We start from the raw sequence: 64,377 nt of genomic DNA, 5'->3' as shown, positions 1-64,377 counted from the left end.
CTTATGGGTTTTAGTGAACTGAAAGTTCACCAAGTGCACCAAGAGCATGACAAAGGGGCCAAAAAGAAACATGATCTTGGGCTGCATTAATAGAAGGGGGCAGGGAGGGAAATGTAAGTGATTTAAAAACAAAAGATATCAATAAAATTTTTTTTTAAAGCACACTATTGAGAAGGAAGGTAGGGGCAGCTAGGTGGCACAGTGGATAGAGCACCGGCCCTGGATTCAGGAGGACCTAAGTTTAAAAGCTGTGTGACCCTGGGCAAATCACTTAATCCTCACTGCCCCACCAAAAAAAAAAAAAAATAATAATAATAATACACAGAGAGAAGGAAGGTGACAGTTCCAAGTGCTCCAGGTTGATCAAGACCACACTGGAGTATTGCAGGAGTCTGAAGGTCACCTTGGAAGGTCACTGAGAAAGTAGAGCTGGTGGTTGGAGGGAAAGGATATGGAAGCCATGCCCTATTTTGAAAACAGGGATGGATAATTAGCCTAGAAAAGGCTTATGGGAGATGCCCACCATCTTCAAATATCTGAAAGGATAAGATTGGCAAACATTATTCAGAAGAAGGTGATAGAGGAAATAGGCAGGAGACAAATTTCAATTGTAGAAATTTCAAAAGTAGAAAGCTCCCTAATCAGAAAGTATTAAAAAAAAGACTGAATTACAATCTGTCACTGATGTTGTAGCCAATATTTCCTATATTAGGTCTATACCAACCCTATGATTTTTCCAACCCTTATGGGTCATAGTAATAACAAAGAACTGACAGCAGCCTGTACAAAGAATGTAAGTTGGTCGGTTTGGGTGGAACATAAAAATGTGATGTGATCAGCCTGTAAAGACAGGCCAGATTGTGAAGGCTCTAAATGCCAAATTAGAGGAGTTTCTACTGTAGGGGGCCACTGAAGCTTCTAGAATTGGGGAGCAATATGGTCAGAGCTGTGCTTTAGGAACATCAATTTGATGGCTGTTTGGAGGTTGGATTAAAAAAGAGACTGGTTGTAGGGTGTCCAATAAGGAAACTATTGAAATAGTCTAGGCCAACTTACTAGCTGTGTGACCCTGGGCAAGTCACTTAACCCCAATTGCCTCACTAAAAGAAAAAAAATTAGTCTAGGACAATGTGATGAGAGCATGAACTAGCAGGGTTGTGGTGTGAATGCAGAGAATAAGATGGATGTGAGAAATACTTTGTGACTTGTGAAATGACTGGATATGAGGCAGGATGAGGAAATGAAGATGTATCCAGAAATGGGAACCTGGGAGACTGAAAAAACGATTTTGCCCTTAGCAGAAGGTAAAGGTTTGCTGACAGAACAAGAACCCGGAGTCTCGGCAATGTAAATTAATAGGAACATGTGGCCTGAGAGGTTCAACAGGGACCTTGAGGCTGTAGTCCTAACCAGCTGGGGTTCTTAAACCAGGGGCCTCTGAGCTTGTTTTCTACATATATATATTTTTTTAATTTATTTTTTTGCAGGGCAATGGGGGTTAAGTGACTTGCCCAGGGTCACACAGCTAGTAAGTATCAAGTACCTAAGGCCGGATTTGAACTCAGGTACTCCTGAATCCAGGGCCGGTGCTTTATCCACTGCGCCACCTAGCTGCCCAGTTTTCTACATATTTTGATAGCTGTATTTCAGTATAATTGGCTTCCTTTATAACCCTGTGTACCTGATGCATTTAAAAACATGATCCTGAGAAGTGGTCAGAAGCTTCATCAGATTGTCCAAAGGGTCAGAAACCCTGCTTTAGAGGCAGCATATGGATGTCCCCAGTGACATCGTCGAGAAATTGAACACTGAGGTGCAAGGCTTTTAGCTTCTAAGCAAGGGCAGAGGAAGAGGGTCTAGCTTCTTAGACTGAAATCCCCAACCTCTACCTGACTCCAATGGCCCTTTCCAAGTCTAGAACTCGGCTCACCCAGGATGAATCAATCATGGCATTTGCTGTTACACACACAAAGAATACTGCAATTTACAAAGCGATTTCACCTTCCTTCTCTTATTTGAATCTCACTATTCCAAATGAGGAAAAAATAAGTTATTTGACTTCCATCAGGTCACAGAGCTAGACTAGCTGCTAAACTCCACTTCTCTTGATTCCTTAGTTTTCCCCACTGAACCACACTGCCTATCTTCCCTGGAAAGGACAATGGACTCTGCTTCCAAAGGAGGTGGTGAACACGGCCATTGTGGGTGTCATGCTAATTAAGGAGCTAAAAATGTCAACCTAAAACTGGAGGCAAGGAAAACACAGTTGTGCTGCCCCCACAATCCCTTGCTGTTACCCCAAGCCTCCTATGGTCTATGGGTGTCCTTGAGGTCAGGCTAGTTGGGCTTACTTAGGGCAGCTCTACCTGGACACTGTCCCTACCCCAAAAAACAAAACCCCAACCTCTTCCAGATTCTAGAACCTGTCAAGGCCCAGTCTCCAGCCTGGCCTGGTTCAGGCCTCAGTCCCGTCTTAAGGAGAATCCATCGGGCAGCCAAGGGGGTAGGAGCTCAGGAAAGGGAAAACATTCTTGCTGGCAGATGGTCCCAGAAGTGACCCTATTCTGGGGCCTCTCTGTCACTCTTCTAACACTGAATGAGCCTCAGAGACAACACTGGCTCCACCATGGCTGTACTGCTGGGGAGGAAGGAGGAAAAAGCCAAGGCTGCTTCGAAAGAGACAGTAAGAAGCCAAAGGAAGTTTCCCAAGTTGGCCTGGCCTGGTGGTCACGAGACTAAAGCTGGGGCTCTGTCAGCCCCTTGGAGCTGCCATGGAGAAGTCTCCTGCCTGCCCCCAGGTCACTGGAGGGGACCCGGCCCAGCCCAACCTCACCTCCTGTTCCAGTGCCACCTGATGCCGCCAGGAATGCCAGGAAAGCAGAAGGGTTTCAGCTGCTTTATTAGAATTAAGGAAATTGCCATCACTCATGACCAGCCACACACTTCTTTTCTTTATCCCCTGCTCCTATGAAATGGAAGCCACTCCACCAAAGCTCCCCTCCAAATGCCCCCCCCACCTCAAGAAACTTAAGAAAAGGGGAAACTTCATTTTCTCCATAGAAGGCTCCTCCCCCCGGAAACAGCCCCACACTCCCAGGGCCCTCCTGCTGAGATTACCATCCAGTATTCTCAGTGTCAAACCCACTTTCCCTGGGGGAGGGGGGAGGACACCCAAAGTTATACTTTTTAGTTCTGCCAAGTCATACAGTAGAATGTAGCAAACTGATCATTTTACATCTCCCTTAACAAGGGTCTCAAAGGAGGACCAGACTCCCACCCATCGCCCACCCCGGCTGAGCTCAATATGAGAAGCAGGGAGTTCTGGGAGGAGACAAGTCTGTTTTTCCCCCATCCCAGGGCATCACCTTCTTTAGCCCAAGTCTGGATAGTAACACCCTTGAAGGTCTCCTCATCCACTTGCTTTGGGACCATCCTCCTTATTTATTCCACTGCAGCTAGCCTGAAGTCTTACTGGCCCAGCCCCAGTACAAGTCCACCAAAGTCTACTGTACATCTTACAGGAGGTGTGGTTGGGATGCCTCAACACACACAAAGCAACCTCCACCTAGGCTCCAGAATGGCCTAAGCCAGAAAAAAAGGAAGGAAAAGGAAGCTGGAGGCAGGTCAGAAAAAGAAGGACTTCATTTCCCTCCACAGACTTGAAGGGCAAACAGCAGTGCTTCGGCGTGTCCCCACTAAACTGAAATGGGTTAGACTGGTCTTTAAAAACCATCCTGACTTTGGAGCAAAGCATCAGCTTCTTCAGAATAAGACTGAAGCAGCAAAAGGGACTGGGGGTGAGGGAGGTGCTCGTGTCACAGGAGGCCTTCTTTCTCAGGCAAGAGAAGGCTTTAATCAAGAGCCGGTGGGAGCCTACCAAACTGCACCATAGGACCAGCAGTCACGTGCTGAGAGCAATTCCAAAGAAGTCTTTGGAGAAGGATGGATTTAAAGCCAACCTGGTAAACAATATATGGGGCCAGAGGGCCAGGGCACCCAAATAAAGAAGCAAAAATTCACAGGAAATCACAGGATGCCACCTGGGCCCATTAGAGCCCTTTGGTTAGAGCCCCCTCACCCCCACCCCACCTTCAGGATGTAGTGGCACCATTGACCCTCAGCTTCCCTAGTTACTCTAAGAGCTAGAAGGAGGACCTGGAATCACACAGTAGTTCTTCCTTTTTGGCTTAGGCCCAGAAATCCCAAGGCTGGGGTGGAGAGTAGGATCAAACTCCAGGGGCTGGTTTAATAACAACTTCCAAAGGTCAAGATGAAATGGCGCAGCAAGCAGAAAAGGATCATGGGAATTCAAAGTCTTGACATTTTGATCAAATGAATGATTCTATTCATGAACAAGCCAAGGGATTCGTGTCTAGGATTTCACACCTGGCCACATGGGGCCAACTGTACAAAGAGCTTAGGCCCCACAATTCTGGAAAGAAGCCTTTGCCAAAGGTTCTGTATAGTCCTGGGCCAGTGGAATTAAGCATCTAAGTTTCCATTTCATGATCCAGGCTAACCAAGATGAGCAAACATCTTCTCATCCCCTGAGAAAGCTTGAGACAATTGAAAGAGCATCCTAAATCCCACAGATGCTCCCCCTTACCATGGCCTTGTCTCAGTGGTTTAAAGCAGGTCTAGGGCAGGAGAGTACAGGATTTTCCCTTCTCACCCTGCTGTCTAAGGCAGGAAAGAGCTGGGTAATTGGGTCTGCTAGTTTTTGGTGGACTTGAATCTCTATGAAGACCACCAAGGGTAGAACCCTGGTTCCCTGCTCCATCCCATTTAATTTCCCATGAGAATTCTGCTGTCCAACAGGCAGCTGCTTTGGTTGGTAGCCTTAAGGGGCTCAAAGATCCACTATTATCTACTGGATCCTGAAGTGATGGATATTGTTTTTAAAGTAATTCACGGGGGAAAAAAGTGGAAAGATAGGATTCCAAAGACCTTTGAAAAAAATGAACTCCAGTGGTGTGGGGACTTTGACTCATTCCTCTAAGTCTACAGAGGGTAAGCAGGATTTCCATCAGTCCCAACAACACTCAATTATAAGTTGAGTCTCCAAAGATGTGGCCAAGTTCATACAAAAATACTCCCAGGTTCAGAATCATCCCCCTGGAAATGTCAACCAAACCCATACCTTGGAACAAACCCTTGATTCTGAAGGTGGCTTCAGTCAGTGGGACCAGAGATGGCCTGGCCTGGTCTTCCGACTGAGGTTTCACTTTCACCTGAAAGAGCCCAAAAGGTAAAAGCAGCAAGAAAACCCTTGTGCATCATGTTCTCTGTCCACCACTGAAGTTATTGGGGTTTGTTGTGTTTTTTTTCCATCTACAATGAAAACTCTAAGACTGTACTTAGGTGAAGACAAAATTTTGCAAAAGAATGTTTCCTGGCCCACTTTGTTCAGCACCTCTGAAAAAAATATATATTGTCTTTTTTTTTGGAAAATCAAGGGTAATTAAAAGCATAAAACAACTCAGCACTGAAATACAGGCCAAGACAAGAGCATGAAAAACCCCCTTTCTTTCTTATAGCTGAGTTGTCTAATCTGTCTAAAGCCAACATTCCTGTCCCCAGCCCCAGCTGCTCCCTGGGGAAGGAGCACAGAGGGGTACCCAGAATGGGCAGTAGGGAATGGTTAATGCGATGAAAACAGCTGGAAGGCACGGGCTCATGACTGGTGGCAGAAAGGCATTTGGGTGAGCAGCCCCACGGGCATCATCATATCCTGACAGCTGTCACTCATGCATGCACGACCCCTGCAGCAGCGGGTACATGCTTCTGCTAACAGGAATGGCACTGCTGTGCACTCAGTCCTGTCCCAGAAGCTACAAGGAGGTTTGAGGTCCCCTTCAAGCTGATCCTCACACTAAGCAGAGATTTAAAATCCCACAGGAAGATTCTCCCTACAAAGGGAGAACCATCCACATAGCCCTTTAAGATGGAATCAACAAATTAGTTTTCTAGACAGTAGAGACTGTAATGATGATAATGAAAGGAACAGGGAATAGGTTAAATCCTTCATGGAAGCGCCCAGGAGAGCTGTGTCCATATAACTTTCTCCCTTACCCATTTCCAAGTAGAGCCCATGCTGCTCTTTGGGCCCAGGGAGAAGCACCGGCAGCTTGGACCTGACTCTCACCCTACAGCTCTATCCATGGGATTCAGTCTCAGGCAGTAGGCCCATTTGCCATATTACCAGCCCTGAGCACAACTGTAGGATTCAGGAATGACCTGAACTTCTCTTACCTAACTCTGCTTAAATACCTCCCTCCTTCTCCTGGTTCCACTATCAAAGCAGATGGGAACCAAGGGGGAGGTTTCTCATGCTCCCCCTGCCTCATGTCAATGCCAATGCAATTCTTCAGAGGGCAATGACTGGTGGCACTAACATGCTGATGCCCTGACTCTGATTTTAAGGATTTTCAATGGACAGCTTTTCATTAGGGACCGAACATCCTTGTAAGTCTGGAACATGAAAGATATTTAAAATATTATATATATATATAATATATATATTTTTATTATTCACCCGTTAACTCCATAATATGCCAATCATGAGCTAGTTTTCAGCAGTTACATTCCCTTGATCATGGCTGCATGAGGATGTAATTAATTGGAAAACAGAGACCAGAGAAGCCACCAGAGGTGACAGCCTACGCCGTTGTGATTCAATTGTCAAAGTCAGTGGCTGTTTGGTGTAGCTGGTTCGGTTCTGCTCCCTCAGCTGGGGATTTTCGCTTCCAGGAAAATCAGACCAACAGCGGCGGGTTCCGTGTCCTGCTCTGAATTCTCAGTGGCTTTGTCCAATTTTCATTGGCAGCTGATTACTGCAACACCAGTCCAACCTAGGGCAGCCAATTAGGAAGAGGCAAGATTTAGACGGCTGTTTGTTCCCATTGCTATCCTGAAGATCCAAAAGAAGTTCAGTTGGCACAAAAACTCAGGGAACTGGCCTGAACTGTTTTTTTTTGAGAGGAATGTTATGGGACTTTCGAATCAAATCTCTTTGATAAGGATTTATGCTTTTTATTAAAATGTCAGAGAAAAGTGCTTGTTGTGGGTCCTACAGCAACACTGGTCAGGAGATAAAATTCTGCAGCTGCCTTTTTTTTTTTTTTTTGCAGGGCAATGAGGGTTAAGTGACTTGCCCAGGGTCACACAGCTAGTAAGTGTCAAGTGTCTGAGGCTGAATTTTAACTCAGGTCCTCCTGAATCCAGGGCCAGTGCTCTATCCAGTGCACCACCTAGATGCCCCCCCCCCCCCGCCCTCCGCCACCTAGCTGCCCCTGGGGCTACCCTTTTAAAATGCTGACTGACCAAAACCACTCCCCCAGCAGCAGGGAAGGGCAGGGAAAGGGCCTAGGAAGGGACTCCTAGGGATAGGGCTAACAACCAAAGGCAGAGGGACCCCCACCCCAACCCCAACCAAAGCAGCATCCACACAAAACAGTATGGGAAGTGCTCCTGGCAAAGCATTTGCAGGCCTTCCATTCTCAGGAAACTCCAATATCACCATGCCTGAACTTATCACACTCTCCAAATGCTAAGGAAAACAGATCTGCCTGGTGTGTAAAAATGTACTTCCAGGGGCAGCTGGATGGCACAGTGGATAAAGCACTGGCCCTGGATTCAGGAGGACCTGAGTTCAAATCTGGCCTCAGACACTTAACACTGACTAGCTGTGTGACCCTGGGCAAGTCACTTAACCCCAACTGCCTCACCAAAAAAAATAAAAAATTTTAAAATGTACTTCCTCATTGACGATCCTTTCATTCGTACAGTCCCTTGGGAAGCCATTTACTTTGCTTACACCTAGGCACACTTGATGGACGTGACTGCTCCCCGGGCAGCTCTGAAAAGCTCATGTGGACTAGCCACTAAAGTCTCAAGGGCTCTGGGATTCCTAAAATGGTGCAGAAGGCCCTAGAGAAGGATGAGGGGCTCACCTGGTAGCAACACCCTTCCTCCTCTGAACTCTCTCTCTTCCTCTTTCAGAGATGGCCTTTACACAACATACAATCATGGCAGGTCTGGCTTTGGTGGGCCCAGGAGAACAGTCCCCAACAAAGGCCTAGAGCTCAGAAAAGCCTGGCCTCTGCTCTGCAAGGCTAGCTACCATAAGGACCGAGGAGCTCAGACACGGCCAGAGATGCCTGAACCACTGTCCAACCACCCAGAGTTTGGAGGTGTAAGGCCAGCGGGTGCTTACCTTCTCTGCTCCCATGCTAGGGCACTTCCAATTGTAGAGATAATACTGCAGGTTGCCATCTCCGATTCCAAATTTCAGCTTCTCCAAGAATGTTTTATTTTCCATGAGATCCAGTGCGTTGAATACATCAAATCCTTTCTGTGCAGGTGGCAGCGAGAGAGGTAAAAGGAGTGAAAAGGGGAAGGTTGGCTAGACCAGAATACCATCCTACAATTTTGTTTTCATCCTGCCATTCTCCTGGTGATTATCCATCAGTGGCTTCCTATTGTCTAGAATACCCCAACCCAGCTTTTTAGCCTAGAATTCAAAGCCTTTAATTATCTGGCCCCCCCTCAGCTTTCTGTATTTTTCATTACTTCTCCAGCAGAGCTTCTCCCCTCAAACTAATCTCCTCAATGTCACGGGCACAAGGCTTGCTCATTCTGGGCCTTTGCTTATTCTATATTTGCTCTACTGGAATGAAAACCTTTCTCCCTTATAAATCCATGCACAAGACTCAAGTAAAGGCCTCTCCTGACACACACTGCTGCATTATGACCATTCCTCCCTCTTGCTTTTGGGTCCTAAAAACCCTGATATTCAGTTTATGATTTTGCATTTGGTGACATGTTGCTTTGTAATTGTTCTTAAGTCACTTTATAACATGTGCCTGGTTTCCCAAATTAGAAGCCCCACAAGCTCCAAAGACAAGGATTGTGTTCTTTCCCTTTCTGGCATGCACTCCCTAACAGTTTTCCAAACTGGACTTGGCACACATAAATACATGTTGAACTGGGGGACCTACTGAGTCTGGGGACCTACTCCATGTCTCAAAGAAGCCTGGGCTGATGTGCACACTGTCTCATCAGAAGAAATGACTCACCACGATAGAGACCAACCTGCCCTCTCCCACGATGGGGAAGATGGTAGGAGAAACTCTTTATTCTCAGAGTAGGCCTGGCTATTTAGGCTCCTTGGCAGCACCTCTCGTGAGAACCAAACTCACTGAAATAAATCAGGAGGGATTCAGAAAGGCTTTCAGCGTGTCTGGAAAGTCCTCTGCTAGTTTTTGGAGGGCTGCTTAGAAATCAGCTGCAATCCTACCCAAGCAGGGCAAGGAGACGTCTCAGACTGTCCAGTCTGCCCTTTCCTGGAGCTCTGAGTGTCTGGCCCGCCCTTGCTCACCCACCCTTGTTCTGCCAGGCTAACTCCTCACCAATTTGGCGAGGACCAGAGCGTCACTCATGAGGTCTAGAAGTGGGGTCTGGGTGTGAACATTGTAAAAGGAATAAGCAGCTTTCAGGCTCTTGTGGGTCGGGTGGTTCATGATGGTGGAGGGCAAAGTGTAGAAGCTCAGGAAGTCCGTCACCTCACCATCTGCATTCTGAAGGAAGAAAATGAAAAGCGTCATATGTGGCAAGAGTGCAGACCCGAAGGAAAACAGATCGTGCAGGATACATGTGGACCACAGCTGGGAAGGGGAGACGGTCTGTGGCTCTCCCTTACCCTTCCTGGAGGAGGGAAGGGTCTAGACCAGTGTGGCCTTGAGAAACAAAAAGACCCAGATGATTTCAACCAGGGCCAGGAGAGACAAGACCGCATATCTTATCTCTCTAATGCTAGTCAGGGATCATGATCAGGAAGACTGAATGAAATAAAGAGAGTAAAATGCTGCTAAGTGGCAGAGGCAGGTCTTAGGGACTGAGGGCTAAACTGGGCCCCAGGTCCACCAAAAAAGGGGAGGGACGAAAGTGACCCCAATTCTCAAAAAGCTTTAGAACAAGAGCATCTTAACTTTTTTTTTTGGGGGGGGGGCGGCGGGTGCCAAGGACCCCTTAGACATCTGGTGATGCCTATGGACTACTCAGAAGAATGTTTTTCTTTTTTCTTTTTTTTTAGTAAGGCAATTGGGGTTAAGTGACTTGCCCAGGGTCACACAGCTAGTAAGTGTTAAGTGTCTGAGGCCAGATTTGAACTCAGGTACTCCTGACTCCAGGGCCGGTGCTCTATCCACTGCGCCATCTAGCTGCCCCAGAAGAATGTTTTTAAAAATACAATACAAAGGAAACCAAATGTATTGAAATAGTTATTGGCAGGAATTTAGCACTGGCAGAAATTTATTTATTTTTGTTTGTGGGATGGCGAGGGTTAAGTGACTTGCCCAGGGTCACACAGCTAATAAGTGTCAAGTGTCTGAGGCCAGATTTGAACTCAGGTTTTCCTGAATCCAGGGCCGGTGCTCTATCCACTGCGCCACCTAGCTGCCCCCTGAAATAGTTTGCCTGGGGCAGCTAGGTGGCGCAGTGGATAGAGCACCGGCCCTGGATTCAGGAAAACCTGAGTTCAAATCTGGCCTCAGACACTTGACACTTATTAGCTGTGTGACCCTGGGCAAGTCACTTAACCCCAATTGCCTCACTTAAAAAAAATAAAAATCAAATTGCCTGCCTCACACCTATCACACACCAATTCAGACCTGTACAGTACCATTGGGTTTAGGCCAGAACCAGGCCAATCTTGGGCTCAAAGTGAATTCAGCATTCATCTGGCTTGCTGAATTCTACTGCTTGTCACCCATGAGGGAGAAAATTGGAATAGAGTGTCAGACCAATGGAAGAGTATACCCAGGACACACCAAACTCCAATGGGAAATTCCCTTCTTTTGGGGAAGGCTGGACATGGGTGACCAGGAAAGGATGTTGTGCCAATGTCCTAGCTATCCCCCATTCCAGAGCACTGGTGGAAGCCTTGGAGGGCCAGAGATCATATCCCATCCCTCACCTCCACTACAAAAGTGTCAATGATGTTCTCCTGAGGGAAGAACCAGTGCTCCACCTCTTCCTGGCTCATGACGGGGGTCAGGTGGAACTGCTTCAAGTACTTGGTCAGGAGTTGGTGCACCACTGGAATGTCCTTCTTTTCCATGGGCCGCAAACCAGACGTTTTTGGAGTCTGAAGGGAGAAGATACAGTCAGATGTGTTCTGAGGCTCCAAAGAGGACCTAACATTAAGCTCTATCTGCACCACCCAGAAATTAGATGTTGCCACAGTATATATGTGTTGTTTAGTTATGTCTGACTCTTCATGATCCCATCTGGGGTTTTATTGGCAGTGATACTGGAGTGGCTTGCCATTTCCTTCTCTAGTTCATTTTACTAGGGCAAACAGGGTTAAGTGACTTTTTGTAGGGTCACGCAGCTAGTAAGTGTCTGAGGAAGGATTTGAACTCAGGAAGAGAGGAGTCTTCCTGACTCCAGGCCCTGGTACTCTATCTACTGCAACACCTAGCTGCCCCACAGGTATATGTGCCCAAAGCGAAAGATGCCAAATTCCTCTCAGATCTAAATCCTTCCATAGTTGCTTTCTTTTTTCTTTTATTTGCAGGGCAATGAGGGTTGAGTGACTTGCCCAGGGCCACAGCTAGTAAGTGTCAAGTGTCTGAGGTCCTCCTGAATCCAGGGCCGATGCTCTATCCACTGCGCCACGTAGCTGCCCCCCATAGCCGCTTTCTTTGGGACAACCCCCTTAGCAGAATGACAAGGTGGAAGCAAATGCTATACTTTGATGTCTTTTGGGTCCTTGGGAATGGATCATGACCATGGTTAGGTCCATCATCTGAAAACAATTTGGTCACTCTGTGATGGCCTGATACAACTTGTTTTCCCAAGACCATAAAATATTTTTAAAAAATGTATCCCCCTGAGGTAAGAGGCAGCATGGCATGGTGGATAGAAATCTGGCCTTGGGGCCAGGAAGACCTGTCCCGGACACATCACAGCTGTGTGACCTTAGACAAATCATTTGATTTCTCAATGCTCCAGGCAACTCTCCAAGACTATGAAAGTTCTAGAGAAGGTAATGAGCTGCACTGGAAGAGGAGAATTCCTTACTAGGGGTTCCCTATACTCATGAAACCACAACTCCAACCCAATCCCACCTCCCAGGCTTTGAAATTCCCTGCTGTGTGGGACCTGATTCTGACTGGAAAGAGAAACCCCTGTGCCCAGATCTGGGCTGGAGCTCCTACAAGGAAACCTAACATTCTATGCAGGTCAAGGATACAGAACAGCAATGGTGGCATTCCAAACAGACGGAGAACGAGAGTTACTTTTCTCAGTGCTACACTATACCTTATTGGCTCCCAGCACCCAGTGCCTGCTCGGCAGAGTTATAGAAACCTAGCACTGAAACAGGAGGGAGGAAAGACACATTTAGAAAGGCACCAAAGTATGTCTTCTGGTAGAGGAAGAGTGCTTGAACCTGTGCTTGTCTCAGGACAGGGCATCAAGAGGCATCAAACTGGGAAGGGGAAATGAGCCATTAGCATCGAGAGTGACTCACATAACAGGTCGAGTATCTGGCACATCTAGGCCACGTTCCATGTCCAGCTCCCAGCACAGTGTGCATTCAAAGATACTTATTGATTGACCACTGAGTGGAAATGTTCTGGAGCCAAGATGGGGCTTTCTAGGATTCAGTGGCAATGGCCTCATTTTTTAAAACCAAAACAAAACCAAAATCAACCAACCCTCGAGCTCACGTAGAAAAACATGGCCTCAAGACCTGGTCTTTGCTGCTAACTCAGGCAAGTGACTTCTGTAAAATGAGAAGGCCTTATTAAATGTTCCCTAAGAGCCCTTTAAGTTCTGAAGTTCTATAATCCTATGAAACCTGAGTGGTCACCCAGCCTCCCCAGAAGAATAAGCCGGAACAAAATCTAGGGATTTAGACGTCTGTTCTAAATTCTGTGCCTGAGCCTACGAAAGCACACTCCATTCATAAGTGGTTGGCTTAATAGACAGAGAGCAATGTTATGAAGGTAGCAAGTAACATATTTGTTGGCTTGGAAATGCATTCTCATGTCTATGAATTCTATGGCAATAGATTTATCTAGCAGTTTCTCTATCTTTTGTAAAAGGGAATGGTTGGGCCATTCTTTTCAGTTCTAACATTGTCAGGTTCTAATTAGTCTTTACTTAGGCTAATATAAAAACGAGTTGGTGTAGTCTAAGTAGATGGCAACTGGTATGGAGGCTTCTCTGCCATCTGCAGAACTTGGCTTTCCATCACAGCAAGCACCACCACCACCACCCAGATGATTAAACACAACCCACCTCTGGTAGTCGGTATAACTTCATGGTGCGCTGCATGGTCATGTTCCTACTCAAATGTGAGAATTTCACTTCAATCAACTTCCGTGGGTTAAGGGACCGGTGCCAGTACCTGTAGAGACACAAGATTCCTGTGTTTAGGAGAAGTTATATAGAAGATGAGAACATGTAAGTCTCCAGATGGCCAGAAGATGGCATGAAAGACCCACACTCAACTTAAGCTTGGGATATGAACACATTTCCCAATGACTGAAAAACAGGGCCATGCTTCAAATCCTCAGATGGTTGCATCATGTGCCATGAAACATACAGCGCTTTCTCTGTCTCCTCTCCTCTCCCCCCAAAGAAGACTAAAGCTCAAAAGGCAACCCTCTTGTCTTTCCACAGCAAGCAGATGAGGAGAGAGCCAACATTCTTTTCCCTGGAACTTGGGGATATTATTTCTACTTAGAGTCTTGACAAAGTCAATGTTAACAGAATTATCACCATCATCTCTTAAATTAATCCAGTGCTTTTACTTTAAAAACATAATTCATATCTTCTATTTCAATTTATCCAAAGAAATTAGTAAGGGAGTCAATGCCAAGTTTCTCTTCCCATTTTAAAGAGAAGTTGCTCTAAGTCAAGCAGCAATTTAGGGACATGGCAAGAATGGGAACCCAGGTTTTGTGCATCCCAGTTTGGGGTCTGTATTGGGGCTTAGGAAAAGGAGAAAAATTCTTGAGGTCAAAATACAACCACTCACCAAAACTATTCCCATGACTGAGTAGGATGGGATTTTTACCTGCAAGTGCCAACAGGTTTGGGTAGTACTACCCCAGCAGTGTAAACAGCCTGGAAGATGCCCTCCAAGTGGACTCTCCGGGTGATCTCTCTAATCAGCACTGGTGCCACCCGCTTGGAACGCAATTTCTTGTGGACACACAGAAAGTTGATCTCTACCATCTTTTTCTCTCTGGAGTAGGAAAGAAAGACCAAGTTCTTGAGGAAAGAGAGAGGCCTGAAGTAACAGCTGGGAAGACCAAGCCTTTTGTCAGATACACTTTTTTCTGCCCTTCTTTTATTAATTGATATATTTAATATGGAGTAGGAATTGCTACTGTGCTTGGATGCTGGATGAGGAGCCAGCTTGCTGGATTTTATTCAGATTCATCTCCCTTCACTTCTGAGGGTCACAAAACCCACACTTCTCTGACTGGGTATTCTTCCGTCTTCCAAGGAATTCCCTGGTCTTGTTAATTCAGAACAGTTTAAGACATGTTCTTTAAGGGGAAGGTGAGGGAAGAGAATTGAAGATGAATTCTATCCATCTGGAGAAACAGAACAATGGGGAAGCTAAGCTGTCTGATTTCCAAGGTCAAAAATAATGATAATAGCTAGCACTTTGAGGTTTGCAAAGCACTTCACATGTCATTGGCACATCTGTGGCCTTGGAAGTCACCTGGCTGTCTGGGGCCCAGTGATTTCATCTATAAAATGAGTGTGTTAGATTAGATCACCTCTGAGGATCCTCCCAGCTCTAAAAGCCATGATCCTATGACCATCACCAGGTCACACCAGGGAGGTGGGGCGGTGCTGGGAATAAAAAGGACAAAAGCTCAAACTTCAATTTTTTTTTTTTCAGGGCAATGAGGGTTAAGTGACTTGCCCAGGGTTACACAGCTAGTAAGTGTCAAGTGTCTGAGGCCGGATTTGAACTCAGGTCCTCCTGAATCCAGGGCCAGTGCTTTACCACTGTGCCACCTAGCTGCCCCCTCAAACTTCAATTTCAAACAATTTGTACCTGTATCCAGTTTGGGGGCTCACTTTCTCTTCCATTTCTAAATTTGCACAAATGAGAATTTACAGCTAGGTCAGGAACGCAAAGAAGTTGCCCTCTCCGTGTTCCAGCGTGCCACCTTGGCTGAGCGCCCTGCAGGACGCTTCCAGTCACAAATGACAGTAACAGCAGCATCTCAGAGTAGAACAGGAGGTTCCTGTTATGGAAATGTCCCTAAGTTTGGACATCATCTTTCCTTCCTCCTCCACTGTTTCCTTGACCCCATTATCTCCATGGGAGAACAAGAAGAGCCTGCCTGGGAAAGAGTGAGACTTACGTGTCGTAGATGTGGATGCTTGCAGGAATGGCACTGATGAAGCCCACCAGTTTCTTGCTTGAGATGACTCGGACTCCACAGTGCCACTGGGGAAGCCAGCCTGGCGGGCGAAGAGCCCTGGAAGGTGGAAGAGAAGACCCTGCTGGGCTGTGCCATGACTGAAGGGCAGTGATTCCATTCTTACACCACACTCCTACATCCAAAGGCTGCTTCTTTTTAGGGCAGAATCCCCTCAATGCAACTGGGACATGAGACAGCCCCTTCTGCCAGCTCATCTCTCTTGCCTTTATCATTTCTCTTAAACCGTTCTCACCTAGTTTGAAATTTAGCCAGAAGAAATTATCCACTTCTTTCTCACCTACTCTGCCAGCCTTATCCTCTACTGACCACAAAGCAATGAACAGTAGAATCAATGAAGTGCTTTTGCAGAAAGGCTTCAAATTTAAATGGAGATGAAATCATTTAATCCTGAAGAATGGGTAGATCAAAGAACAAGTCACAGAAGTGACAGATCATTTCAGCAACATACCAAAACTTTGTGGATACAGCCTACTTACTTTACCATTTCAAAACAGAAGTTTTCCTTTCAGTGTTTCACTGACCAACAAATCCCTATGGCTAGCAGCTTGCCCTCAATCTCCTTTAGTCTCAATTTTTTTTTTTTTTTTGGGGGGGGTTTAGACAAAAGAGAAATTTATTCAGATAGCTCAACTTAAGGAAACATAAAAGCAGATGAAACATTCAGCAAATAAACCATTTTCAAGCAAACAAAGGCTCAGATAACATGAGGCATTTTTCCTTCACACCCTCTCAAATGTTACAATGTTCCTGGGCCTGCTGTCTTAGGCCTCTTCTTAATTCTCTGCTGTTTTCCTCTCACTTTCCTCAGTGGTCATCCTAGACCCTGGCCAATGAAAGACCTTGCTAATTAAGGCTATGAGGTCCTCATTTTCACTTAACTAAGTATGCTTCCTTAGCTGCTTAGAAATCAGGGTGGGGGGGAAATTCCCTTCCCTTTCCTCAAAATGGCTTTTCCACTCATTTGCCCTTTAACAAAAGCAAGGGTACTAGTAAGGCACACAAATCCTGTCTTCTCCTAAGGTTCATTGTCCATCACTACAACCTCAATGACTTCAATGGTTTCAATACTCCATTCAAGATTAAGTTCTTCTGCTTTCACTCAGTCTTCAGTGGACAGGTGATATCTGCATTAGGCACTGAAAATGATCCCATAATTCTTTCCATCTAATCTGTCATTCTGAAATGGACAGCAGTAGTTGGTGCCCAGAATCCACCATCTCCCACTCTGCCTGCACTCAAAACTTACCACAAAAGGAACTCTGGTGAGTAATCAAATCGGAACATATTGTCATCATCTTCCACATAGTTTTCATTCAGGAGGGTGTACAGTTCTTTCAGCTGAAGAGAGAAAAGGGAATCTATTAAAGAGCTGCTGTTGCTATATGAGGGATCACGTCTGGCCTCCTTTGATTTGCACAAGGCTGGACACTTTAAGTATGAAGATGAAACTCTGAATTTCTTTACCCCAAATTTGGCAGAGAATCTAGAAACAAATGTCATGTTGATGATGGAAAGCTGAGGCAAAGAGGGATGCAGTTGTGGTCTCAAAATTGGTTAGTGGGAGAGTAATAACACTGTTTACCTTGAGCTGAACCCACTACAACCAAAGAGATATGTGAGTATTCCCATTTACTATGTGTAAATATTTTAGGGAAAACTGTAATTCTTGGAGAATGGTTTTAAAATACTGTTCTGAGTAAAATCACAACTGATTCCCACTATGCCCTGGTTACCAGTCTTTGGCCCAACAAAAAACATTGGCTCACCCTGCCTTCTTGTGGAGTCCTCATTTGTTACCTGTTACCAAGAGACCTGAATTTGGTATTAAAATCTAGAAATGCAGAATGGTCTCTACCACTATTTCCAAAGATCCTAATGAGTGGAGATGCCCCAGTAAAATAAACATGCTTAGGGGAATTCAGGGTAAGTGAGGGCAGAAAGACACCTTCATAAAATCATCAGTCAGAAAAGTATTTGCCTGTTTCCTGCTTGAGGATATTAGGCATCTCAGAGAACCATGCCTTTGTGCCATGCCTTCTCCCCATGAGAAGTCCAAGGACTTTTTCTTGGTTTCCTTTCCCTAGCACCTAAATAAAATATTATTTTGTTTTATTCTATAAAATTATCAGTCAGATCCAGACTAGAGGACAAAGGGCGGGGTGGGGTGGGTGGAGGAATGGCATTTGAATAAGGTAGCAGAGGAAGACAGCCTTCAATCTGTCAGGAAAAAACAGACAAGTTCACAAGGGGTCTTAGGAAGTTCTTGAGCAAAGTATAGAGTCTACTTTGAATCTCGTTTATTTGTTTCAGCTGTGAAAGTGGATTTTTTTTTTCTCCCCCCCTCCCCTCCCCCCCAAAAGAAGAAGCCCTGAGCAAAAGCAATCTCAGAATGGTTCTTTCAGGTGGGATTACTTTCAGGTCTTACCCCCTTCTAAATATTTGCTAACTGGGTCCAACCCCTACTTACCACGCCTCGGTCCCCTAGGTCCAAGGCATCCCAGGTGAAGCCCTGAGGCAGGGTATAGGGCTCTTGACGAATATTGTCTTTGTCAGGTTCCACAGGACCATGGGTATTCACTACTTCTCCTACAAGAAGGAAATAGGGATAAGACTTTCTTCCTTTGTGCCAATCCATTTTAAGTCAGTCTCAGCTCATAATCAGGTAAAGTAAGTTATTCGTGTTCCTGATCCAGGAGCACAGACTGTATTAGCACATGCTGGAACAGTAGCCAATTTCCATAGCTATTCCTGGCCTGGAACCTCAGGCTGTCGTGCCTTCACCTCAGGATAATTATTAGGATCCAAGAATGGTGAATTTTTGAAATCCTTTAAAAATGTTCCTTTAGTAACCAAATAACAAATATTTGTTTCCAAAAACTTGGCATTTTCTCTCTTGGCCACTGCAAGAGGATTTAGAAAGAGTTCATTTCAACAAGACTGTTTTTGTGTAAAGAGCTACAATGACTTGTAGGGAGGGCACTTTCTTGGATCAAGCCATCCTTTTTCAGGCGCCAGGCTCAATGTCCTTGATGCCAGCCCTGGTTTTCAGAGAAGTGAATTAGTCTGTTACCCATTGCCAATCGAGGGTCCTTCATTATTTGTAGGGTTCCCTCAAAAGTGGCCCTCCTATTGAAACAGTGACTTACTTCTCACAAGTGCCCATGCTCTTCCAAGAAGTGACCCTCCTGGGCAGAGATCTGAATCCCAATACAAAAGTTCCTTTTAAGCACAATAACAACGTGGGGCATGCTTAGACAGTACAAAAAGCCAAGGCCTTGGGTTCTCTACCTAGACTTGTTCCTAAATGAACTCTGGTGAATCGACCAACTCACTCTGTGTATTTTGGGAAACCAAAGATTTTACCCTCAAGGATTAAAAAAAAAAGTTTTGTGGTATATACTATTTCCCAACAAAGCAAGGTTATAAAAATGCTCTTCAAGTCACTTCCCTGCTCAAGAAGCCAGGGGAGCATGGATGGTCAACTGTACCCAACCCAAACTCCTCTTCAGGCATTTAAGAACCCTTAAGAAGTGACACAATTCCTGACGTCTCCTCTCATTACTTTACACTAACTACTCCCCTCCCCAAGTCCATCCTCATCCCCTCACATTGAACTATTTGGCTAATAATGGACCCTTCATATTTTTGCTCATTTGTTCCTGAAACCTGAAATGTTCTTGTGCTCCTTTTTGCTGACAGACACAAAACCTGATGATTTACAATGGGTTAGCCTTCTCTCTCATGTGTTTATAGACTGTTCTAATCCTCAAAGAACCCCACGAACCTTCTTTGTTCCCTAGGCCTGACCAGTTGTTTAAGAACCTCTGAAGCAAGTCAGCCTCCTTAAGGGATGTTAGATAGTCTGTGGAAGAGAAAGATGAAGAGCACAGGAGGAACCATGTATCGTTGTTGTAGTACTTGGTGAGGGAACCGGCAAATTCTCCCCAAATTTTAAAAAGGGAGGGGGAAGGTAAGGAGATTGCTTATGTATAGCAAGCTGGATAGAGAAGGGGAGAAGGGAACAGGCATTTATATAGGGTCTACTATGTGCCAAGCATTGTACTAAGAGCTTTACCAAAAAAAATCATCATTTGATATCTAGGTACTATGGAAGAATAGCAGCTGGGACACCTAGACATTCAGAAAAGAAAAAACCCAAGGTGCATCTAGGTGAAGCAGTGGATAAAGCACTGGCCCTGGATTCAGGAAGACCTGAGTTCAAATCCGGCCTCAGACACTTGACACTTACTAGCTGTGTGACCCTGGGCAAGTCACTTAACCCTCATTGCCCCACCAAAAAAAAAAAAGAAAGAAAGAAAGAAAAGAAAAAACCCAAGAAAGAAAGCAGGAGTAAAAACTGTGGCCTTCAATGTCTATATACAAATGCCCAAAGTTGTAACAAGCAAGAGATACTAGAGATTACAACATGTGGCAGATACATGTGACTTGGGAAAAATCCGTAACTGAATTATGGCTCTGGATGGGTATAACTTACTTAAAAACCAAACAAAATAAAACCCAAAACACAGGATAGGCAAGAGGGGTGAGTTGCATTATAAGTTAAAATATATCAATGTGAAGAACCCAGGAAGCAGTGAGGGGAAACATAACAGACAAAATATTTCAGTGAAAATCAAAGAAGAGAAAAACAGAAGTGATGTCATTGGAGCATATATTGGCAGAGAGGCATGCTATGGTAGTGATGAGGCAATTATCCACACATCTGCTGTCTGTCTGTACACTCCCCCAAACTTCCCATCCCTCCCCCCCCCCCCAAGCAGAAGCAGCTAATAACTTCTTGATTTGTCTTCATGATGATTTCATCCTTCAAAAGGTAGAGGAATCAACAAGGGAAAATTCTATCTTGGATCTGATTCTCATTCTGGAGTGGAAGTTATGGAAACCATAGAAGGAAGGAGATACCCCATTTTAGAATTTGTAACAGAGAAGAGCAAATCTGGGCAGACTTGACATGTACCCTCGATTTTGGGAAAGCAGATTGCAAAGTGTTCAGAGGAAAGATTCCATGAACTAAAATGTTTCAGGGGAATTTAGCCCAGGAGGGAGCAGAGATGCTCAAGAATGAAATTCTTCTTCTTCTTTTTTTTTTTTTGCAGGGCAACAGGGGTTAAGTGACTTGCCCAGGGTCACACAGCTAGTAAGTGTCAAGTGTCTGAGGCCGGGTTTGAACTCACGTCCTCCTGAATCCAGGGCCGGTGCTTTAGCCACTGCACTACCTAGCTGCCCCGATTTATTTTTAAAACTATAATGAAAAAAAAAAAGCTATAATAGAAGGAAAAGGAAGGTCATGGAGGGGAAAGGACCTTTGCTTGGGGGAGATGGGACAATAACTGACAACCAAGGGCAGCTAGGTGGTGCAGTGGATAAAGCACTGGCCCTGGATTCAGGAGGATCTCAGTTCAAATCCAACCTCAGACACTTGACACTTTCTTGCTGTGTGACCCTGGGCAAGTCACTTAACCCTCATTGCCCCGCAAAAAGAAAAAGAAGAAAAAGGAAAAAAAAAAGACAACCAAGAGAAGGAAAAGCTGCTCAATTCTTAGTTTGGGTTTTTTTTTTTTCTGTACAGGAGAATGACCCATACACTGAAAATCACAGAACAAAAATAATCAACAGGAAGTTGATAGTTAAGATAAGTAAGGAGGGGGCAGCTAGGTGGTGCAGTGGATAGAGCCCTGGATTCAGGAAGACCTGAGTTCAAATCCGGCCTCAAACACTTAACACTTACTAGCTGTGTGACCCTGGGCAAGTCACTTAACCCTCAATTGCCCCACTAAAAAAAATAAAAATAAAAATAAAAATAAAAAACCAAAACAAACAACAACAAAAAAGATAAGTAAGGAGACATTAAAAGAGCACTTGGCTACTCTTGATGAATTCAAGTCACTTGGCCCAGATGAATGACAGCTTTGGGTCCAGAAATAACTTGCAATCTATGCTACTATTGGTAATATATGAAAGATCACGGAAAACGAGAAAGGTACCACAAGGTTGGAGAAAGGCAAATGTCATCCTGATTTTCAAAATAAGGAAAGAACAGAGCCTGTAAAATCTGGGTCAGTGAGCTTGACTTCAATTCCTGAGAAAAAGGAAAGAATGGATTATTACAAGGGGAGCAATGATTACAAAGAGCCCCCCGGCTTCATCCAGACTTAAATTATGTGTTTGTCATTGGACTCAGACTTTGGAGGAGAGAACTAAGACTAAGAACTGCTTGGCTCTGCCTCCTTCTTGATTTAGTTTCAAGAAATCTTTGACAAACTAGGTATCTTAGGCATGATCATGAGACTCCATAGTCCCTTCCTCTAACAGCCCAGAAAGGCCCATGTGTTCCATCTTAATGCAGTGCATTGTTGCTTTTTTTTTTTTTTTTGACTGCTACAAAATGCTGCTGACACACTGAGCTTTGTTGTTGCTCAGTTTCAGTCGTGTCTGACTCTTCATGTCACCCTTGTGATGTCCCAGGTCCTCTTCAGAGGAAGGAAGGATGAACAACAACAAACCATACTAACCTTTTTTCTTTCCTGTAAGGACTGCTAAACTAGCAGATGAGGAGAATGCAGTGAATACAGCTGACCTAGATTTTAGCAAAGCATTTGATAAAGCACCTCATGCTATTCTTAAAGAGATGCAGAGATATGTAATAGACAAGACAATCAGATGGATTCAAAATTGGTTGGATGTCCAGGGCACTGGCCCTGGATTCAGGAGGACCTGAGTTCAAATCTGATTTTAGACACTTGACACTGACTAGCTTGTGACCCTGGGCAAGTCACTTAACCCTCATTGCTCCACCAAAAAACCCAAAACAAAAAAAAACAAACAAAAAAAGAAAGCAGATGTGATCAAGTGCCAAGGCTAAACAAGGTGCCCATGAAGATAATGCTTGCCTCTTCAAAAATGTCACAGCCATATTGCAGCAGCCAAACCTTCAACTCATTCTTGATGCTGCCACAATCCTGGCTACTGGACTTCATGTGAAGCAGCTTGTGACCTTGGAACCCTCCAAGGATGATCCTAGTCAACACCCCTTAACCCTCCCCACCCCCTGCCCCAGTAAACTATGGCTGCAGGTATCTTGCTTTCTTGCCTTTTTTTTTTTTTAATTTTAAATTTAAAGCTGGGTTTGAAAAAACAAGCAATTGATAAAAACCACATGTGAAAATCAATACCATAACAGATTGCTCTCTGCAGTATGGATTTGTACGGACTGCCCCAGCAACAGACATGCCCAGAGATCTCAAACTCAGAAACTGGGAACTCAAGAAGCACAGCTTAGATCAAAGAACCTCAATCCTGAGACGGCTCCTCTCCTGAAGAGAGCACTTCTGTGCCCCTCTGCCCCACAATGGCTTGCCTCTCACCACTCAGGCTGGTGTTGGTCATTTAGTTGATAAGATGTGCAGAAGAAAAGGAGAGAAAAAGAACAAAGCTGCTACAGCGTGTCTACCGTGTAAACACCAAAGACAGAGGTGAGACCCCTGGGAGAATCATAGCCTGTGTTCCTGGGCCTGGAAGCCAGGCTCCTGCCCTGGACTCTGAGGAATGGAGTTTTATTTTGGCTACTTCCTTGGGCAACTCAATCCTTATCATCCCTCCTGGACAGGACAACACTTCCTATGAATGTTTTGGCATCAAATAAAGTTCACACTTTAAAAAGCCCATAGAGGCCTCTGCTGGTTTTCTTCCCTCTCGTCCCCCAGCACTCACAGGCTCAGCCAGTACTTGCTTGCTAGATTGCTTCATCCTTTTCTCTTGAGTGGCTTTAGGTAGATATGAAAGGCTGGATCTCCTCTGCTCTCATCATCTCCTCCCCAGCAGGGATAAGCAGGTCTACTTCTGTGCTCCTTCCCTCTACACTGCCTGACTGTCTCTGACCCAGCCCTCTGGGCAAGGGCTCTCAGACTACCAAGGGAACTTTTATACATTCACATAAATTAAATAATTATAAAACATTTCTATACAATTTTGTAAATTTATAAACTTTCGTAAAGTCCAATTGATTTGGAATCAGTGGATTCTTTGACTAAAGCAAGGGTCCCAGTATTTCCTTCGCAGGGCTGTCATGGAATAATAAATAAGGTTTCTCTGCTTTTCTAGCACACTTCTGACAAAGGAGAGCTATCAAAGGCATGAAAAATGGAGGGCTCACTTCAGTCTATGGCTTGAAAAATATGGTTAGCTGTTGGGTCCAAAGCAAGTGATCAAGAACTTAAGGGAAAGTCTGGGGGTGTTCTTCCAGCACTACCAGACAAACCAAGTGTTGGATCTGGAGTCACGGAAGCTAGGTTCAAATCCTTTCTGATGCCAACCAAGCAGTGTGACTGATAGGAACAATACTGCCTAAGGTTGGAAGTGACTGCTGACACAGTTTCCCAGTCACCTAAGGTTATAAAAAGCCCAACAGACAAGTACTCGGTGCTCTCTGGTCTTGGTGGTCTCTCCTCCTGCCATGTAAGTCAACATAGTGAACAAAGTGTCCAGATGAACCAATGCTGTCCATTTGCTGAAGAACCTTTCTATAGAAATTTATGAAACTTCCTTCTATAAAATGTTATATATCATCTACGACTGTCTCATTCTAATCCTGAGCCATCAGACAGTCCCAAGTCAGGCCTGAACCAAAATATTTGGCACAGCCAGCAGGGTTTGTATAGAATGACTTAGTGGCTGACTTCTTGGTTGACATGGGAGAATGTTGATCAGATGACTTGATAAGCACTCTGGAACTTAGTAACCACTGCTTCTAGCCACATACTTTGAATTCTCTCAAGGGAGAGAAAAGAGATCCTCCCCAGTGATGTGATGAGATCAGTCCACTGAGTGGCTAAGGAAATTGACAGGGAAAGTAAAGGAAAACTTTCCCAGGTTGTTGCTAACATCCTAAGAAAAGCTAGATTGCCAAAATAACGAAAATGAATGCAAACTGCCCACATGAAATTTGGCAATTAAAGCTAGAGAAGAATGTGTTCTGGGTCTTTAAGAACAATACTCTGAAGGCACAGAGGCAACTCATGAACCTAGTCAAAATTATCTGGAAATGGGGCAGCTAGGTGGCACAGTGGATAGAGCACCGGCCCTGGATTCAGGAGGACCTGAGTTCAAATTCAGCCTCAGACACTTGACACTTACTAGCTGTGTGACCCTGGGCAAGTCACTTAACCCCAATTGCCTCACCAAAAAACAAACAAACAAACAAACAAAAATTATCTGGAAAGAGGGAAGTTTAGTTGTTTGGTTTGAGACAGGCCCATATAAATGTTAGGCTGGTGTCTATAATAGACAACATTTTATTTGTTGTATTTAATAACTGTTATGATTTTAACCTCCAGGCCCAGATATGCTAGGTATAGGCCTTCCCTAAAGACTGTTATTTTGGGGGATAGTCTATAAGCTGTGTGGAATGGACTGTTCTGAACTCTTTAGATGGCATTTAGGGAGCCATTAGGAACTATATTACATGGTCTTTGGTGAGACCAGTGCAAGCTACAATGAGAAGCCCTTGAAAGGACACTATCTGAGCCTTCCCAGAGAACTTTCCATGATTGAAGACGTGGTCAAATAGGACCAAGTTAATCTGAGGACAGCAAATAGTTAACTGGAAGTATGACAGGAGATAATTAACTGACTTTTGGGGCAACATAGAATCCATTGCTCCCCTTGATGGGGGAGGGGCAGCTAGGTGGCATAGTAGAGCACCAGCCCTAGATTCAGGAGGACCTGAATTCAAATCCAGCTTGAGACACTTACTAGCTATGTGACCCTGGGCAAGTCACTTAACCCTCATTGCCCCTCAAAAAGAAAAAAAAAGATAGAGGTGGTGGCGGCAGCAGCTTCAGAGAAGACTGGCCACTAAGCCAGAAGGAACCACTTACTGGTTATACCTTAAAAGAAGTGACTCCACCTACCCTCCAATCTCTGCTGGTCGTGCTAGGATTCTGCAAACCTCTTTGGGACTTCACATCAAGATTTTGAAAAGGGACCCCCTCTACCCCAGTCATATGGGTATCTCTTTCACACGGCAGCTAGAGCATATGCACGGGCTCAGATGAACATGAGACTGGACCTCATCTCTCTGGATGCTTCTTTTGATTTGTCTCTCCTTCCCTGAGCATAGGTGAGTGAAAAGCATAGGAGGTGAGATGGATGTTCATCGCCACGGTGTCAGTCTCTTGAATTCTTGGGTCCCCAGTCAAGGCTGACTTGTAGCAAGTTTCTACAACTACACACACACACACACACACACACACACACACACACACCCTTTTTAGGGTGCACATTAGGCTGACCACTGACCAATAGGAGGAGCAAAAGTTGTGGCTATGCCTTCCCAAATAGCATTAATGAGTTTAACTAACCAGAAGCAGGTGGCTTGTAGGCAGCAACAGGGACTGGGAATTCTGGGGAGGTGCCTGGCTTTCTAACAACAGGGTGGTCAAACTGTATAACTAACTATTCAGTCACTGTGGAAAGAGGCAGTCTTTCAGGAGAAGCCTCTAAAAGGACAAAGATTTGATATCTCTTCCCCCTTATCAGGGTTCCTAGGGAAGGGGAGGTCCCACCTTGTGAGTAAGGGATCACTGGTGGTATAGATCGAGTTTTTGTATCAAGTCAGGCCTCAGACAAGTTATATACAAGAGAATTTGCCCCTTAGCTACCCTCTGCATATGACCCTAGACCATAACAAGGACTGGTGACAGAGCAGAAGAATCACTACCTGTGCTATGACCCTAATGCTTTAGGTACTGCTCCTGCTAACTGTCACCATCTGACATTGGGTGATCTACTGTGAAATGGGTCTGCCATCAACCCCTCCATATGGGCTGCACTCCTTCATGGGGCAGTTTGATTTTGGGTTGTTTCTGGTTTTCCTTCTCCTCCAGTGCTCTGCCAGATAGCCCTGAGGTCAGGGGTTGTTTGCCAATAGTCTGAAGATCATTTAAGTGGCCGCAGATTCCCTAGGAGACCTTTGGGACCAAGGAAGGGACTAGAAGGAATAACATATATTAAGACTGAAAAGTCCTTGAGGTAGGCTAGGCTAGTTTTTCTAAAAGGCAATGAAACCCTTCCCAAGACTGGGGCATGAAGGCTTTAACGACTGGAATAAGCTTCCCGGTTGTCTAAGGGCACAGGGGGCTGGTGATTCTCAAGCTTGACTATGCAACTTAACACAACTCTCCTGACTAGGCATGCCTCCATGGAGAGCTGAGGGCAGCTGTGCCCACCTGAAACAACACTGTACTTTTGCTGAATCATTCTTTCCTTGTTAAATAAACTTCCCTTTGCAAAGTGTTATGTGACCTATGTGTGTCTCATTTCATTCCAGTCCTGAGCTTGAATCACTAGATTAGGCCAAAACAGTGACCACGGGCAAGTCACAACCTCTGAGAATGTCAATGTCCTCATTTGTAAAACATGGATAACAATACTTGCCCTCAGTATCTCCTAGGGTTTTTTAAGATACTGGAAAAATTTTATTCATCAGCCAATACAACATATATTAAAATTCTGTCCAAAACCACAATAGAATAATTATTTTCAGTAGAAACAAACATCAATTTCACTAATACAACAGAATATCCATAGACTATATGACAAAATGAAATAATTAATTTGTTTTGAGGAAAGACCATAGCCCTATACAGATGAGTTATATTTTATTATGACCTAAGCTTGCTGAGTCCCGATGGCTCAGAATTGTGGCATTTTACCTGGTCACTGTAGTGATTCCTAACTTCTTGTCTCAGTATTAGACAGCTAAAGAGAACCTGCTGTTCCCTAACCTCTATAGGAAACTCAGGGAGGGGTGAGAAGAATTTCAGGAAGTATGAATGATGATGAATATCTTCAACTCAAAGATTCCACAGGAAAATTCCTCTCTTTTCCTTTTCCCCTCTCTCCATTCTTCTCCCTAATCTTATTTGCCCCCCACCCTTTATTGAAGGAAACTGAAGATTATAAGATATAAAAACTCTCACCGTGGACCAAAGCACAGTAATAACACTTGAAAATATATGAGGTAGGGGCAGCCAGGTGGTGCAGTGGATAGAGCACCAGCCCTGGATTCAGGAAGACCAGAGTTCAAATCCGGCCTCAGACACTTTACACACGTACTAGCTGTGTGACCCTAGGCAAGTCACTTAACCCCAATTGCCTCACAAAAAAAGAAAGAAAGAAAGAAATACCCTGTACTAGTGTAATTGATAAACCTCTTCTGGTTCCAATCTACATTTAAAAAAAAAAAATAAAATATATGAGGTACCTAACCAATGAAGTTTAACTGTATTCATAAAAAACTCGGATTGGCAAAAATAGCAAAAAAAAGATAAAGATGATTTATATTGAGGGGGCTAAGGGGAAGACAGGCATTCTGATGCATGCTTGGCTGGTATGATGATAAATCCATCCAACCACTCTAAAAAACAATTTGCAATAAAAATAAAAGAGTTAGTAAACTATACCTACTCTTTGATCTTGTGATAAACACCACTAGACATAAGGTCCCCCAGGCCAGGCAGGAGAGGTCCCACATGTGTAAAAACATTGCTAGTAGCAAAGAAAGGGAAAGAAAGTGGAAGCCCATCAATTATGGGATAGCTGCACAAATTGGGGCACAGGAATGTAATGGAATATAACTACGCAGTAAGGAATGATGAGTATGACAACTCAGACACTCGAGAAGCCTGCAGGAAATGCTGTAGGGCCAAGGAGGCAGAAAAAAGGGGATGATCACAATAATGGAAAGGAAAAAAACACATGACTTCAGAATCTGATGAATGCAGTGTCCAACCATAACTTCAGGGGACTAGAAAAGTGGAATGGGGCACATTCCTGGCACAGAGGAAGCAGACTCTGCATGTAGAACAGGCCTCCATTTTACCAGCCAAGGCTGGTAACTTATTTTGCTTGGCTGTGCTTGTTTACAAGGTTGGCCAAGTGGTTTAATGGGAAGTGACAACAGAGTAAAAAACAATCAATTAAATACTTAAAAAGATAAAAAAAGAGGGAGAAAGGCTAGGAAAGCCAGAAGGTATCACCTATGAAAAATACCACAGGTTGCAGGGGCAGAAATGCTATATGACTGCAATGAACTATGTAGTATCTGTATTATTAATAAATATTCAGGGACTTATTTTATACCAAGGACAAAAACAATAAATTGGAAAAGAACCTACACCTAGGGTTCACTCAGAGGCAGAGTTGGGATGATGTCTCAGCTCAACAGATTGTCTTAACTTTACATGGGGTATTTATACAGATCAGCCCATTTAAAAGCCTCCCTGAATTGGTGCTGAGGGCTTCTTGGTTAATTACAGGTCTGACAGGTAGCCATCTTGACCACTCTTCTACAGAATCACACTTTTGTTGTTTGGTTGTCTCAGCCACGTCCAATTCTTCATGACCCCATTTTGGGGTGTTCTTGGCAAAGACACTGGAAGAGTTTGCCATTTCCTTCTGCAGCTTATTTTACAGATGAAGAAACTGAAGCTAAGAGGGTTAAGTGACTTGTCCAGGGTCACACAGCTAGTAAGTGTCTGAGGTTTGATTTGAACTCCAGAAGAGGAGTCTTCTTGATTCCAAGCCCAATGCTCTATCCACTTCACCATCTAGCTACCCACAGAGGATATCGAAAGTACTTTTTTGATTATACTAGAAGTTTAGTAAACTGTGTCCAAATGTTATCTTAACTTATCTTTTCTCGAAGATTTCAGGGCATCTATATGCAATTACATAGCTTTTCATGATATCCCTAAAAGGAAAGTCAATGGCTCTGCCTCCATTTAACAGACAGAGAAATCAGAGCACACAGCAACAAACTGGTCCAAGACTGCCTAAGGGGTCAATGGTGGGAGAGGTGTCCAGGTGTGGGTCAGTACCCTCTCCCCTTGGCCCTATGGTATCTCCTCATGCCAAAGTGATTGAAGCAGCCCATTTTAAAGTTCCTAAATGAACACTCAGTGAACATAGTCTGGCAAGGTTATATACATTAATTACAACATACGTCTTCACGCATTCCAGTGAATGGGGGGATAAGGCTGTGCTGTTCTAATCTCGATTACTCCTTTAGGGAGAGGTTTCCTCCCACCTCACTTCACTCTCAGGCCCAGTATTCTGTCCCAAGTCAAGGTGCCTTTGGTCATCCAAAGCCATGCAGGAGGGCTCAGCTAGTAGGCCTTCACTGAGGAAATGGCTAAGAAGTGTGGGACAAGGAGATCTGAAAAGCCAGCTGTGTGTGGTTACACACCTCAGTGCTGGCCATGAGCACCTTCAATTTCAGCTTTCCATGGCCTCCACGGCCAACCTACTCACAACAAAGGAAATCTATTGGTTTAGTTGCTTCGCTCTTCAGTGCTATGGGAATGCTGCTTACAAAGCTCACTTACTGGCAACTAGGTGGCTGGTAAGTTTCCTTCTCCCGGCTCCAAAATCCCTCCTGAACAGTGGATATCTCTTCCTGGCAAACCAGTTGAAAAACACTGACCTGAGGTGACTTTCCAAGGAACAACTACACAAATCCACACTCGGGGCTACATAGGTAGCTCAATCTGCATCTTCCAAAACAGAACGACAGAGGAGGGGCAGGGGGTTAAACTTAACCTACCTGCCCCAAGTGGGTTTTATAACAGGCTGGATTACTGCTTTCCCAATTCAGTTAAACAGAAAAAAGTTCAACAAGAGGCAGTTGGAGAAGCTGCACACACATAAATATGATCAAGCCTCAGTTGTTTGTGCTCGTTAAAAGAAGCAGATATATGAATAATTGGCTGTATTTGGTGTTGGAATATAGCATATGACTTTTTCTAATTGCATTGGAAGCAAGTTCACCCAAGAATCATAGTTTTGGTCAGCACAACCTCTTGGAAAGATGAGCTCCCTAAGCTGGTGTGAAGCTGTAATTCCTTTTCAGCTGTCCTAAATGTTCCCAGCTCAAGCTCCAAAAGGTGTCTGCTGCCCTCCTCCCTTTTGCATTTCAGGACCTAATGACCAAATCTGGGTTGCCCTGAGCCAGAATGTTATTTATTGCATCTCCTATCAGATCTGATCTTTGAAGGCTAAAGTCTGAAATTTTTCACACAGCAGTACTCCCAACTGTCCAATCATCTTAGTGATCAATCCTGTGGACTCACAGCTAGTTTCATGATACCTTTCTTGAATTGTATTAAGCAGAAGTGTACACATTAATACTGGTAGGGATGGACATATCACTCCCACTTAGGTTAGGCTGATTTTAGAATGACCATGCAGTCAGTTAACACACAGAGGAAAGAGGAATTGGTTGGGTACTATGCTAAGTGGCATAGGGAAAGCAGCCTAGGACTAAAATTTGCCATAGATAATCAAGTATTAATACCCTATCTTTGTATACAGAGATACACATATTTCTTCTGTTCTATACCAATGTATAGCTGTCCTTTGCAACTCTGTCTTCAGTGAAAATATACTACTTGGCTTTTGAAGTTCTCAATAACCTTAAAGAACCTTATTCTGAACTATTCCTCAATATTATACCTGTAAAAGATACTTTAAAAAAAAACAAAACACTAATAATAATTTTGGGGGGGCTGGGGTGGGACAATGAGGGTTAAGTGACTTGCCCAGGGTCACACAGCTAGTGTCAAGTGTCTGAGGCTGGATTTGAACTCAGGTCCTCCTGAATCCAGGGCCGGTGTTTTATCCACTGCGCCACCTAGCGGCCCCACTAATAATAATAGCGATAATGATGATGATGATGATAATAATAATAATAGCAGCTAACATTTTTATAGTGCTAGACATTGTGCTAAGCACTTAACAATTATCTCTTTTGATCTTCCCAACAATCCTGCGAGGCAGATGCTTTTAACTGCTGGGGAAGCTAAAGCAAACAGAGGTTAACCAGGCTCCCACAGCTAGTAAGGATCTGAGGTTGAATTTGAACTCAGGTCGTGCTAACTCCAGCCCCAGCCCCTCTATCCACCGTGCCACCCAAGGCTACTAGACTCATATGGTTATGAGGAAAAAGGGTGACCAGTGATGCTCCCAGTCCTCTCAGGTGCAGGTAAGGCAAGCTCTGTGTCTAAGACAAAGGAAAAGAAAGCGTACCGAGCTTAGGCACAGGCTGGGTGTCCCAAAACTGGTAACTGCGCTTGCTGGCCTCCTCCATCGTTTTGGCAGGCCCTTGGCCTACTGAGAACAGCTCAATGGCTTTCTGTATTTCCTGGATTCTCTCGGCTGGTAAAGAGTTCACCTGAGCGAGAAAAAGTTGGGGGAAGAGAAAACACAATATACTACTAAGTCATATTAACTCTCTTAAAGTACAGCAGCTTAGAATTTATTGCGAAAGAGCTCCTGGTGACAGATACTGTAGGATAATGGACTAAAGCATCGGTGGTAAGGCAGGGGCTGCAGGATTTGTATTCGATTCCTTTACATTGAAAAAATCCTTGGAAGTATCTGATTTCAAACCTTATAGTGTGAGGTGTAAAGCTTCTATTTGACCCCAGGAAGGCTTTGACTTAAATATTGGCATTTTCCCTGGGAGCCTTGCCAAAAGAAACTGAAAGCAAGGCAGCAGCTCTCTCTAGAAAAGAGGCCATGAACAGTGTGGCTTCATCACATTTTTATGCGGGTTCTTAGAATGGATGTTCAAGACTATATAGCCTAAGCAGTATTTATGGATGAATAAATGAATCAATCAATGAGCATTTATTAAGTGCCCACTGTATGTCAGGGGACTAGGCCTGAGGTGTACAACTATGTGTGTGTGTATGTGTGTGTATGTATGTATGCATGCATGCATGTATGCATGCATGTGTGTGCATGTGTGTGAGAGAGAGAATTTGGAAGGAAACTAAGGATTCTAAAGGATAAGGAAGGAAGGAATTCCAGGCCTAGGGGTGGGGGTGAGGTGTGGGGGAAGGACTATGCAAAGATATGGAGATAAAAGATGGAATGTCACCTGTGAGAAGAGCAAGGCCAATATGGCTAGACTCCAGTGTGTATGAAGGTGGGCAATGTATAAAAAGTTAGGAAAGGTAGGTTGGAACCAGTTTGTGAAGGCCTTTAAATGCCAAACAGAGTATTTGCATTCAGTCACAGAGGTAACAGGGAGGCCCTGGAGTTTACTGAGCATGAGAGGAACATGGCCAGACCTGTGCTTTAGGAATATCACTACTTACAACTCTACGGAGGATAGACTGGAGAGGGCATAGATTTGAGGCAGGGAGACCAATTAGGAGATTATTGAAGCAATCTAAACAAGAAATAACGGGGGCTTGACCATTCGAGTAGAGAGAAGGGAAACAACATGAGAAACATTGTGGAGATAGAATCAACATGATATAGCAACTGACTGGGAATGAAGGTTGAGGTGGTACAAGGTTCAGAGGCAGAGGAGCTGGGTTAAAGTCTTCCTTCTGTCACCACCCATGTGACCATGGATAAGTCACTTAATGTATGCCTTTGTTCCCTCACATGTAAAATGGAGGGAGAAGAGAACTGGACAGCCTTTAAGGTTCTTTCCAGTTGTAAATCCATAATCCTGTGAACTGAGGTACCTGGAAGAATGGTGGCACCCTTGACAGAAACAAAGGGAAACAGAGAGTCCAGATTGCATGTGTGGAGTTAGAGATGGCTTTGGAATATCTCATTTGAAATATCTAATAGGGAGCTACATGATTAGAGCTCAGGAGAAAGGCTGAGGCTAGATGAGAATCACCTTCAATTCAGTCATTTTTCTTTTCTATCCAACTTTTTGTGATCCCTTGTGGTGTTTTCTTGGCAAAGATACTTAGAGAGGTTTGCCATTCCCTTCTCCAGCTCATTTTACAGATGAGGCAAATAGGGTTAAGTGACTTGCCCAGGGTCATGCAGCCAATAAGTGTCTGAAGCCACATTTGAACTCAAGAAGAACAGTCTTCCTGACTCCAGGGCCAAAACTCTATCCAGTGTACCATCTGAGAGTCATCTATAGTATATGGACCCAAGGGAATTGATAGCCTCAGCAAGAGAGCTAGTATAGAACAAAAAGGTCTAGGAGGGAGCCCTGGCACATACCCACAGGTAGGGAGTAGGCTATGGATAATGATTCAGCAAAGGAGTCTGAGATGGATCAGATAGATAGAACCCAAGACAAAAATAGAGAAGTCAAGAAGGATGAAGACTGAGAAAAGGCTTGGCAATTAAGAAAACACTGACAACTTTGGAGAGAGAGATTTCAATTAAAGGATGAGTTTTTAGAACTCCTCTTTCCTGAATTGTTGTCAGGGACTAAAGTACATTACTTTGCCTATCTTCAAAAGTGACAAAGTGCTATCCTTTGAAAGTAGACCTAATTCTGGAAATAAAAAAACCATTCAGGGGTCAACTTTCATAAATAAACCAGGCACTGTTTAGGGTCCAAAATAAGGTGTACTCAAAGATAGATAGATAGATAGACAGATTTCCTTAGATGACTCACAAACTGGCTCGGATATAAATTCCAACAGACCACTACCCAAATATCCTGAGTCTCTGGAGGACACCTGGGGGAAGTGCACAGCCTCCCAAGGTGACAGTGGACCACAGAACTCATTTAGATGAATGACTTCCGGCCTGTTTATAAAAATGAATCTTCCAGCTTTACTGTCATAGCCAATGCTTCCATTAGTCCTGGGTTGGAACTCTGGGGAGCAAGGACCACAACTATATAGTAACCATTCAATAGCATCTGGGACAGCATAAGCAATCATGCAATAACTAAATGGTTTTTTTTTTTTTGATGACAGTGAGTAGGCCCTGGAGCCTCAGGTTTGGGGACTCACTATTGTACTTAAAACAGAGAAGTCAGTTTCCATCTAAATATTAACACGCTCAGGTCAGACACTACAGTACCAGGGACTCCTACATAGGGACTACTTCAAAGAACTCACAGGTACTAACGATAGTTTCATGAGATGGGTCTGGAAAAGCACAGGCATACAAATTCTCCATCTTGAGGAGATGTATGCATGAAGCACTAGACTTGGAATCAGAAGATGTGGGTTCAAATTTTGTCTAGGGTACTTTGTAGCTGTGTTGTCAGAGCTAAGTCACTGAACTGCTCAGAGCCTCACTTTCATCATGTATAACACAGGGATGATACCTGTACTACTTATGTCACAGGGAGGTTATGAGAGAAGTACTTCCCTAACCTCAAAGAGAGGGTGTTCGTTTGTTTTTAAAGCAAGTAAAAATTGATGGAGAAAACCAATATTTCCCTTAAAACACTCTTATCTGAGAAAATCTCTGGGCCCTTGGGAAATAGGTCCTTTACCTTCACCGGCTGGTCCTGGGCAGAATCCAATGTTTCATTGCTTTTTTCTTTCTTCTTTTTCTGCTTCTTTTTCTTCTTTTTGGCTCCACTGTCATTGGCTGGACTCAAACCACTGTAAGACAAAGTAAATACCAATGTAGGATTTAAGAAAAATAACCAGTTTGGGACCACACTGACTCATACAGAAAACTCTGCTCTGCCAGGCCTCTTTGTGAATATGGACCAATGGCTTCCTGAAGTTGCTGAATCTGAGCCCCCCCCATGGGGCATTTAGGAGAGCATTGGGGAATACAGTTCTTCCTTACTATTCCAAAGGGGAGGCCAAATGAAGAATACCCCATTTATGGGGAGGGGTTTTTTCATTCCTACTCCTAATTCAGATGGTGTGTTCGTTTTCTTCTTTAGGTACCTTTACTGTGGGACTGAGTTTAAACAACAACCAATGGCATGGTCAGAAACTTCTGCCTCACCTGTCACTAACACCCCTTTAGATCACTCAATTAGACAGGATGATAGTCAAGTCACGGCACTCTCTTTAACCAGTAACGCTCTTCTCTGTTTACTCTGGCCTTCCCTTTCTCTTCCCCCACTGATCCATTAGGTTACGAGTTTCCCCAGCTGGACCTAATGCACAAAACAGCAATGGAAAGTGGGGGATGGGGAGGGGAGATTGAGAGAACAGCAGTTCAGCTCCTCTGTGACTTGTAGGGAGCACAAGTCTACAGCCAGGGCATGGTGAAATCAAACACTCATAATGAAAATGGGCATGCAGATGGACATCGTGCGCAAAGCCCTACATATGCCAGGAAGGTGGTAATGTGGAAGAACCTGTGGGATAGGAGAAATTTACAGTCCAGTGGAAGAGACAAGACACATTAAACACAAAAGAACACAAAGAAGATATACCAAGGTCATTCTGACACTAGTGGAAGGAACTAACTAGTAGCAGCCAAGTAGGTGTAGTTAGCAAACAGTTTACCTCCTTTGTTCAACAGCCATCCTTGTGGGAGGTACCTCAGGAGACAAAGAACTATTGGGCATAACATTGACGATCCCTGTCATTTGCTTGCGGATAGTTTTGCCTTCATTCTGAACACTATGACTCTTCATGCAGCCCAAAATGGTATGAAATTTCTTGGCTGCCCCACAGATTGGCTCATGTGGCTCATGTGGAAGTTGTAACCCTCCCCACTAAACCTCCCAGATCATTATCAAAGGAACTAGTAATCTCTCTGGCTAGTTATCTCTTCTCCACCCAAGTATAAGACATTTATCTCTATTAAATATCACCTTATTCACTTTAGCCAAATGTTCTAACCTGTCAAAATTCTTTTGGATCTTGCCTCTATCATCCGGTGCTAAAGAACAGAATGAAAAAATTTTACTAAATGTTTGCTGAAATCCAGTTAAACAAAGACTAGAGCATTCTCTGGATTTATTGGTTTAGGAAGGTGAGTCTGTCATGACCTTTTCTTAATGAAGCCATGTTGGGGACCTTTGAGATCACCACTTCCTTTTCTAGATGCTCACTTACTATACCTTTAGTAACATATTCTAGGAACTGAAGTCGAGTTCACTGGCTTATAAGTGTGTGTACGAAAAAATTTTTAAATTCAAAATAAAAATAAATAAATAAAAAGAAGTGTGTGTACAGACTCTACTTCTTCCCCACCTTTTTTTTCTGCTGTTGTTTTTTTTGGGGGGGGGGGCGAGAAAGAAAGCATATGCCGTTCTTTGATCCTATTCTCCTGATCTTTCAGGCATCAGTGATAGTGGCTCAGGAATAACACACATGCCAATTCTTCAGGATCTTTGGCTATCTAGGCCAGAAGACTATCTTTTCTCATCCAACGGTCATTCTCTCTGGCAGTGAAAACAAGCAAAAGAAGAACTGATCAGCTCTACCTCCTCTTGGTCATCCCATGGTCCTGGAGCAGTGGTCCTATTCCTTCTTGGATGCTGGTTTTTTTCCCAGAATAGCTTTAAAAGCTCCCCACTCTGATCTTCACTCTGCTCGCCAGCCTCAGCTTATCCGGTGTTTCCACACTCTGACAATGCCTTGTAGAACCATGGTACACTTCTGGATTCAGCTGACTGCGGTAACCTGGCCTTGACTCCATCTTCTGCAAGTCTTACTTCAATTGGTAAATTCTCTGTGTCCATATCAGTCTCTTTAAACTATTCCTCCCTTTTTACTCACTGGAAACATTTATCTTGGTATTTTTGTGACTTCATTTTTGAGACCTTTCCAATTCAATTCAACAAACATGTAAGTGCTTAATATGGGTCAGAATCTGAAGACACAGAGGGAATAAAGAAACCTATCAGGGAGCTTCCATTCTACTGGGGGAAACAACATGTACATGTGTAAGTTAATATAAAATCAATACAAAGTGACACTCAAGTGACTATCAAATGGGGGAAATCAGGAAAAGCCTTGAGAAGAGAGAGCATTCCAGGAAAGGAGAGAGAGATACCACACATGGGGAACAGCAGGCAGGCCAGTTTGACTAGAACATAAAGAATATGGGCTTTAAATGCTACACTTGAAGAGTTTTTATTTTATTTTATTGTGGAAGCAATAGGGGACCAATGAAACTTCTAGAACAGATATGAGGCAAAAAAGGGGTTAACAGTAATTTAGATCTGAGCTCTAAAGGGATTCAGAACCCAGTTAATGGATAACTTAAAACTTGAGTCTTCATTAATACAAGTCCCACATTAATCAGCACCCATAACAAGAACATACAGAGGCAGGTCATAGAGACCTTAACTATAACAATGATACATTGACAGGGCATCGAAATTCTACTGATAAATGAAAATATTTTGAAAATAGCCATGGGAATCAAAAAGAGACCTGCGCAGAAAAGGCCAAATTTGTCTCCAAATTCACCTTATGATGTGTAACCCCCCAAAACACACCTCCACGGAAAAAAGTACCTGCCCTGGGGTCAGTTTAGGACCCCAGGAACTCCAAATTAGGATAGGCCCTCCCCTGTACCTCCCTAAGGTGGAAATTATTATAATGAGACTGATAATCAGTTTATCCATACTATAAATATAACTGTCTTTTCTTTCCCTATTCAAGAGATACCTTTCCACTTTTCTGGTTCTCTCCCTGTGTTCACTCACAGTACTGTAATACAACTTGGGAAATTGAGTCACTGAGTCTTGTAATTCTTTTGGGATGACTCACGATCAATTTGAACCTAAATCCATCTCACATCAAAACCTGGCTTTAAAATTATTATCAGTTTGGAAATACTTCCTGGACTGACTTCCCATGAAGAGTCTTAGTCAGAGCTCCACATATCTTTTCTCTAAACCCTTTGAAATCTACTCTCTCAAATCTAAGGTATATGTCTATTCCCAGTTGCATGGGCCACTTCCCCTCAAACTTCCAGTGAGTCCCTTCCTTGTTAGAATCAGATCCAGAATAGAATTTCCTCTTGTTGGCTCCCCCTCCTTTTGAAGAATGAAATTGTCATTCAGGTGATAAGAAATTACTAGCAAAAAAAAAAAAAAAAAAAGAAAGAAAGAAAAGAAATTACTAGCTATTCTGAAAAATGCTATCAAAACAAAAAGGACTATCTGTTAAAAAATTTCAGATTAGCACTATATTTAAGTACAAAAAAAGTGGTAGCAACTTAAATGTCTAACAAAAGGGGGAAGAGTTAAATTAATTGTGGTTAGAGTTATGTAATAGAATATTACAATGTAATTAAAACTCATAAGTGTTAGGAAAAACCTTTATTAAATAATGCAAAGAACTGCCCCCTCCCCAAAAGCCAGAATAAGAACAGAGTACACACTAGCTACAACTATATAATAGAAAAAGTGAAGAATGGACAAAGAATCCCAATGTGAGCTTAGAAGGAATAATTGGGGGGCAGCTAGGTGGCGCAGTGGATAGAGCACCAGCCCTGGAGTCAGGAGTACCTGAGTTCAAATCCAGCCTCAGACACTTAACACTTACTAGCTGTGTGATCCTGGGCAAGTCACTTAACCTCAACTGCCTCACTAAAAAAATAAAAAAATAAATAATTTTTTTAAAAAAGGAATAATTGGGGCAGCTAGATGGCACAGTGGATAGAGCACTGGAGTCAGGAGTACCTGAGTTCAAATCCAGCCTCAGACACTTAACACACACTTACTAGCTGTGTGACCCTGGGCAAGTCACTTAACCCCAATTGCTTCACTAAAAAAAAAAAAAAAGAAGAAAAAAAAAGGAATAATTGGTGTTGATGACTAAGGTTTAAAATATCACACAATAAATAAACTTGAAAATTGTTAGCTGCTCTGATCCTGGTGCAGAGAATTCTCTAGCAGATGTCTCTGTCTCAGCATGTGTGATTTCTTTCCTGAACTTTGGTCTATTTCCTCTTTCTGTCCAGGAGGTCTGTAGTACACTCCAATGACAAAACACTCTACCTTGCTTACCCCTTCTGATGCATAGCTTTCCTCATATAACAAAATCTTTTTAAGCAATGCTACTGCATCTGCACCTATTCTGTTTCTTTCTTTCTTTCTTTCTTTTTTTGGTGAGGCAATTGGGGTTAAGTGACTTGTTCAGGGTCACACAGCTAGTAAGTGTTAAGTGTCTGAGGCCAGATTTGAACTCAGTTCCTCCTGAATCCAGGGCCGGTGCTCTATCCACTGCGCCACCTAGCTGCCCCAATCCTGTTTCTTTTGAATTTGGTATATTTATAAAGAACCATATTTTAGTCATGAGTTTCATCTCACTAAATCTTAGTTATCCTTGACAAGATTAGATTTGCCTCCTTGCTTTAGGAACTCTAGTTAATTCTGTTTGTTATTCATACATTGTGTGTTTGTATGTAAGGTATTTGAAGACTTGGGTTTTTGTTACTGACTTCTTTCTTATGTCTCTCGTGAACATGTGGACCTTTATTTGCCAATGATTCGGAAATAACTGTCAATTATTTTATACATAGACAGAATGTGTGCTAAATCTTGTCATTTTCTCCTGTAAAATGTCTCTTATACTTGATAGCAGTCAATACTCTTCATCATATCAGTGCAACAGCCAGCCTCCTAGCTCATCTCCTCAGCTACTTCCTGAATCTCTACCCAACTTCTATATCTGTAGAATCTTCCTAAAATATTGCTTTTCAAGCTAAATGTAGCAGAAACCCAGTTTCATGTACAATTTCCTCTCTTCTATTCCACTATGCATATGAAAATGCCCATTTTATTTGAATGTTTAAATTCAGAATTAAAATTTTCTTTAAAAAAATATTGCTTTGGGGCAGCTAGATGGGGCAGTGGATAAAGCACCAGCCCTGGATTCAAGAGGACCCAAGTTCAAATCCGGCCTCAGACACTCAATGCTTACTAGCTGTGTGACCCTGGGCAAGTCACTTAACCCTCACTGCCCCCCCCAAAACAATGTATGTGTAAAAAAAATATTGATTTCTTCATATTATCCTTCATTCAAGAACTTTAAATGGTTCCTTATTTCTCAAGTCCAAATCTTCTGCCTGACTTTCAAGATCCTCAGTAATTTGGTCCTGTTCTACTTATCCAATCTTATTTTGAACTCTTCCTCAATACCAAAGCTCTACTAGACAGACATTGATCCTTACAATCCCCCCAAAGGCCTCTCATTATGCCTTTGGTTCTATTATTCTTTCTACAACTTAAACATACACCATCTCTTCCCCTACTCATCCAAATCCTACCCATCCTTCAAGGTCCTTCATAAGTTTCACCTCCACAAAACATTATTGGACTTCTCATCCCTCAGAGGTTTCTGAGTGCTTGATTTTTGACTCTTAGCTGTTTTCATTATTTTTATGGGAAAAAAAAGCAAACTTTATTCATACTATGAGGTTTTCGAGAATAGAGGCGAAGTAAAAATACTACTTCTACATGCCCACAGTATATTGTACAGTGCCGGGCAGTTAGCAATCAACACTTGATCAAAATAAGTACTAGAACTAGAATGAATCTCTATCACTCTAGAATTTAACTTGGAAATTATTTTAGTGACTGAAAATTTTTGGATATCCACTTGTTAACTTATCTATCCCTCATGTAAAAGGGGCAAACCTTCCCCCATTAGCTCAGTTGGAGATCAAGGGATATACTCATTAAAGATTTTAATGTACTAACAAGGTATTAACACACAAATAGTCTGTCTCTCTCTCTCTCTTCTCTTTTTGGCAGGGCAATGAGGGTTAAGTGACTTGCCCAGGGTCACACAGCTAGTAAGTGTCAAGTGCATTTGAACTCGGGTCCTCCTGAATCCAGGGCTGGTGCTTTATCCACTGCACCACCTAGCTGCCCCCAATATGAAGACTTCTTTGATGGAATCAGAAGGAGGCTAATGCAGACTACCTGTGTGACCCTGGAGGAGACATTTAGCCTTCCTAGATTTTAATTTTCTCATCTATAAAATGAAGAGGTTGAACTAGATATTGAGGCTCCTTCCAGCTCAAGATCTATGATCCTATGAAAATTACTGGGTGAGCATAAAATGGGCCAGGGCTTTAAAGAGTCAAGCCCTGGAGATAGAGCTGCAGTTTGAGAACTCAAGGCAGCCCAGGCCTCTATCTAGCAGTGGAGGAAGAACCAGACCCCTAAGAGAAAATTCAGGGAGGTGGGGGCAGGGGAGGGAAACAAAAGTTAAAGAGATTTCTTTCTCCCTCCCTCTACCACTATCTCCAAGTTCTCCTTGGAAGCCAGCTACTTGACCAGTAGATATCATCTCTAATAAGAAAGTTTTGTGAGGACTCCATTAGGAGAGTAAGAGCATCAATGTGTGTTATCCTGGCCACATATGTTCCCTACATATATAGTGACCACTGTACTCTAAATTTGTGTCCACTGTCCCCATAGACAAGATGTTTATGGGAGAGTAAACCCCAGATATATTGTGGCAATGTTTTGTAGTTAATATTCTTACTATAACACTGTAGTAAATTTCTTTGATAAGGGCTAACTTTCTACTGGATCACTGTTAGGGGAAGCATAATGGTGATGGCTCCTAACCTGAAGTATTAGGAAGTGGTACCCAGAAGGTACCCCCTGGACCCTGCTGAAGCAGCTGCTTTATGGGGACTTAATTCATGAGTGCTGCTTGGAGGAGCAGAGCAGAGGAGGTACTATATTCTGATCTGGAGAGCAGAATATGGAAAATAGCATAACCAGAGCTTTTCACCTTTTGAGATTCCAGAGCAACAATTTACTAAAGTATCTCTTTAATTAAAACAAGATCAAACCCAACAAAACTAACAGAGAGGTAGAGTACAGTAGAAAGATTGCTGGATAACACGTCTTCCTTTCTCATTGAGTTCAGTTCCTGGATCACAATCTACCTCTATACTCCTTTTTCTAGGGTATGTGCTAATAATGTTCCCTCAAGTATTCTAACTTCTCAGTTCCTCCATCTACTTAACTTCCCATACCTCCTCATTCTGCCTCCCACACACACACACACACACACACAGTAACGGTTATACTCTTGACCTTGCTATCACCTAAAAGTATTCCAATCATATTCTCCTATTGCTCCACCTATGGAATTATTTCTAAATCCATTCTTCCTATACCTTATTTCCCTTAAACCCATTCTTTGTCCTGATGGTGACCTTAAATGCATCTATCTCAGCACTTTCCCAAGCAACCAAGCCTATCTGGCTACACTGTCCTTCCTTTCCAATCTCAACCACTGAGTAAACTGGTTCAAAGAACCAAAGAGCTGAAGAGTAGGAAGGGACCTTAGTGGCCAACTGATACATAGTTCTTTATACAATGTCTCCCCCAACGGAACATAAGATCTTTAAAGGGGAGGGACTGTGGTTTTGCCTTTCTTTGTATCTCTAGCACTTAACTCAGTGTCTCATCCACAGGAAACATTTAAGAAATGTATATTGAATGATCCTTTCCATAACATAACTGAGATGTCCTCCAGCCTCTGCTCAAAGATCTCCAAGACAGGACCACGCAGTACCTACCTCCTTCAGGGACTCCATTCCATCTCGGGACAACTCTAATTGCAGAGTTTTTTCTGACGTCAAGTTTCAACTTGTTTCTTTGCAGATTCTACCTATTGCTTGCTCCTAGTTCTGACCTTAAAGAGAAGAAATCTAGTCCTTCTTCCACCAAAGAGCCTCTTAAATACAGGACAGCTACCATGTCTACCCCAAGTCTTCTCTTCTTCAGGCTAAATATGCCCAGTTCCTTTAACCGATCAATGAACTTACCACAGCCTCAAGGCTTTTTACCATCCTGATTGCCTTTCTATGGACAATCCAGTTTGTCAGTGTTCTCTCCCAGAATCCTGCACAATAATAGACAGGTCAACAAGGGCAGAGTGGGATTATCATCTCCACTCCTGGAAGGTGTGCCCTTCTTGATGCAGGTCAAAATTGTATTTGCTTTCTCAAATGCTACATCACACTGATGACTCATATTGAGTTTGGAGTCTACTAAAACCCCCCAATCCTTTTCAGAAAAGTGCTAACCACACCTTTCCCATTTTATACTTGTGAAGTTCACTTCACAAAAGGCAGTTTTTCCTACTCAATTTCATCTTTTTTTTTTTTAGGCAATTGGATTTAAGTGACTTGCCCAGGGTCACACAGCTAGTAAGTATTAAGTGTCTAAGGCCGGATTTGAACTCAGGTCCTCCTGAATCCAGGGCCGGTGCTCTATCCATCAATTTCATCTTAATAAATTTAACAATGCTCTAGCTCAGGGATAGGGCAAATTATGGCCAGAAGGCCAGATCTGGCCAGCCTTGCTTTTATTTTGCCTACCAGCTTCTCTTGCTGGTCAAGATCTTGTTGGATCCTGACTCTCAGTAGACCAGGGGGTTACAGAGTCAAGCACAAATCCTTGGGGTGTTCCACAGGAGAACTCCTGCCACATTATCACTGAACCACTAACAACTACACTTTCTTTGAGTTTGGCCATCCAACCAGTGAATCCATCTTAACTGTATTACCTTCTAGTCCACATCTCTCCATCTTTTCTATAAGGGTGATATGAGATACTTTTATCAAAAGCTTTGCTAAAACGTAGGTAAACCACATTCACAGCATTCTCCTCCATTACCTTAGTAATTCCATCAGAAAAGAATATCAGATTAATCTGGCATCACCTGTTCTTGACAAAGCCAAGGAAGCTCTTTAGAGTCACCGCTTCCTTTTCTAGATATTAGGCAGCCATTTAAAAATGATCCATTCTAGAATTCTCCCAGAAATTAAAATCAAACTTACTGGTTTACAGTTTGCAGGCTTTTTTCTCTTACCTTTTTTAAACATTAGAACATTTGCCCTTCCTAATCTTGTGGCACCTCCCCAAATCCCATGATCTTTCAAATCTCATTGACAGGGCAGCTAGGTGGCGCAGTGGATAAAGCACTGGCCCTGGATTCAGGAGTACCTGAGTTCAAATCCAGCCTCAGACACTTAACACTTACTAGCTGTGTGACCCTGGGCAAGTCACAACCCCCATTGCCCCGCAAAAAACAAAAACAAAAACAAATCTCATTGGCAATGGTTCAAAAATCCTATGTTCCAGTTCTTTTGGGACCTGAGGATATATGAAGTTCATCTGAGCCAAGCATTTGAATCCATCAAGTTCAGCTAGGTGCTCTCTTACTATCTCTTTATTTACCTTGTACCTAACAACTCACTATTAGAAGAAATTTTTGTCCTGCCATTTCCAGTTCAATTATACACAACCCTGTATTTCTAATTCCTATCACCACATACACCTTGACAACACCAACCATGGATTACTCCCACCACTCATCAACTGTACTTACTCGGTTATTATTTAACTTCAAAGGAGTCCTCACTGGAATGTAATGCTTCTTCTACTCCCTACCTGATTCTCTATTTTACTCTTAACTAAAGTAGTTTCAAACTTATTATCTCCACAAACCTATCTCACCTTCCCTCCTCCAACCCTCAACTGAGGGTCTCATCTCATGATGTAGATAACTGAGGCATTTATTGTGTGCTCCTCCTTTCCCCTTCTCTTCACCTCACTGTTCTTTGATATCATTCCCCCTGTACATGTCTCTAATCTGTTGCCTTTTAGACTTTCCCATCTGGAAGTCCTATAGACATCTCAAATGCAACATCTCTAAAACAGGGCTTGGGACGGCTAGGTGGCACAGAGGGGTGCCTAGGTGGCGAAGTGGATAAAGCACCGGCCCAGGATTCAGGAGTACCTGAGTTCAAATCCGGCCTCAGACACTTGACACTTACCAGCTTAACCCCCATTGCCCCGCAAAAAAATAAAAAAAATAAAACAGGGCTCATCTTTTCCTGCAAACCCATCCCTTTCCCAAACTTCCCTATTTGTTACGAGTCCCACTCTCTTTTTAGTTATCCAAGTTTGCACTTCTGTTGTCCTCTGTATCACGATCCCTATATTCAATCAGTTTTTAAACCTTGCTATTTCTATGTCATTTCTTCCATGTGTCCCCTTATCACTACTCACACAGCCACCATGTATCTAGGCCCTCATCACCTCTTTCCTGGACAACTCCAATAACTTCCTAATTGGACTCTTTGTCTCAAATCTGCCAAGTCACATACCAAGCTGGAAAGGCTTAGAGTATGGGACTGATGAAAGACTCTAAGACCAGCTTAGCAACATCAGAAAAGCTTAGCACCAAGAATTTTTTTTTGGTCACGGAAACTCACAAAACGATCAATTAAGAGGCAAAAGGTTGTGATATACATTAATGATGAAGCACTGACCCTGATGAAATAACTGATCTTGTGAAGTAATGACATATGTAATTCAATTTTGTTATATCTGCTCAGTCAGCCCATTCCTATTCAATTGAGTTTATTTATTCAGGGAATATTAATCCTTTTCCATCAGTCCCAGGATTTCTAGAGAAGTTACTGAACTTGAATTCTAGTAGCTGTTAGGTGATGAAATAGCTCCCCACCCTTAATCCCTCATTCATATCAGTTTATGGAATGTATGACCAAGCATTATTAAATGACTGATGAAATCATGTTCATAATACATCAGGAAAGGAATGATAGTTTAAAAGGATCAAGATTCAAATATGGTAATGTTTTACATAATCATACATGTATAACCCATATCTGATTGCTTACTGCCTTGGGGAGGGGGGAGGGAAGGGAGAGAAAAAGGAATAAAAATTGGAACCCCAAACTATAAATAAAAATGTTTATTATTTTTTTAAAAATACCTTAAAGCACCTAACTTTTTTTTTTGGCTATAAGACAAAGATAATTTAGGTAGGATGAACTTTTTTTATTTCAAAGTAAAATTAAAATAAGTGTTTTTGAAAAAAAATCAATTAAAGTACAATATGAACTGTTAAAAAAAAGGATCAAGATTAAGGTAATAAGATATTGCTCTGTTGGGTGAAGTGATGTAGCCCACAGATGAACTAATGAGGAACAATAATCACATTCAAATGAGCAAAGTGTATGTGATGACTACTTTTAATCTGGGAAGCAGGGATAGTCAAAAGATAAGCTCACCCACTCCACAAATTTTCAAAATTGAGCTTGTGGGGGCAGCTAGGTGGCGCAGTGGATAGAGCACGGGCCCTGGAGTCAGGAGTACCTGAGTTCAAATCCGGCCTCAGACACTTAACACACACTTACTAGCTGTGTGACCCTGGGCAAGTCACTTAACCCCAATTGCCTCACTTAAAAAAAAAAATTAAGCTTGTGGTCATTAAAGGCATGGCAAAATTACAGATCTTGCCTCTAATCATTTCCAATTTGCTTTGGACATCCGAAAGAGATATTTTTGTGCTACGTGAAGTATTAGAGATCCAGTAGCCATGGAAGCAGTTGCAGTGGTGGAAATCTTGTTCAATTTTATGTACCATCAATACAAATGCCAGATTAACTCCTAGGCCCACACAGGGACAAAAAACTAAAAAGCTGGTTTAATTTTCCTTGTACAGGCTTGTAACAAGCAATGGTGTAACTGGGGGAGTTAGGGGGGGTGGAGATTCCTGTCTCAGCTTGTTCACCAAATAGACAGTTTAAGAGCTGAGGGAGGATAGAAACTTTGTCCTTCTACAGAACTCTGGGTATTAAGCCACTTTCTGTAAGAGTACATTGTGAATACTCAACTTTCTCTACATCTAAACCACATTAAAAGGATTGCCTGAGGGGGGACTTCCAAGTAGTCCAACTTGATGAACAACAGTAGCCCAAAATTTGCTCAAGACAATTATAAATTTCTCATTACAAAAGGTTAGGCCAAATGCCTTTAACATAGCAGGAAACCACAGGGACCTAGCAAGGCAACCAACCAGGCTTGGGCTTAGGTGCTAAGTCCCTGGACATCCCTCAACCAAATGAACCAAGAAAAATCAGAATGGCCCCAAATGGTTTGGTTACATTTCTGAAGAAACCAGAATCCAGGTTCATCAAGGATATCACCAAAGGATATTTCTGCTCCCTGCATATGTATGTGTGTGTGTGTGTGTGTGAGTGTGAGTGTGAGAGTGAGAGAGAGATATATACAGAGAGAGAGAGATTCAAACCATAAGAACAGTCCTAGGATTCAGCTAATCTCCTTGGTGTCCTTCATAATGGAGTTTGGCCAGAACTTTTGCACATACAAATCAAAGCAAGTACAACTGACTTCATCCAGCTATTAAGTTAGTGATGGAATGGTACCTGATGTTAATAGGGAAAGTCTAAGGTAAGTCATTCACTGAGCCTTACTTTCCTCATTTGGAAAATGAAAAAGTTAGACTCTATTACTTCTAACTTCCTTTCCATTTTAAATCCTGGGATCAAAGAATAAACCTCAACAGTCTTTCCGAACACTGTTGTTTCTTCTTGGAAACAAAATTTGTTAAAATAAACAGATGGATAAGGTCTAGCAGAAAGAGACATAGAAAGACTTCTGTCTTTGAACAATTCCTGTAAAAAAGATATGACTCTTAGTGGGTTAATGGTATGACATGGCACCTCAAAAAGGTAAAGCTATCCTAGGCTGCATTAAGATAGGTATAAGGGACAGATCAAGAGACGTAACAGTTCTGCTAATTTCAGCTCTGTTCAGGTTTCATTGAGTACACTGTGTTTAGTTCTGGCTGTCTTAATTTTAAAAAGACTTGTCTTCAATTACAGAAAAGGTCTTCGTGATTACAGAAGGCAGAACCAAGAGCAAGAGGGTAAGTTATAGAGAGGCAGATTTAGGCTTAATATTTAAAACCCCCAAAAACCAACTTTCTAGCAATCAGAGCTATCCAAGAATAAGATGGGATGACATGATTGGAAGCAGTGGGTTCCCCTTCATTCAGAGGTCTCCAAGGGAAGGCGGGATGATTGCTTGTTGGGATGCACTAAAAGGGATTCTGGGACAGGTGTGGGGCAGGCTAGAAAGCTCCTAAGGTCCCTTTCAGCTCTTAGATCCTGTGATTTCTAATTTCCTTTTATCTTCACCCCAGTCCAGAAGCAGGATTCCTATCCTTAGGTCTCTCCTAAGAGTGGATGGGTGCTAACAGCTGAGGTTAAGTAGAGGTAGGTGCTAAGAAGTGAGAGCTATGTGGGTATCGGACAGCCTGAGGTCCCTTTTTGGTTCTAGATCCTATAAACCTTCTTGGGCCTCAGTTTCATCAACTACAAAAAGACAGGTTTGGACCAGATGGCCTCTGGGCTTCATCCCAGCTAGGTGGCACTATAATGTACACAGGCCTGGGCCTGGACACTTACTAGCTGTGATTCTGGGCAAGTCACTTACTGCTGTCCATCTCAGTTTCCTCATTTATAAAATGGGGATCATAATAGCAACTACTGGGGGGCAGCTAGGTGGCACAGTGGATAAAGCGCCGGCCCTGAATTTAGGAAGACCTGAGTTCAGGTCTGGCTTCAGACACTTGACACTAGCTGTGTTACCCTGGGCAAGTCACTTAACGCTCATTGTCGACCCCCCCCTAAAAAAAGTTATCATAATAGCAACTACCTTCCAGGGTTGTGAGAATCATGTGAGATATTTGTAAAGTATGCATAGTGCCTGGCACATAGTAGGTGCTTGATAAATGCTTGTTTCTTTCCTTGCTTCTTTCTATGTCATAGATCCCACCACCTATGACTGAGAAAACAGGGAGGGATCTAGGGACCAGAGATCATGGTAAAAAGGAGGAACTAGGAGGAGATTGTGATCAGAGAGAAATTCCAGAGTTGTAGATCCATTAACTTTTGTTTCATCAAATAAGGGCCCAGAAGAAGAGACTGTGCATTTTCACAGAACTGTCATTCCAGGAGATGCACAAACAAAATCCCCAAGTTTTCTACCAAGGGCAGCACAATTGAAAAGGTGTTGTGCTTAAAGTCAGGAGAGACCCACGTTCACATCCTGCTTCTGTTGTTTGTGGTGCTGTGGACAAGTAATTTAACTTGAGTTTCAGTTTCTGCATTTGAAAAATAGGGATTAAAAAATACCTCTAGTACTTATCTCAGATGGATGTTTGTGGCTCAAAGGAGATAATGTATGTCAAGTGCTTTCTAAGTCTTAAATCCTGCTAGAGTAATCCCTAATCTTCCCACAATTTCAATATGAAACTTTGGCTTTATTGCAAGACTTAGACTTGGCCTGCATAACCATTTGCCCCACATCAATTTTCCTATTTCTGTTAATATGCTCATTTTCAAAGTATTGGACTCAACTCCCTCCTTAATCTGATGTGTGCAGTCAGTCACCAAAATCCTTTTGATTTTTCCTCTCCATTCTCCTCACCTCATGCCTAAATGATTGCAACAACCTTCCCATTGGTTTTCCTGACTCCAATCTCTCCTCCCACTAATCCATCTAGCACACAGCTGTCAGCATTTCTTTTCTTCCTTAAATATCACGTTCATTACTGCTTTGCTTTAAAATTTATACTGGATTCCCATTTCTTAGTGCAACCAGTCTAGACTCCTCTAACTAGCTTATAAAATCTACCTAATCAACTTGCTATCTTTCCACCCCTGACTACTCTCCCCTTCGGGCAGGCATATCAATGTGCCATGCTCAGTCCCATCTCAGTGCTTCTGCTCCTGTTGCTCCCTTCACCTAAAACGCCTTTCTCTCTCCTGAAATCATACCTGTTTTGTTTTGTTTTGTTTTGTTTTTTGGGGGGGGGGGTGAGGCAATTGGGGTTAAGTGACTTGCCTAGGGTCACACAGCCCGTGTTAAGTGTCTGAGACAGGATTTGAACCCAGGTCCTCCTTATTCCAGGGCCGGGGCTCTATCTACTGTGCCACCTCGCTGCCCCCATACCTATCTTTTAAGACCCTGACACTGTCTCCACAAATCACATCATGGACTCAGAGATTGTTTTGTTCATCGTCCTCCCCATTTCACAGATGAGGTAACTAAGGCTCAGGAAGATTAAGTAGATCAGCCCCTCAGTTCAAAGAAAGTTCTTACCATTATATCCCACTTCCCTGCTTACCAAACTTGGTTAAGCTCTCTTTTCTGTTACTGATTTTGTATGAGCTATCACGATTTCCCCTTCCGACTTTTCTGACAAACCAATTTATTCTGATGCCTACACTTAATATGGATGTGACATGGGCTCTTGGAGGCCATGTGAAGCACGAGCTGTGGTGGGACCTAGGACAAGCTGGAAAAGCTTCTGGCAGGATCCTGGAGCAACAGAACATCTGTTGATCACAGACTAGTCGAGTTATGTTCCGAAAGATCCGTCATCAACAGGTTGGCCACAGGTTGTTGGATTTTTTTTGGTTCCTCCTCATGACTTCCTACCAAGCCACATAGAGGTTTCCATTTGTGTTACATAGAAGCAGCACACACAAGGAGGTTCACTGTTGTCTCACGTCACTTCATTAAATTTTCAATTTTTTGAGAGCAGAGATCAGTATAACACATAGTAGGCACTCAATAATGCTTATTAATTAAATCCAAAAAAAGAGAAAGAAAATGTAAAACCCCAAATAACAAAGACTGCCAATAAAACTACTTAATTAATACTTTCTATGGAAAAGGATTTTGCTGATTTTTTGTCTCTTTTTTGGTTTTGTTTTGTCTTTTTAAATCAAAAGCATGCTATAAAGGAAAAGTACTGTTTCAAGTTACTGGCTTAAGTTTTTAATATATATTTCCTATTGCCCTGTCTTCCCCAGTGCCAACAATATCCGTACTATAATAGATAATATTGTAATTTTTTAAAATGGCATCAATATCTAAAACATACATCACAGTTTTAGATCATAGCCTAAGACCAAGGGGAAATAAAAATAATTCAGGGAACAAAATAAGCAACTTAGGCCTTTCTCAGTTTCTCCCCTAAGAAATAAGAATCTACCTGTTCGGCTACAAGTCAGGCTTTTAGGACAATTGAGTGAAAGCAAACCCTAGTCTTTAATATCCTTTTGATTCTATTTTTAGACACAGGGAAATCTTTCTTGCAAACCAATTTACTCCTGAGGTATGATACTTACATTTGTAATCCTATTAGAATCCAGACAGCCCCAAGTATGGCAATTGAAATGGTATTTATAAGGGGCTGTCCAGATGGCAAATCACATGGTGTATAATGGAGTATTCCAGAGCCCCAGTCCACAGACTGTTGAGTATGCAAGACCATTAATACAGCACATCAGGCTCCACAAGTTTGCACTGGTCAACGATTTGTATAAAACTGCCTCTTGTACTCTTTTGTAAAATACAAAGATTTTAGGATTGTTACAGAGTGGGGAAAAAAGAACTAGTTTGTGGTAAAGAACTTTAAAGTATAAATGCTGTTCTAGACAGTAGCCTATCAACTCCAACTTAAAAATGGCTGCTGTTTATAAGTCATTACTACCATGGTCAAGAAACTTCTTCTATGACCTTATCTAAGCACTGACTGAAAACTGTCACCAAATTTATATATCATGATTTATGTGGAGAAAATTGGTGAGCAGCTAGGTAATGTAGTGGATAGATCATAGAGCCAGGAGTCAGGAGGACCTGAGTTCATATCTTGGTTTAGCAAATCACTTAAGCTACTTGCCTCAGTTTTCCCATGTATAAAATGGGTCATAGGACCTATCTCCCAGGGTTGTTATAAGGATCAAATGAGATAAAAACTGCAAAACACTTAGCACAGTGCCCAACACAGAAGGTGCTATTATTATTCTTATAATAGTTATAATTGTTATAATAGTGTTAGCTATTATTATTTTTGTTAAAGCCAAATTAAAAGTTACAAATATTAACAAACTCAGGGAAAGGCCAAAGGCTGAACTGGTCCAAAGGCAAGCACTTTCCCCTCTTATTCCTTCATATTATCTACCTAGAAGAAAGCCCAGCTACATTAACAAGAAAAGGCATCAGATATCTCAGAAAAATCAAACAGCAGGTTAGAGAGATAAAGAATGAGCCTCGGGACAGCTAGGTGGTGCAGTGGATAGAGCACCGGCCCTGGATTCAGGAGGACCTGAGTTCAAATCCGACCTCAGACACTTGACACTAGCTGTGTGACCCTGGGCAAGTCACTTAACCCCAATTGCCTCACAAAAAAAAAAAAAAAAGAATGAGCCTTACTAAAAAGGTTGAGTTATGAGCCATATACATCTAGTTCTAGATGTAAACATCAGACATTCCTGATATAGTTAGTCTCTATAAATAAAAGATGCCTCGCGCTTATCAATCAATTCACAAACATTGATTTATTAATAAGCAGCTTCTATGTGCAAGGTAATAGGTGCTACAAAGACAAAAATCAATCATTCTACTCTCAAGAAACTGAAAACCTACAGAGATGATAACATGTGAGCACATGCATGAGTACATGTAGAATAAATACAAAATAGAAATGAGGTAGATTAGGGAAGCAGGCCACCAGCAGGTGGAGAGATCAGGAAAGGCTTTGGGTGGAAGATAGTGGATACTGGATACTGGAGCTGAGGAAGGAGTAAGAACAAAAAACAAAAAGATGAAACACTGAGTGAAGAATAGTAAGAAGGGCAGTTTAGCTGGACAGTAGAGTGTGGGAAAAGTAATGTGTAATAAGGATGCAAGTAGCATAAAGTAGGGGCCAGAGTGTGAAGGGCTTTAAAAGGCAAAGAAGCTTTTACAGGGCAAGGGGATAGTGATATGCTCAAACCTATGTTGTAGAAATAGCACTTTGGCAGCTACATGGCAGAGGGACTGGAATGGGAAGAGACTTGAAGCAAGGAGACTAATTAGGAAGTCATTGCTATTGTCCAGCAAAGAGGTGATAAGGAACTAAACCTAGATGGTGGCTGTGTGAATAGTGATAATGAGAACAAATGGAAGGGATAATATAGAGGTAGAAATGTCAAGATTTGAAAATGGATTTGACTACAGGGAGAAAGGAGCAGAGAATAAAAGGGTGTGAACCTGGATAACTACAAAGACAGTGAGGTTCTTAACAGAAACAGAGAAGTTTGGAATAGAGATTTTCAGGGAAAGATGAGTCCTGGTTTAGAGATGCTGCATTTGAGAATTCTAGATTCAGATGGAAAGGTACAAAAGGTAATTGCTGGGGTAGCTAGGTGGAGCAGTGGATAGAGCACGGGCCCTGGAGTCAGGAGTACCTGAGTTCAAATCAGGCCTCTGACACTTAACACTAGCTGTGTGACCCTGGGCAAGTCACTTAACCCCAATTGCCTCACTTAAAAAAAAAAAAAGGTAGTTGCTGATGCATGACTGGAGTTCAGGAAAGAGGCTGGGCTAGGATACATAAATCACCTGTAAACCCATAGGAACTGAGAAGGTTACCAAGTGAGAGTATAAAGAGGGAAGAAAAGACTGCCAAGGAAAAAGGCTTATGGTACACACAGTGGGCATGACATAGATGAAGCTCTAGCAAAGCAGAACCAAGACACAGCAATTAAAAAAAAAAATCTAGAGAGAAGGGAGTATCCAGGAGGAAAGGGATGGTGATCAGTGTCACAATGTAGAGGGAGCTCAAGAAGAATGAGGTTTAAGAAAAGTCCATTAAACTTGTCAATTAAGAAAGCACTGGTAACTTTGGAAAGCTCAGTTCCAGTTGAATGAGGTTGGAAGCCAAACTGCAGAGAGCTCATAAGAGAATGAGAGAGGAAATGGAGGCAACAAGTCTAGATAGCTTTTTTTTTTGGGAAGACAATGAGGGTTAAATGACTTGCCCAGGGTCACACAGTTAGTAAGTGTCAAGTGTCTGAGGCTTGATTTGAGCTCAGGTCCTCCTGAATCCAGGGCCAGTGCTTTATTCACTTTGCCACCCAGCTGCCCCTAGATAGCTTTCTTTTTTTTTTTTTTTAAATTACTTCCTTTTTTTTTTTTTTTTTTGGCGGGGCAGTGGGGGTTAAGTGACTTGCCCAGGGTCACACAGCTAGCAAGTGTCAAATGTCTGAGGCCAGATTTGAACTCAGGTACTCCTGAACCCTAGATAGCTTTCTAAAGGGTGATAGGTGACAAAGGAAGGGAAATATAGGATGATAGCTGGTGGGGATGGTGAGCCCTAGTGAGGGTTTTTTAAGCATGTCTATAAATAATTGGAAAGGAACCAGTGGAAAAGGGGAGGTTAAAGATGAAAGCAATCTTTAGGCAAAGAAGAGAGAGTGTAGGGATGATTCAAGAAGATATAAAACAAAGAAAAGGAAGAAGAGGGAGCTCAGAGTGAGTGGCTCAATTTTCTCAATGTATCAAGTGCAGTCTTCTGCTAAGGTGTGAGGGCTGGGGGAGAGGGGAAGAGTGGAAAGTTTGAGGAGAAAAGAGGTCTTCAACAGTCTTTCGAGTGGGATAATGAATCAATTAGGAAAAGAAAAAAGAACTGACTTCATGCAATAAGGGCCCAGTTGAGGTTTGATAACATAAATTTGTGGTGAACCCAGTCAGCTCAACTGGGTGACTTCCTCCATTATGGTGCATGTGAGTAGGAATGGAGGAGATGGATTGCAGAAGTTATCCAGGGTTAAAGTTTAACAAGACTATCGTGACAGAAGGCAAAGTGACAAGGGATTTGAGTAGAGGGCAACGTAGAACTAAACTGGTTAACTATGGGACTGATACTGGGAAGAGAAGAAAGTCGGAATCCAGATAATGGACTGAGAAAGTACTAAGGGGTGGAGAAACTGGAATCACGATAAAGACAAAGAATAGGTGGTTCAGTGGATAGAGCACCAGCCCTGGAGTCAGGAGTACCTGAGTTCAAATCCTGTCTCAGACACTTAACACTTACTAGCTGTGTGACCCTGGGCAAGTCACTTAACCCCAATTGCCTCACTAAAAAAAAAAAAAGAATAGGAGAAGGAAGTCATAAATGAGTCATAAAGGAGTGATAGCTTTTGATCAGACAGACTGAGGAATGTCAGTTTTTTATTTCAGAAATGGAATACTTATGGGTAATATAAAAATCGAGGGTGTAACCATCCTTGTGTGTGGCTGGAATGAAATGTGAGAGTTCAGGAGATTTGAGGACACGGAGGAACTGGAAGGTTAGGGTTAGCTTATAATTTAAAATAACTTAAATCATTAAACTAAAGTTGGATCTTTTAACTACATCTTAAAATAAAAATTGAGTTCCACTAAATGAATCAGAATTCCTTGCCAAAGTCAGCACTTTTTTTCAAGCAGGCTTGAAGAGAATGCTGTGTATCTGCTTGAGTCTTTTAACCCCAAGACAGCAACAGTATCTACTTCAGAGAAATCAGAAGAATTGTAGCATGGCAGGGAGAGGGAGTGTAGTACAAACAGCACTGAACTTGGACACGAGACAAGTTCAAACTTAGCTCTGATACAAGTTGTATAACCACAAGGAAACTGCCTTACCCTTCTTCCTCATCTGTAAACAGGGAAAATAATATACACCTTAGGGCTGATGTAAGCAAAGTATTTGGCAAACCATTAAGCACTATATCAAAGGAAATGATCATTTTAATGCTAAAGAGTTTATGAAAAATGTAAAAGCATATTAAGTTACCAAGACCTGGGCACTTCATAGATGGTACATTTTGGTCCTTTAAACAGCATCTTTGGGTGAAGGCATTAACTGTTAACTTAGTAAAACTAGTGAGCAGGTTAGTCAAGAAATGTGAAGAATCAGCAAAACTGGTTTGCCACGAGCAGCAGCCTCCCTGAAATAGATTCTCATTTAGTCCTCATTTCTTCTCCTTTTGAGTTTCTCTTCTCTTTGAAGCAGTCCTTGATTAGTTTCTTTTTAAATCTCCTCTTAATTGGGAAATAAAATTAGAAAGCTTATTTGATATCAGTAATGAGGTTTCTCTGTTTCTGCTTTGATCTGGTTTTGAAAACTGGATGCTGGAGGGGAAAAGGAAAAACAGACTGAAAAAGATTCCTTCTTTTCATGAGCCTGAAGCAAACACAAGCCATTAGATGGGTATAGAAAGTTCCACACATGGGGCAGCTGAAGAAGAAAAACAAAACCGCTTAACTAAAAGCAAATTTATAGAATATACTTCTTCCAAAAAGACCTTTCCTTTTCTCTTGTGTCTCTCCATGGAGGATCTGGGAGGTAGAGAAAACATTAAAATGATCCCTCTGGTAGAACGTAAGCTTCTCAAGGGCTAAGATGTCTCCATTTTGTAATTCTCTCTCATTTCTAAGCATAATACTTGGCAAAGAGTAGGCATGTTGACTGAATAGGCTGTAGCAGCAAAGAACTAGAAACTCAAAGGATGTCTATCAATTTCAGATTGGCTGGAGTGGTATATGAATGTGAAAAAAATACTATCGTGCCCAAAGAAATGATAAAAGGAATGGTTTCAGAAAAAGCTGAGACCTGTATAAACTTTATGCAAACTGAACATAACCAGGAGAACGATTTAACCCATTGAATGCCATATTGTAAAAATAATCGACTTTGAAAGACTTGGTAATACTGATCCATACAATGACCATATGCAGTTTCAAAGGACTCATGATGAAACGTGTTATGTGCACCTCCAGACAGAGCTAATAGACTCAGACTGCAGATGACCATGTTTTCCCCTGTCTCTCTCTTCCTCTCTTTTTTGGACATGGCTAGTATGTGAATTTATTTTGCATAACTATGGATATTTGTAATGGATTTTTTTTTGCCATCTCATTGGGAGAGCAAGAGAATTCAGAACTGAAAAGAAATAAAACTGATTTTTTAAAAATTGTAAATTAACATGCTATTGTAGAGAAATATATTAAGAGAACATGCTCCTGTCTTGTGTCAGAGAAAATGCCAAAGAATATGTGCACCCTGATCAGAGGGCTTTTAAGCCAAAGGCTTATCAACATCTCAATGGGATCAGTGACAAGGGAAATCAGAAATAATTCTATTTTGATATTGCTCAGCATAAAAGAACTCTCCAGAGAGCTGAGAGTATATATTCATTACACCAACCACCTTGGAATTCAGGAAATAAATTGGATCCATCCTTCTCATATTCCCAGAAACATCAATTATTATTATACTATTATGGTATGAAATGTTTTGTACTATTACTTCTATGGAAGTTCTACATTTAAAACAAGTAACAACAACAAAAAACAATACCATCACCACCATAAAGCATACAGATGAAAAAAGACTTCAATATAAGCTTCTAATTATTTAAAATAATAGAATTTTAGGGGGTAGCTAGGTGGTGCAGTAGATAAAGCTCTGGCCCTGGATTCAGGAGGACCTGAGTTGAAATCAAGCTTCAGACACTTGAGACTTACTAGCTGTGTGACTTTAGGTAAGTCACTTAACCCTCATTGCCCCGCAAAAACAAAACAAAACAAATAATAGAATTTTAATAAGGGATCTTGGAAATTCTCTAGTCTAATACCTTCATCTGTCTGGGGAAAGTCATCTTAAGACAAATAAGAGTATGGATTTTATTTTATTTTATTGGTGAGGCAATGGGGGTTAAGTGACTTGCCCAGGGTCACACAGCTAATAAGTGTCAAGTGTCTGAGGCCAGATTTGAACTCAGGTCCTCCTGAATCTAATTCAAATACCTAATACCTTTCTTAAGAAAATAAAACACTAGGGGCGGCTAGGTGGCGCAGTGGATAAAGCACCAGCCTTGGATTCAGGAGGACCTGAGTTTGAATCCGGCCTCAGATACTTGACACTTACTAGCTGTGTGACCCTGGGCAAGTCACTTAACCCTCACTGCCCCCCACACACACACACAAAAAGAAAACACTAGAAAACTAGAAGGAAAAATTTTGCACACAGGTTCATTTTTGTACTGCATTCACCCAGAATGCTCATGTTCTATTAATTAAGAAAGAATGCAAAATTACTGAGAGATCAAGACAAAAGTCATTATCTTGCAATCTACTGGGAAAATCATGTGAGAATGTCTTTGAAAGCACTTTATCATGTAATGCTTTTAAAAATTAATAACGATAACTTCAAGGACATAAAGTGTTTGCCTAATTGAATTTCAAAGTCTGTAACCATTCACTCTGAACAATTTATAACTCATATAAGCTATGATCAACACCAATATAAAGGCCCAAGAAAACTGCAGGAATATCTGTTCCTACTATTAATTTTCACTGGGTACCCTATAGAAGGTGTCTACCCCAAATCTGACGATTATGGAATTATTTTGGCATTTCACAAATGCACAAAATTTGTAACATAAGTCTTTGGAGAAAGAAGAAGAGAAGATGGTGGAAGTGAAATGTGATGTTTTTCTCACTCTGTGCATAAGAGACTGAAAAGAGTCCAACACCTGTGAGACAAGAGCAGAATTGAAAGTCTCTGATTACACAAGAATAGAAGAACTTAGATAAGAACTGCAAGCACATTTTTTAAAATCTAAGGACCAGGACTAGTGCTTCCCCTCTTACAATGCAACCTCCATTTGTCATTTACTCACATTTGTACACCTAGGGTGATTAGATGTTCATTTGTGTCAAGAACAAAAGCAGGTAATGAACTTCACTTTAAAAAAAAGATGCCACTTTGTTATACTGTAAATAACAAAAAGGATCTGAGAAAAGATTTCACAAAAGGATTTTGGAAATAGAAAGAGATTATGGAAAACAAAACTAGCTTTAGTCCTATAGACAGATGACTGAGAGAGAGGATGTACTCACAGCCACAGTTCTTCAAGGAAAGTTGAAACAAACTAGCCAAAGACAAAAGAAGACTAGTTCTCTCGATGCAGAAAGGACTTTCACTTTCAGCAATTCTCATATCGGACCCTAACCTCTTCCTGGGACAACTGCAGCTTCCTTCTTGTTCTGCTTCTTCCTTTTAAGCATTTCCATTCATTTACCAAAATGCAAATTTCTACAGCAATATATCTTCCATGAAATACTCCCTGCACCATACATGATTTTGAAATTATAAAACCAAAACTCTGACAAGATGCCTTTTTCTCACTTTCTGAAGGCCTCTTGTTGGGCCAAGACCAATACAAGAAATTATCTTCCTGGCTACTATGGTCAAACTCACACAGACTTTAGGAGTCTTATAATGATATTATCACACACCACCATACCTTTTGGTAAAGAACTTAAACTCTTAAAATAGTTTGAAAATGAAAAATAAATGGCAGGGTATAGCTTGTAGGCAATAGGTTGGATGCTCCGAGGCAAAAACCTGAGCCATAAGAAAAAAAAAAAAATCTTGCACACTCAAATGTCCAAATCAAGTCACTTCTTCTGGAGTGCTGTATAAAACTTCTGTCTTAAGGCCAGAGAAGGAAATTGAATAATCACCACTCTTCTCAAAATGTTGAACAAGGGATGAAGTATTAGACCCAGCACCACTGGTTATAAAGCACAACTCTATTCTATCTCCTTCAATTTTGTGGAAGAGGGTACTTGGATGGTCTTTTTTTTTTTGGGGGGGGGGGGGGAATTCTGGACCTGTGATTTTATCAATTTGGCAAGCTTTTATTAAGGTTGTGTGCCAGGCACAGTAAACACAAGGACAAAAACCATTCAGTCCCGGCCCTTAAGGATCTTTATTTGGGAACTCCCAGTAATGAAATTCCTGCAGCTGATGCAAATCATTAAGTCATCTTTAACTTAAATCTTATAGCTTTGCCTAAGGCACTACATGACTTGCTTATCCCCACAGGGCTAGTAGATTTCAGAGGTATGACTTGTGCCCAGGTTAACACCAACCTGGGAGGCCTACCCTCTATCTACTATGCCTGGCTGCCTCTAAATTTCACAGATAGCGGTACAAATATGCTAGTATACCTAATTATATGATGCTCATCAATCTTAAGGACTCTTTGGGACAAGGGGCATTATCATATAAATACCACATAGGGTTTATAAGGCCCTTCAGGGGCCTGAGGATCCTTTGGTGGTGAAGAGCAGCAACATAAGGATACAAAATGTTATTTTACAACGTAATTATGGTTTGTAAAGCCTGTTGGGCTTCTTCGCTGGTAGAGACACTACACTAAGGAGAACTATTTGTTGCTAGTTTATTGGGAATGGGTTATCCTCTACACCGGGCATCTCTTCCTCTGTAGCTTTCCGTTCTTTGGAGGACACTGATTGGAATCCAAAATGTTGTGCCACAAAAATTATTAACATAAAAACCCCCTCCCTAAGTTGGGCCTGTAGCATACTGAGGTGCTATAACAGAGAACTTTTATATAATAGGAGTATTGAATGTCTCAGGCCCTGATTGCACAGTCCCCACCCCTAGTAATTGACAAATAAAGTAGCCAATCACCAGTCAGGATCCCACTGCCTTAGCAAATGGGAATACGAAGGTGGGGTTAGGTTAGGCTCCGGGCTGTTCCCCATACCCCCCCGAGACCCAGGTTGTGAGGAGACGGATTAGGAAGTGGGCTCGGAGGAACTCGTTACCCCCGGTTGTAGCTGTTCTCCTCCTCGTTCTCGCAGTCGCTGCAGTGCTCATGGCCGTTCCCGTTCCCTTCCATCAGCTGCGGCGCCGGAGGCGGCGGCGGCGGCGGCGGCTTCACTGCTGTCTCACTCTCATCCGCCATCTTGAGTTGGGAGAGCCGGGCTCCGCGCCCCGCTACATGAGGGACTGCTATTGGACGAGGAGGAATTGGCGATGTTTTCTGGATTTTGTAGTCTTTATGGGAGGGAACGAACGGGTTGAAGGGGAGGGCTCATTTTCTGAGAACCGATCAGAACGGACTACGTTACCCAGACATCACGAGGTCAGGGGGCGGATCGCAGCTAACAGTAAAGTCTTCTTGGAGAAGCGATAGTCCCCGGAGGTCTTCGGGATTCGGATGCCTTTCGAGGAAAGAGGGGCCTTAGAGGTGGGGGAGGGTAGCTCTCTCCTTAGAGCACAGACGATCTCGTGGCATGCTGGGAGTTGTAGTTCAGTGCCAACCTAGGGTACCTCACATGGACTTTTCCAAGACCTGAGGTTTGACCTTAACCTACCCTTGGCCAACCCAAGGCCCTAAGCGAGCAGTTTATTTGCTGCCGTTAAAATAACCGTTACCGTTCTGGGGGTAAGTGAGAGACAGGCCCGAGGATGCGGGCAGGAAGGGAATTCTCCAGGGCTTGAGTGTTTCTTGGGAGGGTTTGGGAGAAAAGGACTAAGTGAAGGGGGATGGAGAGGAATGAGCTAAAGGCTCAGATGGACTTCCATTCAAAAGATGAGAGGTAATATCCTTCTCCCCTCTCCACTCCATTCCACCTGGTCCCTGGGCAGAGTGGAGCAGAGTCGATCCTGATGTCTACCAAACCCATCCATGAAGGATAGGAGCAGCAGCTGTTTTATGGAGGCTGGTTTCCCCTTTAGTTGGGGAGGCTCTTTCATTGGTTATCATCGGTTTGGCTGCTTTGCTTCTTGAGGCTTGGGAGCTGGATTCCGAGGTTTAATCCAGTCACGAAGTTAATAAGCATTTATATTTTTGTTTGTTTGTTTTGGTTTGGTTTGGTTTGTTTTGGTTTGTTTTGGTGAGGCAATTGGGGTTAAGTGACTTGCCCAGGGTCACACAGCTAGTAAGTATTAAGTGTCTGAGGCCGGATTTGAACTCAGGTCCTCCAGAATCCAGGGCCACTGCGCCACAAAGCTTCCCCCAATAGCACCTATTTCTCAGAACTGTTTAGGGAATAAACCGTGATAATATTTGTAAAGCACTTGGCAAAGTGCCAAGTACATAGTAAGTGCCTAACAAATGCTTGTTTTCTTCTCCCCATAAAACTTCAACATTCCGCAAACGCACATTTCCACATAAAGAGTAGAACTGGAAAAAAGATGAGAGTATATAAAACTGGATGCCTAAGGGCAATTGAGGTTAAGTGACTTGGCCAGGGTCACACAGCTAGTGTCTGAGGTAAGATGTGAACTCAGGTCCTCTTGACTCCAGCGCCAGTGCTCTATTACTGTGCCACATATCTGCTCTGGCACTGAGTGACAGCTTAACTGAACAGCAGAGAGCTCATAGTCAATAAAATGTGACCCTGGCCAAGTCACTTAACCTTCATTTCACTGCAAAATGGGAATAATCCTACCTCCTAGAATTGTTGTTAGGATCAAATGAGGCAATTGTAGTGTTTAGCACAGTGCCAGCATCTAGTAAATGCTATATAAATGCTGAGTGGGGCTAACTAAGAGCTGACCTTGCCTGATCCCAGAGCTACAACTTCCCTGAGGGCCACTGAACCCAGTTAAAAGAGGATCATCCAAACCAGTTTAAAAAAAGAAAAGAGGACCAGCTGTTTCCCTAACCTTTTCTTTGGACTTTCAGTTTTTATATGTATGGGATAGGTGGACTTGAGTCAGTTTAGATTTTGAGGATGGGGTCTGGAAAGTGCCCAGCTCCCAGTCCCTCTTATTGTTAGATTATTCCATAGATCATAATAGAAATCATGTATCTTGCCTTACTGAACCTGATGTACCCTGATACCACCCCCCAGCTCTCGGACATAGCTGAGCATGTATCCATACCCTGATCTGGAATTGAACACGCACCCTGGGTGAGACAGGATTGGATGTTAGATTGTGAGCTCACCCTGTGCATGAGGGGACCCCCCACACACACTTCAAAACTTCCATAAAAACCCAACTCATGAGCCCATTACTGCACTCCTCATCTCTTCCTTGAGGTCACCCGTTCTCATGAGAATGAAATAAATCTGTCTCTGCTTGACTTGGTGGTCTCCTCAAATTATTTGGGTAAACTGAGTCAGTTTGTCCCAAACATTATACAAAACAACTTATGTAACAGCTTCTTGAGCCTGTGGTTCCCTTGAGACTCTCTCCCTATTGAACTATATTTAACCCTGCCTCTCCTGGGTTCTCCAGTACTTAGTTGCTTAGTGGTGACTCTGAATTGCAATTCCCTTGCCTCTGTTAAACAACCTATTTTTTGCTACATTGGTAGTCTTTATTTCGGGTCGATATATCTGACACTATCATCAACATAATTAAATATTAGATGCCTACTATGTATCAGGCTAAGCTGGTTGGAAGGGATAGGGGTGGGTTATGAAAAAAGAAAGACAATTCCTGTCCTCAAAGAACTTGATTTAATTGGTGAAGATAACACACAAAAGGAAGCTGAAGTTGGTTGGGGCAGTTCTTGACTATTCTCCAAACAGTGGGACAAAGGCTGGTTGACACAGGGCTTAGGATAAGTCAGAAGTTTCTCCTATGATAAGCAAAACCAAAGATGACCACATAATAGGATAGACATATCAAGGAATCAAGGGACTATTAGAGTTTAGGTTGACCAACTAGATATCATGACAGACACACCTAAGAAGTATGGAGAGATAAAATTCTATAGCAGGAAAATCACTTAGGTTTGGCTACTACCTGACCAGAGCTAGGAGACAAAGATAACCCCAAAGGTCAGGACCATCATTTTTTTTTTAAATCCCCCTCAACTCTCAGGAATATGACAAACATCCAGGCTTTCTCCACCCCAAAAAGGAATTTACAATTTTCAGGTGAACACTCCATTTTTCCTCTATAAAAGCTTTTGCCTGCCTTCTATTCTGGGAGGAAGATTTTTCTAAGCCATCCCCCCACCCCCACCCCCACCACACACACACCCAGAGGTGAAGTCTTTGACTTCCCATTCTGTCACTTTCTCTAATGCCAAATAAAAGACCATTTAAATTCTAATTGACTGTGTTCCAGAGTGTAATTTTTTATTGAAAAATGGCTAAGGGGGGCAGCTATGTGGCACAATGGATAGAGCACCGGTCCTGGATTCAGGAGTACCTGAGTTCAAATCCAGCCTCAGACACTTAACACTTACTAGCTGTATGACCCTGGGCAAGTCACTTAACCCCAATTGCCTCATTAAAAAAAAAATTTTTTTTAAAGAAAAAAGAACCTTCCCTTCCTTCTTCCCTTTACAATACTAGCAGCGAAGGTCCCCGGAGCCTCTCGCACCTGGAGAAGACAGGGTCACAGGTTGGTTGTTTGTCTTATCCTGAAGGAGGCTAAGAGGAATTCCTTATTTTGAAGTTCTCTAGACATTTGATATTAACAATGTCATCCAGACCATTTGAAAGTCCTCCTTCATACAGACCAGATGAATTCAAACCATCTCATTATGCCCCAAGCAATGACTTATACAATGGAGAGATGCATGTTTGACCAATGCTTTCTCAGCCGGCCTACTCTTACTATCCAGAGGATGAAATACTTCGTTTTTACAAGTGGACTTCTCCAGGAGTGATTAGGATTTTATCAGTTATCAT

The 64,377-nt window shown here is 42.6% G+C and overlaps 1 protein-coding gene and 1 pseudogene across 1 annotated transcript; one reads left to right on the top strand and one right to left on the bottom strand.

The window, feature by feature from the left end:
- Positions 1-6,504: 6,504 nt before the first annotated feature.
- On the bottom strand, positions 6,505-60,731 carry NMT1 (N-myristoyltransferase 1). Its single transcript, XM_044002186.1, has 12 exons — positions 60,544-60,731; positions 34,777-34,888; positions 31,587-31,731; positions 17,950-18,068; positions 16,729-16,820; positions 15,402-15,518; positions 14,090-14,260; positions 13,309-13,417; positions 10,976-11,146; positions 9,411-9,578; positions 8,216-8,353; positions 6,505-6,851 (listed from the first exon to the last, which is right to left on the bottom strand). The coding sequence occupies exons 1-12, from the start codon at positions 60,681-60,683 to the stop codon at positions 6,831-6,833; spliced, it is 1,503 nt and encodes a 500-aa protein (XP_043858121.1). The 5' UTR covers positions 60,684-60,731; the 3' UTR covers positions 6,505-6,830.
- Positions 60,732-64,165: 3,434 nt separating this feature from the next.
- Positions 64,166-64,377, top strand: part of LOC122726184 — a 1,535-nt pseudogene continuing 1,323 nt past the window's right edge.

This window comes from Dromiciops gliroides, chromosome 4, assembly GCF_019393635.1.
Source record: "Dromiciops gliroides isolate mDroGli1 chromosome 4, mDroGli1.pri, whole genome shotgun sequence".
NCBI lineage: Eukaryota > Metazoa > Chordata > Mammalia > Microbiotheria > Microbiotheriidae > Dromiciops > Dromiciops gliroides.
This window is presented reverse-complemented; position numbering and strand designations above follow the sequence as displayed.

Bases quoted from the DNA above. Each gene is read 5' to 3' on its own strand.
- NMT1 (XM_044002186.1), bottom strand. From the start codon at position 60,683: ATGGCGGATGAGAGTGAGACAGCAGTGAAGCCGCCGCCGCCGCCGCCG. The intron at 14,261-15,401 runs GTAAGTCTCACT...TTCCTACTCCAG, and splicing joins AGCATCCACATCTACGACAC to AGAGAAAAAGATGGTAGAGA. The intron at 9,579-10,975 runs GTGAGGGATGGG...TTCTTCCTTCAG, and splicing joins TTGACACTTTTGTAGTGGAG to AATGCAGATGGTGAGGTGAC.